The sequence below is a fragment of the Heterodontus francisci genome, chromosome 22, assembly GCF_036365525.1.
Source record: "Heterodontus francisci isolate sHetFra1 chromosome 22, sHetFra1.hap1, whole genome shotgun sequence".
NCBI classification, from domain to species: Eukaryota; Metazoa; Chordata; class Chondrichthyes; order Heterodontiformes; family Heterodontidae; genus Heterodontus; species Heterodontus francisci.
Genome location: NC_090392.1, coordinates 59,483,361 through 59,555,449, shown reverse-complemented (window position 1 = coordinate 59,555,449; position 72,089 = coordinate 59,483,361).

Below are 72,089 nucleotides of genomic sequence, written 5' to 3'. Positions count from 1 at the left end.
CAGCCAGACTTCTGATCATTTGATAGCTGCAGAAATATCTTTGACTGGAAGTACAGGCTAGGAGGTAGTGGCGGTGCGGAGCCTGGGAAGGTGGGGGTGCTACGGTTGTGAGGTAGCAGAGACTGAGAGGAAGGGGAACTCAGGCTGTAAAGAACTGGGGCCCAGTCCTGGAACTGGGACGGAATGGGAGATTTGGACCATGGAGTAGGGTTTGGACTTGGAAGTAGTTTGGGGTGGAACTTGCTGGAGCTGAGGGAACAAGGGAATCTTTGCCCTTGGAGGTAGAGTGAAGCAGCACTATTAGTTGCTATACAACAGTGCTCGGTGGCACCGAAATGGATTTTGCTGTGCTTGTGGAATGCATCATTGGCCAATAAGTCAGGATCTTTGCAAAGTAATGACAATAGAGGTGAGTCTGTGGCTGGACCAGTTCAGAAGCCTAGAATTTCTAGAATCTGCTCACGGTGCCCAGAGAAATTGAAAGACAGTAGATTACATTGGATGGAAATCTGCGAGCAAGGAATACCAGTGGAATATTCTGTTATTGGTTCTTGTGGAAAATGCATGGTGGGCAATAAACGACCAGAAAGCATAGAAGGGCCACCTTCTTGCCCATTTTCAGCTCATGTTGGATGGCTTATGCAAGGCATTGCAATCAAAATAATAAATGCTTTAAAAAAAGTCATTCAACTCTACGAACATGTGTGCATATTCAAGCATGAGTTGGGGAGGGGTAAAGAGTTATGAGAAATCAGGGATCAAGAGATGAGGTCTGGATTTGGCCCATGCTAGCAGAGTAAAATGGAAGCACTGAGTTTGGAAAAAAAACAGGGTTGGCTGGGGCCTGAGATCAAAAAAAGAACAGGACACTCAGAGCAAGTGGCAAGTGGTCATCCAGATTGACACCTGTAGCCGAGTCGAGTGAGGTTGAAGTGAGAGTGAGGCCAGAGAGGAGATGAGATGAAAAAGTGAGTGCTATTAGTTTACGGGGAAAATGAATCCCCAGCTCTTTTGGGTAATACAATTCCCATAGACCAATCAGATCTTATTGAAAAGTAAGAGGTGTGAGTCATGTGATTGTCACTGGCCAATTGAATCATGATGGGAGTGATAGCACAAGTCACGTGATTGCAATAGTCTAATCATATTGCTTTAAAGCAACACAAACTAAATGTGAAAGTCAAATTGCCCAAGAGAAGACCTGATGTTGATAGACTGATGCTTCCGCAACTTAAACTGGTACACCCTAACTACAGTTCAATAGCTAGAAGCAGAAGTGTTCTGAATAATTTGACAGTGAAATTACATAGCCAATAAACCATTCTCAACATATTGGAAAGCAATACTCTGTATCTCCACTGATCTGTTATAAACAGTTCAAAGATGTTGTGTATGAATTTAAATAACAATATGGTACTAGTAATGTAATTTAGTATATGAAGAACTGCACTGCACATCACTGATACAGCACCAGAATACAGGAGGATGCAGAAAAGGATTATGTTATTTTTACACTATTATTAAAATTTGTTGATTGCAAAATTATAAGAATGTAAAGAAAAATGTTAAACTTGGCCATTTAAAGCTGAGAAATGTTATACTCAAACCTCATGTGGATGCAAAAAGTGCTGTAATTCTATATATGAACATGATGTGATTGGCAAAAGAATCAAAGGCTACATGAGGAAAAGTCTTTTTTTAATGCAGCGACTGGTTTCGATCTGGAATTCACTGCCTGATAGTGGGTGGAGGCAATTCAATTGTGACTTTGAAAAGGGAATTGGATAAGCACCTGCAGGGAAAAAAGTTGCAGGACAAAGGGGAGAGGGCAGGGGACTGGGACTAGCTAAATTGCTCTTGCAGAGAGCCAGCATGAGTTCGATGGGATGAATGGCCTTCTCTGCTGTTACCATTCAATGATTCTATGATATTCATGAGAAAGATGTTATCTGTGCAATGTAAAAGTGTTACTGATATTTTATAATTCATGACTCACCTTCATTGGTACTACTGCTTTATAAAGGTATATTTGCATAATTTGCTGCTTATTGCCATCAATAAACCTTTGTGACATATTCTTCTTAAAATACGAGGCTTCTTAGTTGTGATGGGTATGGGATTTCAATATAAGCCTAGCAATTTCTGCTTGTATGTTATTCTAGTGTGAATCAACATGAGCTGGTGTCAGCCTTGGGCTAGTGGTAGCACACTGGCTTCTGAGTTAGCAAGCTGTGGGTTCAAGCCACATTCCAAATACTTAAGCATCTAATGCTGAGACACTGCTGGACAGTTAGAAGTGCAAATTTTCAGATGCGATATTAACCCCTCTCAGTGGATGTAAAAAAAAAACAAGCTGAATTTTATCAGCCCTCTAGCGATGGGCAGGAAGGTGGGAGTGGAATGCCTGGTGCCATTCAATTTTATCAGGGGCGGGGAAGGGAGAAGACGGTCTTCCCAGCCAGAGGCCAATTGAAACCCTAAAGTGGCCAATTAATGGCCGATTAAGGCCCTCATTCCTCCACTACTGGAATTTTACCTGTGTGGCAGGAGGGCCCTCCACCATGTAGCGAGGCCACCCACTAATACCAGATGGCCTCCCTGTGGGCTGGGGATGGGCCCTCATGCTTGGGCAATCTGTGGCCCACGGAGGGCCCACGGTGGCAAAGGTTGCCCCTGAACCAACAACACCCCGCCCCCCCCAACAACCCACCTCCCCCATACCCCTCACAGGGGCTTGCCTGACTGGTACCGGCGAGCTCGCCCCACTTAGCTGCACTCTCGGGTTGACTGATCCTGATCTCGGGCCTACTGCAGTACCAGCAGTGGCCACCACTGTAAATTGCATCTAAGGGTTCCCCTTAGCTTTTTGGCCCAGTATAGGGACCCCTGCCACCTGCATGATATCCGGCCCATTGTGTTACACAGAGCAGGGGAGTTCTCCGAGAGTCCTAGCCAATATTTATCCTTCAACCAACCCTTAAAATCAGACAATCTGGTCTTTTATTTCACTGCTGTGTGTGGGACCTGGCTGTGTGCAAGTTGGCTGCTGTGTTTGCTGCTGCAGATTGATGAAGTAGAATCTCTTTCTGCTCAAGTGGACCATTCCTCAGGGTTTGGATGATAGCCATATGAGGGCTATCGATGACCTTCTGTACTTCGGAAAATCTAGCAAATTAAAATTGTCCATTCCTGTTACGTTGTTGTGGGAAAAGCAATGCACTTGTTGCCCCTGCTGAAAAATGCCTCAGTCACTTTTTTGATTCATCTCTGGACAGCAAGTTGGCTGATGCTGAGATATCCCCTCCGTTAGCTGAGCAAGGCATAAAAGCCGAGGGTCACGGTCACCTTCAGTAATATTTCCGTCCCTGTGAAGGCAATTGTTTCCAGGTCTTTTTGAAGCAGATGCCACTGATCTATAACTTCTTTCCTGCCGAACTCGAGCTTGTGGAGATCGTGTTCATGGCTTGGGCCTGTGAATATAACTTGTAGCATAAAAACAGAGAATGATGGAAATACTTAGTAAGTCAGACAGCATTTATGGAGAGAGACACAGAGTTGGAAGAAGGTGGAGATTTAACCGGTTTTAAACAAGTACAGAGGCAGGGAAAGAAGTCGGGGGTTGTTGGTGCAGGGAGGGGTGGGTGGTAAGAGAAGGGGAGGAAAGAACAAAAGGGAAGGTGTGTGATAGGGTGGGAAGGCAAGAGAGATGAAATGACAAAAGGGATGATGGTGCAAGGCAAATGTGGGTGCGGGGAGGGCGGGGTTGATTAATGGGACAAGTAAAGAAGCAAAAGATGCATCTAGCAGATTTGTAAATGGCAACAACAGAAGGATTATCAGGTTGTAGCACTGTGGCATTATAGAAGCACTGGCCAGTCCACCTCTGGTGCGATCAGACATCCTTGGAACGCTTCCTTATGTTCCTTCATTAAATCCAGTGAAAGGGAAACACCGAAAATAATCCTGATTGCCTACAACTGTGTAAAAGTGAAAAGAGATGTATGTTAGAGTCCCTGACACATGTGAACCGAATTGGCCTTTAACTGTAAAAGCAGCAAAATTGGAGCCTTCCTGATTAATTACTGCTTATAAATAGGTTTGCATTTTGCACATGATACAGTAGACTGCTAACAGGGAATCAGGGCCAGCATTGTGCACATATCAGTCATCAGTCGAAAACAAAACCAGTTGAAGTTGTCACGATTTTCCAACCTCTGCTCAAATGCACAATTCCTACTGGTGTAAGCTATGAAGGTTATATTATCAAACACACAACACTCTCCCCACTCTATATTTTGTTTTTTGTGGGATGGAAAAAATTTTCTAGCACTCATGACCACAATTTTTAATTCTTGGCCCTGAGGCATTTGGAGACTATGTTTCTTCAAGCTGAGCGTGTCTACCTAGAGGCACAGTGTGGCTTTCGAGCAGAGAGATCCACCATTGACATGCTGTTCTCCCTTCGCCAGCTACAGGAGAAATGCCGGAAACAACAGATGCCCCTCTACGTTGCCTTCATAGATCTCACCAAAACCTTTGACCTCATCAGCAGACGTGGTCTCTTCAGCCTACTAGCAAAGATCGGATGTCCACAAAAGCTACTACGTATCATCATCTCATTCCATGACAATATGAAAGGCACAATTCAGCATCGCGGTGCCTCATCAGACCCCTTTCCTATCCTGAGTGGCGTGAAACAGGGCTGTTTTCTCGCACCTACACTGTTTGGGATCTTCTTGTCATTGCTGCACTCACATGCGTTCAAGTCTTCAGAAGAAGGAATTTTCCTCCACACTAGATCAGATGGCAGGTTGGTCAACCTTGCCCGTCTTAGACCGAAGACCAAAGTACGGAAGGTCCTCATCAGGGAACTCCTCTTTGCTGACGATGCTGCATTAACATCCCAAACTGAAGAGTGTCAGCAGAGACTCATCGACAGGATTGCGGCTGCCTGCAACGAATTTGGCCTAACCATCAGCCTCAAGAAAACGAACATCATGGAACAGGATGTCAGAAATGCTCCATCCATCAATATCGGCGACCACACTCTGGAAGTGGTTCAAGAGTTTATCTACCTAGACTCAACTATCACCTGTCTCTCGAAATCAACAAGCCCATGGAAAAGGCGTCCACTGCTATGTCCAGACTGGCCAAGAGTGTGTGGGAAAATGGTGCACTGACACGGAACGCAAAAGTCCGAGTGTTTCAAGCCTGTGTCCTCAATACCTTGCTCTATGGTAGCGAGGCCTGGACAACGTATGTTAGCCAAGAGCGACGTCTCAACTCATTCCCTCTTCGCTACCTCCGGAGAATCCTTGGCATCAGGTGGCAGTACACGATGAACAAAATGCATTGCAGTTGAGAAACTCTTGGCCTGCTTCACGCTCACACTCCCTCAAATGTATTATGGATGCTGAAATTTCTTGAACATATTGCCCTGGTGCCTTACTAGTTATTACTAAAACTGCAACTTGCACTCTATCTTAATGATTTTTATTTTATCTTCAATAAGACTCAGGTGCTTCATCTTCATGGCAGCACTTGGGAATGGAGCACTTCTCCAGTTTTGTCAGCCACTATCAGCATCAAACACTAGATACAGAGTAAAACTTCCTGCCCTTTCACTCAGCAATGTACAACAACATCGATGACATGCACTTCTAAGTGCTCTACTTTTGCAGTCCACTTTAGCAATGTGTTTTATATTAAGGAGAAAAAACAGTAGACAACGAGCAGAAGGGCAAACGGAGAGGGGTATGGTGGGCACTGAAGGCATGATCAAAAAGTAGGATTAAGTGAAGCGTTTTTGAAAGCATAGAGTGTCAAAGTGGATTGAGGCAGCCAAGGAGTTCAGAGAACAGGATTGCAGTGGTGGAATCAAAGAAGAACAGGGAGTTCTCCCAGTGTCCTGGCCAACATTCCACCCTCAACCAGCATCACCTAAAGCAGATTGAATCAATTTCTTTGAATCAACAAGGGAGCAGATTAAAATAAAAACAGAAAATGTTGGAAATACTCAACAGGTCCGTTAATATCTGTGGAGTGAGAAATAGAGTTAACGTTTCAGGTCAATGACCTTTTATCAGAAGACCTACTTAAGAATTTCCAGCATGTTCTGTTTTTATTTCAGATCTCCAGTATCTGCAGTATTTTACTCTTGGGGAGCAGATTGAGTTGGGGGACAAGGGGCACCCTGATTTTAGAGGAGCAGGAATGAGAAATGCTAGTGTTAAATGGGTAACCATGGCCTTTAGCGATCATTGGACTCGGCTTGAGTATTGCTTGCCAAGGGCCTTAACAGATATGCAGCTTTAAATCAAAGGCCATCTTAATTTGAAAAGCAATGGTGTGGCCTCTGCTGATAATTGAACCCTGAGAATAATGCTTCTCTCCGCCAAAACAATGAATCATTGGTAACTTGGTCTGTGTTCTTGACTCTCCCCATGGACTACAAACTGAATATTGTGTATTCTGCAAAGAAAGAATAAACTTGCGTTTGGATAACACCTCATCACACCCTCAAAATATCCCAAATCACTTCACAACCATTGAATTACTTTGAAGCACAGTTACAATTGGCAAATGTAGCAGTCAGTTTGCACATAGCAAAATGCCACAAACAGCAGGTGAGGTAAATGACCAGACAATCTGCTTTAGGTGATGCTGGTTGAGGGTGGAATGTTGGCCAGGACACTGGGAGAACTCCCTGTTCTTCTTTGAATAATGCCGTGGAATTCTTTTGCTCCCTGGAGCAAACCGACATGGGCCTTGGTTTAATGTATCACCTGACCGACAGCACCTCTGACAATATGGAACTCACTCAGTACTGCATAGTAATGTCAACCTATCTGATTTGCAAAGGTCTGTATTAGGGACCGCACAATCTTCTGACTCAGATGAGAAGGTTACCAACTGAGAAGGTTCAATGGTCTGGTTGGATCCTACTTGTTTTATAAACTGTGTGTATTATAATTATAAATGACCATATGCCACCAAAACTGGAGGGGTAGGGTTAGGATAAATATGAAATATAATCTCAGCTATGAAACATTAGGATATATTTCAATTATCACAACTGGTTAAATTTACCACCCGTTATATAGCCCGAACGATTCCTCCATCCCCACAAACAAAAATCAACCATATTGTGTCAGAGGCAGTCGATTTGTTCCTGCCAGTTTTCCACTTGGTGGTGCAAGTTAAAACCTACCCTGTTGATCAGTGCTTCCTTAACAAAAATCACAGTTATAAACTGTATTTTTCTATTTATATTTTGAAATATCTTTTCTTGTAGCAGAACAATAATGTAAGGGAAAACATTGTAAATGATGTGTGCTTAACGCTCTGTTAATCCTCTGCTATAGTCTTTGTGTTGTTCTAAACTGATGCACTTTTAATGTGATCACATTTACAAGGCATCCTCCAGAGCCCTGTTCACATCTGTTTCAGTGGAGCAGAAGCACAGGGATGCTGTACAGCAAGGGGATTCCAATTCCTGCTCCAGATCTCTGAAATACACAGACTTTATTGATGGTCCCTGTACCTTAGATTCTGGATGCTGTGGAATGGCTGGAGAAGCAGTAAATTGAGTTAACTAAATGAGGTGGTGAGATGGGGCGCCCATACTTCAATAAGACATAAACAGGTGTCAGAGTGATTAGGGGGAAAATTGGATAAGGTCTGAAAATGGACAAGGGGATTGCGATGCGCAATTAACCCAGGCCTGCTCTTTGTGATGCAGATAGAAGCAAACAACATGCTGCCTACTAATTTCAATGACAGTGATGTGCAACACAGAATTGAATGTTCTGCTGAGTGGCTGCACGCCTCAGCAGGGGGCCCACATTCATGTGAACTAGCACCACTTAAAGCTAGCCTGCACTGCTGAAAGGGGAGGGGCATTCTGGCTGCAGCTTGTGCTGGAAGTGGCTGGGAAAGAGTATCTGATCCACAAGAAGAATAAATATGGCACAGCAGGGCAGAGAAGGTGTTCCAAGTTTCTCAGATGCAGCACTGGAGGCCTTGGTGCAGGAGGTGGAAAGACGGTGCGAGGCCCTCTACCCATAGGGATCTAGGAGGCTCACCAGACAGATACTAGGAAGGCAGTGGGAGCCAATGGCTATGGTAGTCAGTGCCAGGAGTCAAGCCCCAAAGACCTGGATGCAGTGCCGAAAGATGTTCAATGACCTCACAGAAGTCAAGGGTCAAGGTCAGTGAATGGGCGGCACAGTGGCGCAGTGGTTAGCACCGCAGCCTCACAGCTCCAGTGACCCAGGTTCAATTCTGGGTACTGCCTGTGTGGAGTTTGCAAGTTCTCCCTGTGTCTGCGTGGGTTTCCTCCGGGTGCTGCGGTTTCCTCCCACATGCCAAAGACTTGCAGGTTGATAGGTAAATTGGCCATTAGCAATTGCCCCTAGTATAGGTAGGTGGTAGGGAAATATAGGGACAGGTGGGGATGTGGTAGGAATATGGAATTAGTGTAGGATTAGTATAAATGGGTGGTTGATGGTCGGCACAGACTCGGTGGGCCGAAGATCCTGTTTCAGTGCTGTATCTCTAAACTAAACTAAACTAATGCATCTTCAAATGCCATGTCCTTGCAAATGAACCACTAGCCTCACACTGCTCCATTCACCAGTACCCCATCACTCACCTACCAACATTCTCTATCAACCACAACTCATACCTCACATTCATGGCTTCCCCTGATCCTCACACACTGCCAGCTATTCAGTTATGATAAACAAATCACCCAAACACGTGGCACCACTGACACACTTCCCTCCCTCTTTCAGAACAGGTGGCCCATAACCAGACGCAGCAGCACTAACTGGCAGGGGACAGGCACAGATGCATGTCATCACTTGGATGGAGAAAAGAGTGCTGTCCATCACTGGAGTGGCCATGGTGGTGCTGAAACCTAATCCATCTTCTTACATCCCACTTCCTCCTCATCCCACAATCTCTTCTGATACGCAAGCTGCAGATGGTGCAAGCATGCACCTCCTGCTTTCCCCCTCACCATCCCACCCCACCCCACCTTCCCTCACTGCAAGCCAGGCCTTGTATCTTTCTCAAACAAAAACAAGAAATGCTGGATTCACTCAGCAGGTCTGGCAGCATCTGTGGAAAGAGAAGCAGAGTTAACGTTTCGGGTCAGTGACCCTTCTTCGGAACTGACAAATATTAGAAAAGTCACAGATTATAAACAAGTGAGGTGGGGGTTGGGCAAGAGATAACAAAGGAGAAGGTGCAGATTGGACCAGGCCACATAGCTGACCAAAAGGTCACGGAGCAAAGGCAAACAATATGTTAATGGTGTGTTGAAAGACAAAGCATTAGTACAGATTAGGTGTGAATATACTGAATATTGAACATCAGCAAGTGCAAACCTGAAGAAAAACAACCTGAAAAAAACAGTGGGTAAGCAAACTGAACAAACTAAGATGAAATGAAATAAATGCAAAAAAAGATTGTAAAAAATGTAAAAAGGAATGCAAAAAAAAAGGAAGAAAAAATAACTAAAAATGACTAAAAATGAAAGTAAAGTGGGGGGCTGTCATGCTCTGAAATTATTGAACTCAATGTTCAGTCCGGCAGGCTGTAGTGTGCCTAATCGGTAGATGAGATGCTGTTCCTCGAGCTTGCGTTGATGTTCACTGGAACACTGCAGCAATCCCAGGACAGAGATGTGAGCATGAGAGCAGGGGGGAGTGTTGAAATGGCAAGCAACCGGAAGCTCAGGGTCCTGCTTGCGGACTGAGCGGAGATGTTCCGCAAAGCGGTCACCCAGTCTGCGCTTGGTCTCCCCAATGGAGAGGAGACCACACTGTGAGCAGCGAATACAGTATACTACATTGAAAGAAGTACAAGTAAATCGCTGCTTCACCTGAAAGGAGTGTTTGGGGCCTGGGATAGTGAGGAGAGAGGAGGTAAATGGGCAGGTATTACACCTCCTGCGATTGCAAGGGAAGGTGCCCTGGGACGGGGACGAGGTGGTGGGGGTAATGGAGGAGTGGACCAGGGTGTCGCGGAGGGAACGATCCCTTCGGAATGCTGACAGGGGAAGGGAGGGGAAGATGCGACTGGTAGTGGCATCACGCTGGAGGTGGCGAAAATGGCGGAGGATGATCCTTTGGATATGGAGGCTGGTGGGATGAAAAGTGAGGACAAGGGGAACCCTGTCACGGTTCTGGGAGGGAGGGGAAGGGGTGAGGGTAGAGGTGCGGGGAATGGGTCGGACACGGTTGAGGGCCCTGTCAACCACAGTGGGGGGAAATCCTCGGTTGAGGAAAAAGGAGGTCATATCAGAAGCACCGACATGGAAGGTAGCATCATCAGAGCAGATGCGTCGGAGACGGAGAAACTGGGAGAATGGAATGGAGTCCTTACAGGAGGTAGGGTGTGAAGAAGTGTAGTCGAGGTAGCTGTGGGAGTCAGTGGGTTTATAATGGATATTGGTAGACAACCTATCCCCAGAGATGGAGACAGAGAAGTCGAGGAAGGGAAGGGAAGTGTCAGAGATGGACCATGTAAAGGTGAGAGAAGGGTGGAAATTGGAAGCAAAGTTGATAAAGTTTTCTAGTTCGGGGCGGGAGCAGGAAACGGCACCGATACAGTCATCAATGTACCGGAAAAAGAGTTGGGGGAGGGGGCCTGAGTAGGACTGGAACAAAGAATGCTCGACATATCCCACAAAAAGACAGGCATAACTAGGACCCATGCGGGTACCCATAGCGACACCTTTTACTTGAAGGAAATGCATGGAGTTGAAGGAGAAGTTGTTCAATGTGAGAACAAGTTCAGCCAGGCGGAGGAGGGTGTTGGTGGATGGGGACTGGTTGGACCTCTGTTCCAGGAAGAAGCGGAGAGCCCTCAAACCATCCTGGTGGGGGATGGAGGTGTAGAGCGATTGGACGTCCATAGTGAAGAGGAGGCGGTTGGGACCAGGAAACTGGAAATTGTCAAAATGACGTAGGGCGTCAGAAGAGTCACGGATGTAGGTGGGAAGAGACTGGACCAGCGGAGAAAAGATAGAGTCTAGATAGGAAGAAATAAGTTCAGTTGGGCAGGAGCAGGCTGACACAATGGGTCTGCCGGGACAGTCCCGTTTGTGGATTTTGGGAAGGAGGTAGAAGCGGGCTGTCCGGGGTTACTTGTACTTCTTTCAATGTAGTATACTGTATTCGCTGCACACAGTGTGGTCTCCTCTACATTGGGGAGACCAAGCGCAGACTGGGTGACCGCTTTGCGGAACATCTCCGCTCAGTCCGCAAGCAGGACCCTGAGCTTCCGGTTGCTTGCCATTTCAACACTCCCCCCTGCTCTCATGCTCACATCTCTGTCCTGGGATTGCTGCAGTGTTCCAGTGAACATCAACGCAAGCTCGAGGAACAGCATCTCATCTACCGATTAGGCACACTACAGCCTGCCGGACTGAACATTGAGTTCAATAATTTCAGAGCATGACAGCCCCCCACTTTACTTTCATTTTTAGTCATTTTTAGTTATTTTTTTCTTCCTTTTTTTTTTGCATTCCTTTTTACATTTTTTACAATCTTTTTTTGCATTTATTTCATTTCATCTTAGTTTGTTCAGTTTGCTTACCCACTGTTTTTTTCAGGTTGTTTTTCTTCAGGTTTGCACTTGCTGATGTTCAATATTCAGTATATTCACACCTAATCTGTACTAATGCTTTGTCTTTCAACACACCATTAACATATTGTTTGCCTTTGCTCCGTGACCTTTTGGTCAGCTATGTGGCCTGGTCCAATCTGCACCTTCTCCTTTGTTATCTCTTGCCAACCCCCACCTCACTTGTTTATAATCTGTGACTTTTCTAATATTTGTCAGTTCCGAAGAAGGGTCACTGACCCGAAACGTTAACTCTGCTTCTCTTTCCACAGATGCTGCCAGACCTGCTGAGTGAATCCAGCATTTCTTGTTTTTGTTTCAGATTTCCAGCATCCGCAGTATTTTGCTTGTATCTTTCTCCTTTTAGATACAGAAAACTGCCGCCTGACCAGGCAGTGGTGCAAGAGCATGCAGTCCAAGAGGAACAAAAGATTGATGAAGGTGAAGCACCATCACTTGGTCTCACAATTGCAGCCACCAGCTCAGATACTGGCAATGTACATACTTTACTGGGTAGTATAGAAGCAGAATTTGCATGTGGTGAGTCACCGGGCATGAGTGGCCTGCATCCAGGACAGTGGGAAAGGGTAGCGCAGGTGCCATCTCCCCAGAAGGCCAGGTTGCACATGAGTTCTGCTGCAGAGGACACAGATGATGACTTCAGTGGGGTGGTTTACAGCAACAGGCTGATTGACATACGCACAAAAATGCTTGGTGCATTGGCAAGCCTGCCAGAAAGCCTGCTGTTACTGTCAAAGAGCATGGAGAAGTTTGGTGTTCTATTCCAGAAAGCCAGTTGGTGAAAGATAGAACTGGAGCCAATCTTTACAAACTTATATTTATTTACAGAGTTACATATTGCAAGCATATACCTCCTAACCCAAAAACCATAGTTTTAGTATAATAAAAGCAAAATACTGCAGATTCTGGAAATCTGAAATTGAAACCAAAAGTGCTGGAAAATACTCAGCAGGTCTGGCAGCATCTGTGGAGAGAGAAGCAAAGTTAACGTTTCAGGTCAGTGACCTTTCATCAGAACCATAATTTTAGTTTGTGTGTTTATTTATCGGGTCTTAAGTGAATCCCCAGTTAATGTCCTCCACCTGTATGCAATTCAACGCAATTAATATACAATTAACATTCAGCACCAAATTGGCACAGGGCTTTGCACCAAGCTTGGAGCTTGTGTAGAAGTGGCGGCCGACAACATGAGAACACTTGCAGACCTAACCATGATGCAGCATCAGATAGCCATTGTTTCAGCTTCCACTGCAGCACAAGCAGAAGTCACCCAATGTCTAAGTGCTGCAGTGGAAACTCAGGCTGATGTTATGCAATCTCAGCTTGTTGCCATGCAGGCTCAGACCGTTGCCATCATGGCTGCGGATACTAGTGTCCATAGGGGCTTGCAAAGTCTCGCAGCAGTCCAGTAATCTATCCTCCAACAAATTACTAGAATTTCTGAGGTGCCCTGGGGGAGTGGCAGTGGCACTGTGGAGTACAAAGCTGCAGTCTTCTCTCAGGATGACAGCATTCGTCCTCTCACCACTGTCACCCGGCCAGTGCCCTTGCTGTTGGCTGTCAGCCAGCCACCCCAGACTGCGGCTGCCCATGTCGAGATGGTGCAGTCTGAAGCTGGACCCTCAAGGCCTAAAGCTGCTCGAGGGCATCCAGCACGTCCATCTGCAGTCTCCCCCACTGAAAGTCAGCAGCCTTCCACCAGACATGCTGCAGCCACTGGAGTAGCACTGCATAAGAGCACTAGGCCAGGCAAAAGGCACCTGCAAGACAGACAAGGGAATGCACAAGGGTGATTAGTTGACCTTTCGATGGAATATTAGATGGTTTTCTTGATAAAATTGGTTTGGAATGGTTGTTTAGTGGTGTCTTTTATTTCGGCATTGTGGCCAAGAAGATGCTGTGATGATCAGATGGGGAAATTTTAGAGATTGAAGACTGAAGGCTGCAGACTGAAAGGACCTGGACGCAAAGAAACTCATGGTCACGGTCACCTTTATGGCCATTTGCAATGCTGTCATTGCCCTGCTCTGAAGCTGCAGGTCTTACTGCCAGAGGTAACAGATTTCAGTGAGCAAATCCTTTGTAAAATTGTTCCTGACTTAGGTTGACATAAGAGAGTTGCTCCCTAAAGAACCTGGGTGGATAAGGCCTCCTGCTGACAGCCTTTCTCCCCTCCTCCTCCTCCCTCTGAGAGGCTTGTCCTTCTCTGTGTTGCTTCTGCCCAATCTCCCTTTCATGCTGCAGGTCAAGTCAGATGGTAACTAAAGCAACCATGACTGGGAGCAAGTGGCCTGACCAGAACACTTGAAGTCAGAACCAAGGCCTTCACCATGTGCAACACTGCTTCCTGTCGACATCACCAACTTTCAATAGCACTAGAAAATGCACAGCCCTTCTACAAACTCAGATGGAGCCAGTAGAAATTAATCAGCAACTGACCTGAGTGCAGTTGATGATCCCTTTAAATAGCACGTGGTGTGGGGGGGGGAAGGGGGGGTTCTTCCTGCTGCTGAACACATGTTCAGCTGTGCGAGGTTAAGAGAAGGTGTTAGCTGAGAGATGAGGTCAAGAATGACAGGGCTGACATCAAATCAGCGTTACATGCTGACTGATGCCACAATCTGCCTTCTCAGCTTACTTCTGGCGCATGCTCCTAATGCCCTCACCAAAATGGCATCCGCACGGGCTGTGCCAGATGTCTGCATGCTCAGCACAGATGCCATTTTGGTACCATCACAGCACCTGTAGCACCAATCTCCAAGTGCTATGGAGCCATAAGGTCCTAAAAGGGAAAGCAAATCAGAAGTCAAAGGAGGAAGGAAGTATTATTGAAGAAGATAGCATTGCTTGTTTTTACTAGCTTTCCCCCGTGGTATCACTATGTATTGCCCAGTTACCAGTCAGAACTCACTGCTTTGTGTAGGTAAAGATTGATTTTTGGATATTATACATTAGTTTAGTATAAGTAGAGATTATAAAGTGAAATGTTTTCCCTTCAACAGGTTTCAAAATTTGATGAGAGCAGTGTGATACATCTCCCTCTGCCTTTGAGTTCTATGCCAAGACATTGTCCTACTTGATGAGAGTTCATGAGGATTTTGGGCTATTTGAAGTCCATTTTAAGATTTTAAAATCAATGGTTCATATTCAGATTTCTTCGCTTTTATGGTTTATTGAGATGTTTACGGTTGACCAAGGCAAGACTATTTGAGTAATTATGAGTCTACAGGGTTACTGAAAAAAACAGAAGCAGCCAAGTGATGAGTTCAGAGTGGGATAATTGTGGCTGGGATTTTGCTGCAATTTAATGCTATGACCTACAAATTTTGCTGGATTTTTGAATATTAGTATCTTCCATTCACCTGAGTAAACCCCTCTCTCTATTTTTCTCTCTCTATTTATACTCTACAACTGCACTGTATCTCTTTTACCATTGATATTCACTATCACCTAAGCAGACTGACCCTTCTATCAATCTTACCTGGTATTTTACTGGACTTGCCTCTCCACTGATGCTCTCTTACACTTAAGCAGAGATTTTTCTCCACTGATAGATTTTCCCACGACAACCCATCTTTAATACTAACTGCCAATAGACCCCCTTGCCCATTCATTCTTCTGCTGTTTTCTCACCGATACTGTCTGCTACTTAAACGGACTCCATTTCCCTATATACACAAGCCGTTTCCCAGTTAAGTGGACCTTAAAATATCCGAAATGTGCTCAAATTATTTTTAAAAATGAATATTAACATACTGTGGATGGAAAACCATTATTTTACTGAAAGCCTTTTTCTTCCAAATAATAATTAGACTGCCAATTTTAATACTAAGCATTTCACGTACTATTTCAACTGACAATTATTATGATTAAGAGAGGGCGTGCATTACTTAGCTTTCATCAATTTCCCATCTAAGTCCATGATTTTAAATAAATGGACAAATGAATCATGCTTCCTAGCATTCCTAAGTTGACTTTGTGCAATTTTGCTCCACCATTTATATCACTGCATTTCATAAGTAATTCATTGTATGAAGCACATTGGCACATGTTGATGTAGTAAGCTATGACATAAATTCAAGAATAATTATCATAAATTCAGAGATTTCTTTTTGTTGATGCTGAAATAATTTGGTTTCCCTTCCACAGTGATTTGATGTTGGTGTTCCAAGTCATTGCGAGAAAGAGAAGCTATTTGAATTTGAGTTTTCTAATGCTTTGTTCAATCTACATTGCATTGTTCATCCTTTTCACTTACTCACCAAAGTCAGTTAGGAGTTATCCTTATGGCAGGGCCAAATGTAACATCTTTGGCAGTGCAAATTTTTAATCACTGTTGCATTCTCCACATAAGGTAGAATGTGAAAAAGAATTTACGCAAATTTCAACAATTTTTGATGTTTAAAGAAAATGATATCCTTGGCAAGCACTGGAAACAAACTTTTATCAAAGTAAAAGAATATTTCCTGACTAACTGATACTGGCAAATATTTCATAACGGATCTATCATACCCTTCAACATTGTTGAACTCTGACTTTGTTTCATGATCCTGTTTTTTAGTCTCAGCTAAAATTATTCTTTACTTTTTATTTCTCAATATTTTTTTGTGTTATCTCAGTCATTTCCACATTTTTATAATGGACATTTTACTGCAGCAAGTTTATCTTGAGATTCACCTGGAGTTTGCCATCCGTCCCCTTGAATTCCTGTTTTGTATAGATTCAAGATAATGATATCATCTTGCCAAATATTTGGACTGAACTTACAAAAGTATCCATTTTATGGTGACTAACTACAGCATTAAGTGATTCTCCGCAATTCTACAAAAGAAAACAACAAAATGTAATATTGCTTCTCTTTCTATAACACAGGCTTTAACATTATATTTTGCCAGCATCAGCATGCAAATGCATGTGAACATCTGTATTCATTATTTAAACAGGTAAATAACCTCCAAATAAAGCAAAGAAGAATTTCTTACAAACATGTTAAATATTCCTGCACTAATACTTAAATAGCTTAATTTCAAAGCCATTGGGCTGGATTATATAATCTCGCTGCCGATCAGGCCGCACGTCATAGAGCCGTCGCAATCTTCCATGCCTGGAGTGGAGGGTTTGGGCTGTCCGTCGCCGGCAATGGTGTCAGCTGCTTGTGTGCAGGCGCTGACGCCCTTTTTAAAGGGCTGTCAGCCGTACCGGCTCATTTAAATATTTAAATTAAATTAAAATAAATAAATACATCTCCTTTGCTCCTCTCCCACCCCCCCAATAACAATTAAATTAATTATTTGCATTTCCTCCCTAAAACACTTACCTTTACCACCTGACCTTCCCCTGCCACAAACTGCACAAACTTTCAACAACAACCCTTCCCACCATCTCCTACACACATGATGTTAATTTGACCCCATTCTCCCCCCTCCCGCACATAAACTTATCTCTGCCCCCCTCCCCACTAGTTTTGTGCCTCGTTTCCCTGGACGGGGATCCAAAGGCGGGGCGAAGATCACAGTGGGATATTAGGCGGCGACATGAGTTTAATTAAATCAATCAATTTAATTTATTTAAATATTCAAATTGGGGTCCCATCGCTGAGGGCCTCCCAGCATTAGGGTGCACGGTAGCCCTCTTCCGGAGGCATGGAGGCATTTTACGGGCCCCTCCCGATATGAAACTTGATTAGCTTGAACACTGGCCATCAAATAAATGACACAACCAATCTATTTACTTTGCGAATCGCATTTAGGGCCTGCAAAAATAAGCCTATTTATAGTTCAGCTTGTTAATATTTTACTTGCAGAATGAATCAAGATATGGATTTTGATCTAACGTTAAGAACAATGATTAATTGTTAATTTTGAATTTAAGTCAGTTTTATGGGATCATGAACTGTAAATAATGGGTACAATTCTAAATGGGGTGCAAGAACAGAGGGACTTGAGGGTATATGCACACACATTTTTGAATCTGTCAGGGCAGGTTGATAAATTTGCCAGTTCTGATGAAGGGTCACTGACCTGAAACGTTAACTCTGCTTCTCTCTCCACAGATGCTGTCAGATCTGCTGAGTATTTCCAGCATTTCTTGTTTTTATTTCAGATTTCCAGCATCTGCAGTATTTTGCTTTTATTTATTACAAAAACAAGGATGTTATGTTCAACCTTTATAAAACACTGCTTCAGCCTCAACTGGAGTATTCTGTCCAGTTCTGTGCACCACACTTTAATAAGGATGTGCTGGCTTTAGAGAGGATGCAGAAAAGATTACAAGAATGGTTCTGGGGATGAGGTACTTCAGTTACACAATAGATTGGAGAAGCTGGGGCTGTTCTCCTTAGAGAAGAGAAGATTGAGAGGAGATTTGATAGAGGTGTTCAAAATCATGAGGGGCCTAGACAGATTAGATAGGGAAAAACTGTTCCCATTGGCAGAATGATTGAGAATCAGAGGACATCGCTTTAGAGTGATTGGTAAAGGAAGCAATGACAACATGAGGAATTTTATTTTCTGCAGCGAGTGGTTAGGATCTTGAATGCATTGCCTGAATGTAGTGAAGGCAGATTCAATCTAGGCTTTCACAGGTGAACTGGATATGAACCTGAATGGGAAAAAAAATGGCAAGTCTATGGGGAAAGGACGGGGGGAATGGGACTAGCTGAGTTGCTCTTGCAGAAACCCGACATAAACACTACAGGTCGAATGGCCTTCTTTTTCACTGTAACCATTCTACGATTCTATGATGCAGAGAACAAGGTTAGAACTCTTGTGATTAACTTGTAACCCTGGGGAACAAAGTCTGTTCATTGATATCACTCATAGATGATTATTACCTACTGGTGTCAATACGTAACAAGAGGGAAAAACATTTTCTCACAATGTTAACATTTTTGTCAATAAAGTTAAACATTTTGAGACAAGGGCATTGGAGTGGACATTACCACAGCACAAAGCAAGATCTGTGCCAGGGGCTCTATGCTGACACATATTACTCTATCTAGATAATAGTTTGAATACTGTACATTGAAAAACATGATTGATCTGCTGTGAATTAAGTATTCAACATCAGATTTAGTCACCTTACTGCAGTGGGGCTGCAGGCCAGGATATGAAAGGAAGAATGAAAGTTTCCTTCGAAAGGAAAATTTTGAATAAACTGAAAAAGAAAAGTATGTAATTTTTGTCTAATGTACAAAAGGCTGAATTTCTTATTAGTCAACTACAGATTATTTTCTGGTCGTGCTGGAATAATGACGCTACAATCGTTGATCTTTTATTACCATCATCCATAGCTAGTGCACGTAGCACACAGTCTGTATTCATACTGATAATTACTTCTGGCACAAGAATTTACTCAATTCAAATAGAATCTCCACATAAAATTAAAAGTGATTATACTATTCTGAATAGTGTTAAGTGTCAAGGATGGTTTCAAGGATATAATCTAATCTCAGGGTTGTAACCTGATCAAGTTTAGATATTTTTATCTATAACTTCATCTGAACCCATATTAGATGGCTGTGTTTTATCAACTCCTCGATATCCATAAGTCAGAATTGAATGAGGAGTGACAGGGTATAGCTTGAGGCTTTGATATTAAACCATCTCATTGCATTTGACAAGCGAAAATTTGCAACAATAAAGCACTCTGTCATTCCAATAAATCTACCAGGATGAGGCAAATGTTGACAAAAATCACTTGCCTGTCCAGCTTTTTCATAAAAATAAGTTTTACTAAATTTCATTGCTGGTGAGTTTGTACTGCAAAACAAAATTAAAACAAAAATCATATTTTGTATTTGATTTTAACTTTGTCAGTGAATGTCAAAATTTGACAGCATTGCAATACTAAAAGTTTATAACTGCCAGATTATTTTCATTTTTATTACATGTTTTTGATGAGTTTTCAAATCAACCACACAGAGTCCTTTTTTAATCTTGGGAGAAGGATTATTGAAATTACTGGCACTAAGGCTAAAAGTAATACCCCTACTGTTGACTTAGTTGGGATTAGTTAACTCACCACACAATGGGGAGCAAATGTGTGACCTTTCTGCTTTGCATATGCCACCTACTCACCAGACTAACTTGCTAAGCTAGTGGAGCAGCTACTGTGCGAATTTCAATCACTTTTTCTGATCAAGGATTAAAGGAACTGCCTTGTTCTCACTGATCAACCATCAAAAGTTAAAGTTGTGAAAATAACTGTTCGCTCCAAGTAGACAATCTGTTATGAAGACATGACTTGGCATCTTTCTTTTTTCTTTTGGGCCTCCTTATCTCGAGAGACATGACTTGGCATCAAGAAGGCAAAAAAGTGTGAAGATTTGGATAAAAATATTCTGTCTAGATTGTGATGGAAGTAATGTTCCCTCTTGCCATGCATAATTATAGTAAAATTTCTATTTTTATGTGTTTTTAACATTGATTGTAATTAAGTTATTCTGGGTTGGTGACCAGTAAGCATTCCCTTCCCCAGCCCTGAATGTGTGTCTTTCTCTTGTTTGTTTCCGATTGCCTCTCTAACCCTCTCTGACCTTTCCTGTTCGTGAGACTCGTCTCTTTCTTCCTTGACCCCATGCCAATTGAGTTTATCTCCTTCCTGTCATCTCCCTTCCTCCTAAAATAAAACTAACCTGCAATCGCTATCTTTGTGAAAAGTATTCCTCCACCTCCAAGCTTCTATCCAAAGTCCTTAAAAGTGTCGTTGCTACTCAAGTGCAAACCTATCTTTCCAACAACTCCATGTTGGAACCTCTCCAATTAAATTTCCAATAGTGCACTCAAACTGCCTGAACCAAAGTCACAAATGACATCCAACCTCCTCTTTTGCCTGTCCTCCTTTGTGCAGCTCAGTAGGACTACTATTGTTTTGTTCTATTCTTATTTACCCAGTTGCAGCCAAAGAATCTTCTGCAATAACTTATCTTCCCACCAACGCATCATTATCTGTGGAGTCACCCAAGGAACTATCTTTGCTCCCATCCCCTCCTCATCTGCATGCTACCCCTTGGTAACATTATCTGAAGACATGATGTTTGGTACCACATTTAAGCTGATAACACCCATCTCTGCCTCGCCACCACTTCTATCGCTCCTCCACTGCCTCTGCGTTGTCATATTGTTTATCCTGCATCTAGTCCTGGCACTTTCTTCCAGTTAAACATTGGAGGGATTGAAATCAATGTCGCGGCACCACACCACAAACCCAATACCCTCACCACTGATTGCATGCCCATCCTAGGCCACTGGCATAGGTAGGCCAGGCTGTTTGTAACTTCGGCATCCTATTTGACTTCATATTCTCTCCATCGCAAAGACCACCTACCTCTGCCTCCTCAACATCACCTGCCTTCAGCCCTGCCTAAGCACATCTGCAGTTGAAACCCTTATCCATGCCTTTGTCACTTCTGGACACAGCTATTCCTGTCCCACCTCCTATTTTCTCCAACCTTTGTAAATTTCACTTATCCTAACTCTGCTGCTCCTATCCCACCCCAAATCAAATCCCACTCACATATCACCTCTGTGCTTGGCAATGAAAATTTTTATCTTTGTGTTTAAATGCCTTCATGGCTCTGCTCCTTCTGATCTCTGTATCTTCTGCTAGCCCTACTAACTTTGGAGAATTCTGTATTTCTGTGACTCTGGCTTATTGAATGATCCCCCCCTCCTATTCCCATCTTCCATGACCTACATTGATGTCTGCTTCACCAGCGAGCTGCTTGGGGACACAGAGTAGGCATCCATAGCTTTCTGGTTTAGTTTATATTAGGCCCAAAGGTCCAGTTTTGATCGGGCCTCGGATCCTAGCTGTTCCAGTGCAAGGATAATCCCTTGTGTTCAGTTCACAACACTATTCAACTTCTCCGCCTCTCCTTTCTCCCATTTCCTGTGGTCATTCCTTGCTCATACAATTTCAGTGTCGGGATATCCAGCTATAAAATCACCTAATCAAATCTTCTCTTTTACTATTTTCAATAATAGTGTCAGCCTTGGCTCAGTAGTAGCACTGTCACCTCTGAATCAGTAGATTGTGGGTTCAAGCCCCATTTAAGCACATAATCTCAACTAATACTTCCAGTGCAGTACTGAGAGTGTGTTGCACTGTTAGAGATGCCATCATTTCAGATGAGATGTAAAGCTGAGAAAGGCCCAGTCTGTCCTCTCAGGTACATGCAAAAGAATCATGGCACTATTGGAATAAGATCAGGAGGCTTCTTCTACAGTCTTACCCAGCATTTATCTCAACAACTTCCACAAAAACAGATAATCTAGTCATTTATCTCATTACTGTTTGTGGGATCTTGCTGTGCACAAATTGGCTGCTGCATTTCTTTACAACTACACATCCAAATATTTCAATGGCTGTTAAGCACTTTGTGATGTCTTGAGGTGATAAATGCCAGTAGATTCTTTCTTGCTCTTTGTTAACAATTATCATTTGATAGCCTCCCCAAAAAGGTCACTCCTCACACATTCTTGGTGGCTTTTATTCAAAATTTGTGCAGCATATGACATTTTTGAACATATAAAAGTACAAATGTTTTTTGTCACTTATGCATTCAGTGGACTCACCAGTTGTATGAAAGTCCTCCCATAGTAAGGTGAATATGGTCCTCCCTCTTTGTATTATGATGTCTGTGTAATGGCTCTTTTGATCGCACAGTAGACATTTTAGCTTTTCTGATGATTTGTATGGAAACAGGAATGGAATGATATAACGTCGGGATTTATGGTTATAAGAACGCATGTTAATAGGGAAATAACTAGTTTTGTGTAACACTAGATTGTGTTGTAACTTATGGAAGATATATACAATGTCTTGGAGATGTTTACCTAGAACCATAATTCTATTGCACAAGCTTCCTATGAATTTATTTCTCACACATTTTTGCGCTGAAGTGTTAAAGGCCTTATTCTGGAAAGAAAGCAGATGTTTGCACTAATAGTGGGTGGAGGCAGGACTTAATTAAAGCAGCATTTTGAGAATCTGTTATTAAACAGCTGTGTTCCTTTTTGTCGGCCGCCTTAGCTGGATAATCCTACTCGTTCAGTTGAGTTATTCAGGAGAAACAAAATATTTGTGATGTTGATCTGTTTCCCTTCTGAAAAAAAAAATAGATTTGATGTTTGCTGTAGCATGCTGTGAAAGTGGAGGCATTTTTTGTGTTTGATACACTATAAGGCATACAATGATGTGTTGTGCATGAATACTGCCCAAAAGAAAATTCATGCGCAATGGTTAAAGAAAAGCCACCCACTGGATGTTGACAGGAAAGACCCTTTGATTAACGGATTCATCCTGACAGCAGGACACCTGCCTTCTTTTACAGTGCATTTCCTGTTTCCTGATTTCAGCTGTAATGGAGTGTGTGGTTGAGGAGTCACATGCGCACATAAACATGCTGTGAAAATGATGTTGCCAGGAAAAAAAAATAAACCAATTTAAATTAAATCACAGTAAACATGTCAAAAGGAAAAAACAACCCTCACTAAAGCAGTCGTCTTTCTGCTTTACAGTGTTGATCCTCACTGAAGGTCAAAATCTAAAATAATTTCTAAAACAAGCTCCTGATAACCAGTTATAATTGCTGTTTGAGCATACAGCTAACAATTGTAACAAATCCGTGTCTCTAAATTGCCACTGTTAATAAATTAAGACACTTAATCAAAATCTGGCAGTGAATAATCAAAACCATCCCTGTCTAATAGTGCCCTATATATTATTTTATTCCATGCCAATCAACACAAATAAATGTGGCACTAAATGGTGCTGTCAGTCAAGGCAAAAAGCCTGGTTCAGAAGGAACCATTTGCTTCCAGTGTTATCCCTGTTATTTAGTCTTGCGACACATTTTGCCATTCTTTAAGATGCTTTCCTACATCAGCAACAACATCAGAAAGAAGTGAACAGCTTGAAAAATGATGGCATAAAATGTTGGGCAAGTGTCTAATTTTCAGCAAACAATATAAAATTGTCAGGTTAAAAAAAGTCAATGGTGCGAAATGACTTCTTAAAAAAAATACTACGTTGAAAGCATAAGAAGGTCAGTGTAGTGGTGATAACTCTCTGAATAAAAGTCTAACTGGGCTGGAATCTGTATGATTATATCTGAAGTTCCAGTTGACTGCTGGTTCATATTTATTATCAATCTCCCAATGCAGTAAAATAGTTTTTGGATCAAAGTTAACAGGCCAAATGCAAAAACAATTTTTAGAGCCTATGGTGCACATTAAATGACCCTGTGTGCTCATTGCTCTTTTCATGAAGGTGCTTCCATTATTAATTTTTTTTGAGGACTTGTGTTTAAAAGACTGTTGAAAATACCTGAGAAGATGCCCGCACTCTTTTTTTTTAAAGGGTCACTGGAAGCATACTTGGGACTTTGTTTAAAACACTCACTGGAAATCACATGTCTTAAGCTAAGAAAACAGTCGGAGCCTTATGGACGATGGAACTGTTGGACTTAGAGATGCCACATATTTGGGTTTATGGCTGTCAGGCATTTGGTTTCATTTTTGGATGTTGTTTGGGGTTCAGTTGGTGTGTATTCTGCTAAGAGAGAAGCCACCCAACTCATCCTTTTCCACCTGCTTTGGAAAATCTTTATTTTTTTATTTAGAGATACAGCACTGAAACAGGCCCCTCGAGTCTGTACCAACCATCAACCACCCATTTATACTAATTCTACACTAATGTCACATTCCTACCACATCCCCACATATACTAGGGGCAATTTATAATGGCCAATTTACCTATCAATCTGCAGGTCTTTGGCTGTGGAGGAAACCAGAGCACCCAGCAAAAACCCACACAGACACAGGGAGAACTTGCAAACTCCACACAGGCAGTACCTAGAATCGAACCCAGGTTGCTAGAGCTTTGAGGCTGCTGTGCTAACCACTGCGCCACTGTGCCACCCAAAAGAATGCAGTGCAATAGCTGAATCCACTGATGTAGTATTTCCCCAAAAAGCTTGCAAGACTACTCTTCGATGTCTCCTGAATAGAACTGCTCCAGAAAGATCCCAGTGACAGCCGTCTACATGTACATGGACACCAAACTAAAGGGTCATCTGGAACATTCCATATCTTATCCCATATTTTTCAAGAATTGACAATAACTTTGCCAAAGTTGTTTTTTCAAAGTTGGTCTCTGCAGAGCCAGTTTTTTCATTTTTCTTTACTTTTTCTTTAACTGGTGTGTGTGTGTGTGTGTGTGTGTGTGTGTGTGTGTGTGTGTGTGTGTGTGTGTGTGTGTGTGTGTGTGTGTGTGTGTGTGTGTGTGTGTGTGTGTGTGTGTGTGTTTTAGAAGGGTATATACTTTTAAATTTCAAACGGTTCGCTAATAAGCTTTGCATCTTTATTGAATAAGTCATGTTTTACAATAAATCAACAATTTTGCTGTTTATTAAAGAAACTTGGTTGGTTAAATTTGTATTCTGAAGCTTATAAAGATAAAGTATATTATTTTTGCATCGGTAACTGGTAAAAAATTTAAATATATATTGTGACCAGTGGCGTAGTGGAACTAGAGAAAGACAGTGCATTCCCCCAACCTCTGTGATAACAATTGCATTTCCACTGTTGGGTGTGTTTTAAAATTGTGTTGCCAGCTGCCTGAGTTCAGTTTCACAGCACACATACTGAAAATTGGCACTTTATATATCAGGTAATTCCAATGCGACAGAAAATCAAGAGCTGCCATTGTCTGTGTCATTGAAAATGTAATGTGGGGAAAAGGGGTTTTTATCTGCAGAAATGGAAAACCATCCTTGCAGGTAGGGGAATTCACCCCCTTCTGCCTAGTGATGGAAAGAAATGTCACTTGTTGTGAGCTTCTTCACATGGGTAGTCTAAATGTAGCTCAGCCATTCCTGATACCAGTTGAAAACATTACATTTTATCTAGCATGACTACATTGTTTGTGGGTATCCATTCAATGAGTGTGCAGTTAGTATAAAGGATCACTCTAATGGGATTTAAAGTGAGTTTATAGCACAGAAAGCACTGTTGGAATATGTATCTGCCAAATCTCCATATTGATGCATGTTGATGCCCAATACATTAATACAGCAAAGAGTCCTGCACCTTTATTTTATTCTTTCATGGGATGTGGGCATGGCTGGCAAGGCCAGCATTTATTGCCCATCCCGAATTTCCCTTGACAACTGAGTGGCTTGTTAGGCCATTCAGAGGGCAGTTAAGAGTCAACCACATTGCTGTGGGTCTGGAGTCACTAGTAGGCCAGACCAGGTAAGGACGGCAGATTTCCTTCCCAATAGGACATTAGTGAACCAGTTGGGTTTTTACGACCATCAATGATAGTTTCATGGCACCATTACTGAGACTAGCTTTCAATTCCAGGTTTTTATTAATTAATTGAATTCAAATTCCACCAACTGCTATGGTGGGATTTGAAATCCTGTCCTCAGGGCATTAGCCTGGGCCTCTGGACTAATAATTCAGTGACGTTACCACTTTGCCACCGTTTCCCCCGATTTATTATTGCGATTATAGTGAGAATCCTTTTTACCTAAAGATAACGGTCTTCACTGAAAAGAGAATTAGTCTTGATGACCGCACTAATGATTCTTCTTTTGGGCCTCCTTATCTCGAGAGACAATGGATACGCGCCTGGAGGTGGTCAGTGGTTTGTGAAGCAGCGCCTGGAGTGGCTATAAAGGCCAATTCTGGAGTGACAGGCTCTTCCACAGGTGCTGCAGAGAAATTTGTTTGTTGGGGCTGTTGCACAGTTGGCTCTCCCCTTGCGCCTCTGTCTTTTTTCCTGCCAACTACTAAGTCTCTTCGACTCGCCACAATTTAGCCCTGTCTTTATGGCTGCCCGCCAGCTCTGGCGAATGCTGGCAACTGACTCCCACGACTTGTGATCAATGTCACACGATTTCATGTCGCGTTTGCAGACGTCTTTATAACGGAGACATGGACGGCCGGTGGGTCTGATACCAGTGGCGAGCTCGCTGTACAATGTGTCTTTGGGGATCCTGCCATCTTCCATGCGGCTCACATGGCCAAGCCATCTCAAGCGCCGCTGACTCAGTAGTGTGTATAAGCTGGGGGTGTTGGCCGCTTCAAGGACTTCTGTGTTGGAGATATAGTCCTGCCACCTGATGCCAAGTATTCTCCGAAGGCAGCGAAGATGGAATGAATTGAGACGTCGCTCTTGGCTGGCATACGTTGTCCAGGCCATTCAGAGGGCAGTTAAGAGTCAACCACATTGCTGTGGGTCTGGAGTCACTAGTAGGCCAGACCAGGTAAGGACGGCAGATTTCCTTCCCAATAGGACATTAGTGAACCAGTTGGGTTTTTACGACCATCAATGATAGTTTCATGGCACCATTACTGAGACTAGCTTTCAATTCCAGGTTTTTATTAATTAATTGAATTCAAATTCCACCAACTGCTATGGTGGGATTTGAAATCCTGTCCTCAGGGCATTAGCCTGGGCCTCTGGACTAATAATTCAGTGACGTTACCACTTTGCCACCGTTTCCCCCGATTTATTATTGCGATTATAGTGAGAATCCTTTTTACCTAAAGATAACGGTCTTCACTGAAAAGAGAATTAGTCTTGATGACCGCACTAATGATTACAAAGGCCAATATGTGATACCCAAATTCTCCTGCAATTTCACAGATCAGCAGAGCATTTGAGCTGGACAGGGTGCTCATATCCATGTTTTCCACTTCTTCTCATGTCAGCTGGCACTGACATGCATTGCTACTCACCAGCTCCTGCAAATAGCTACAAGATTTGCCCAGCTGGGAGCAACTGATTTTACTTTCAGATTGTGCTCATGGCTGTCCTTGATTCACGTTCACTGCCCACTTTGGTTTTGCTTGTCCAGCTCACTGTTCAGGAACTTATACAGAATTCTGGTGCTGATGTGTCCTGATTAGCACCGCTGCGATCTTATAAACATGGCTAAAATCTGTGTCATCTTGATGTATTTGAGGTTCTTGCATATGGTAACATTACAATTCTTATTACACTGAGTGATCTTAAATTAAGGCCTGGATTGTGTGTAAATAAGACTTCATTTATTTATTATTATTTCATGGGATGTGAGCATCTCTAACAAGGCCAGCACTTGTTGCCCATCCCTAATTGCCTTTGACAAATGAATGGCTTACTGGGCCATTTCAGAGGGCAAATAAGAGTCAAACACATTGCTGTAGGTCTGGAGTCACATGCAGGCCAGACCAGGTAAGAACAGCAGATTTCCTTCCCTAAAGGACGTTAGGGAATCAGGTGGGTTTTTACATCATTCAAGTTTCATGGCACCATTACTGAGACTCGCTTTCAATTACAGATTTTTTTTTAATTAATTGAATTTAAATTCCACCAACCGTCATGGAGGGATTGAACCCGTGTCCCCAGGAGATTATCCCGGGCCTCTAGATTACAAGCTCAGTGACATTACCAGTACGCCACCTCCTTTGCAATATAACATTGCTGTCGAATCTGTCCTGTTTATACTGCAGTGAATATTTATCAATAATGGGCAGTTTTGGGTGTGCAAGTGTAACAATTGTGCAGTGAGTGCAAAGTTACATTCATGGCTTTATCAGAGTGCTGCGACATTCCCTGATGTTAGAGTAAATCTGTAAAGGTCAGCAATGGAGGATTTTTTTTTTGCCTGTACAGGAGGGTTGGAAGGCTTGCCAGAATGGCCGACCAACCTTTATATTTGCAGACACTCCTAGGAACTCATTTCTATGGGGAGTTTAGGTATTTCCAACTGCACTGGCATCAGGTCATTTATTATGACCTTATTATCATTTATGTAGCACCTTTTGTGAGCTAGTGATGTCCAAAAGTGCTTAAAGCCAATGAAATCCTTTTGAAGTGTAGTTACTGTTGTAATGGAAGGATTGTGGCAGCCAATTTGCGCACATCAAGATCCCACAAACAACAAAGGAATAAATGATCGGACCATTTGTTTTAGGTGCTGTTTGAGGGATAAATATTGGTTAGGACAATGTGAGCATTCCACTGCTCTTCATCTAGTTCTGTGGGATCTTTTACATCCACCTGAGAGGGCAGACACAGCCTTAGTTTAAAACCTCATCTAAAAAACAGTGGCTTGAATTTTACCGATCGGGCAGATGACCTGACGTCAGGGCAATATCTGGCTCGTCAGCACGCACAGACGAGCAGCGGGACTTCCTCAGCAATTTTACGAGGAAGCGACAAGTAAGGGCCGGCACATGGGGCAGCCAGTCAATTATGGGTGGTGGATGGGTCATAGTGCCTGCAGCTCACTGTGAGGCGCCATTTTTAAAGGCACGCGTGCAGCTTTCAGGCAGGCTGCAGACACAGGGCAGAAAGGAGGGGGTCTATAGCAATAAAGGAATGGCTTCAGCATGAGGAAGGGTCACGGTACCATTCAGCGATGCCTCCCTGGGGGCGCTCCTGCAGGCAGTAAGGTAAAAGAGAGAAGCCCGGTTTCCAGCAGAAAAGAGGAGCTAGTGGAGTGGACTAGAAATCTTGCAAGCATTTATAAAGCATTGTCTTAGAATTGATTTCCTTGGACTGCACTATGAAGACTGCTTGAAATTTGTACTTCTTTGGAAATTGAAGATTTTCTTTGATTGCCAGCACTGAATATGATTTACAGAATGAACAGTTCAGTCAACAGATTTTCATAAGAAGTGGGTCATAAATTCATTGACAGTAATAACTCATCCCATTCAACTGCACTTTAAAAGAATTGGACCTATTTTCACTACCTATGGAGCTTCACTATAATCTAATTCACCATAAGTGGCTCCCAGTTAATGAGTCTTGTTAACACATTACTCTTTTATTTTAAATCTGCTTTCATGAACTAGAATCTGCTTTTTACATTAGCTTTCCTTCTAAAATCAGCTAATGCATTTCTTAAGTTCCATCCTTTTTCTCTGGTGATTGTTATTTGCAATGCAATTTCCCTTTATAGTGGATCAACTGAATCTGATAACTAGGAACAAGCATCAGTGCACATGAGATATGAACATTTAGGAATAGAACAGCAAGATGATACAAAAAACCCTCGACACTGAAGTTTGCATCCAGTACTGAAAGTAAAACATAGGCCTGCACATAAACACACCAGATTATGAGTGAAGATCCACAGCAATCCTATAACTGCCTTGCGCCATGATGGCAACTTTGACAGATACTGAAAGATGTTCAGTTTTCAGGATGACTGTGCTTTGGATTAGCTCACCTGTATGTGTGGCCAGGAATAAATGAGTGCATCAAGTGCAGACATTTTATTTGAGCACAAATTTCTTAACAGTTGATGACTGTTCTTTGATATCCTAGTGAACCACAGTCTACATGTTGGAGTGTTCAGTGTATTTGCATTTGTAAATTTCCAATGTATTTTTGAACATGTTTTCTTTTGGATCTTTGTGCTCATCAGTATGAAAAATGCCACTGAGAGGAACTGAGCAATTTTCAACATTTAGCATTGAATGTCAGCACCGTATTTCCAGGTCTTGGTTTAAGTAAAGTCCAGGTCAGGTCTCACTTACTTATAGGATAAAGCTCCCATTACTTTGGCCCAGCAGTGTGACTCAGCTCATAGAAGAGTAATCTCCACCATACCCATGTGAGCTTTCAATTTTGTGTGGCGCTTACCGCTATAGTTTCTCTGAAGTTGTTAATTGAACGCTCGTTTCTGCAGATGCATGCCAACTTGTGGTGCTAACCAGCCTATGGTTATTTATAGAGTCCCTTTACTTCAGTATTAGTACTTTGATCTTTAAATCAGTATCTTCAAGACCAAGGTTTTATTTCAGCCAGGCATACAGTATGAAGCACCAGACATAATCATTGATGGCATCAGTTTCAAAGCTGTAGAAAAATGTACATACCTTGGTAGTGTGCTGTCTAGGGATTCCACTTTTGATGAAGATATCCATGTACACATCCAGAAAGCAAGCTCTGCCTATGGCCGACTCCACGATTGTGTCTGGAAGCATCATGGCATGAAGCTGATGGCGAAAATCAAGAGATAGCAGACCATTGGCCTTACCACTCTGCTGTATGGCGCAGAATTCTGGGTCTGTTATAAGCACTACATCAAAGCTCTGGAATGCTTCCACCAACGACACCTGAGGTCCATCATGAGAATTCACCGGCAGGACAAAATCGCAAGCAACGAGGTCCTCCATGTTGGGCTCAACAGCATGGAGCCGAACTCCAGAGAATTCAACTTAGATGGGCAGGTCATGTCTCCCATATGAATGATTACAGAATCTCCAAGCTGATCTTCTATTGGGAACTGTCTCAAGGCAAACAACATCAAGATAGTCAGTACAACCCATATAAGGACACAAAAAAAAGGCTTACAAATTTCTGCATTGAAGACTATCTCTCTTGGGAAAACACTGCAGCTGCGCCCTTCAATGAGATAGGCTCATAAAAGGGTGCACAGCTGAGAGGGGCATTCATTCATTACACACAGTTGCCATTGGATGAGCAGAGATGGTGAAGCAAGTGGTCTGTGCATGCTTGGTCAGTTGAGGAGGTTGTGACCCTCCAGGAATTGTGGGCCATAAGAGGGGGTTACAGTAAGCATTGTGAATGCAGTTGATCACAAGCAAGGCAACAGCTGGACATGGGATTAAGGTACTCGAAGATAGGGATGAGTAGCAATGAGGATCAACCTCCTCAGAAGCAGATGCAGAGCCCCAGGCATGAGGAGGGCAGAGGAAAGGAATGAGGGGCAGGAAGGCAATGAAAGCCATACTCTCAGCATCATGTGTACCGCCAAACAGGAAGATACCTGGAAATGTCAGAGAGTCAGTGCCACAGGAGACTGCGCATATCTAGGCAGATGGTATCTGAGGTTTGCATCCTCGATGTGGAAGACATCAAATCTCACAGCACTGCTCACCATGCCCTTCCAATAGCTGTTAAATTCACTGTGGACTTGAACTTCTTCACCCCTGGCTCATTCCAAGAATTGGCAGCAGGCCTTGGTAGTGTCTCTCAAGTGGTAGCACACCATTACATATCACAGGTCACTGATGCCCTATTTGTGAAAGCAGGGCAGTACATACAATTTCAAACTGATGGGGCCTCGCAGACACAAAGGGCAGTGGGATTTGCTTCTATTGTCAGATTCACATAGGTGCAGGCCATCACCTATTGCACTCATGTGGCCCTCAACGGGGTAAGTGAGCAGCCAGTGAGATACATCAACAGGAAAGTCTTCCACTCTCTCAACTTTCAGTTGGTCTGTGACCACAACAAGTGCTTTATGCAAGTGTGTGCTCGCTATCCTGGCAGCTGCCATAACGTCTTCACCTTCTGACAGTCGAGGGTGCCGCTGCTCTTCATATCACCACCAAGACTCCATAGATGACTTCTAGGGACAAGAGATATCCCTTGAAGAGATAGCTACTCAGACCTTTATGTGACTGCTAGACGGAAGCATAGAGACACTATGACTGAAGCCATCTGTTCACAAGGACCACCATCGAGAAGGCCATTGGGCCTCTGAAGGAGCGGGTCTGGTGCCTGGACTGGTCAGGTGGCACCCTGCAGTACGCTGCTGCAAGGGTCTTGTGCATTGTGGTGATCTGCTGCACTTTCCATAACATGGACTTCCAGAGAGCAGTGGACCTTGAAGAAGGTGAAGCACTAAATTGACACAGTTCATTGGAAATAGAGGAGGAGGAGGAGGAAGATACAGAGCAGAATAGTGCCTGTGCAGTGCAGGGAGGTGGTCAGGGCCCCTCTCAGGAGTCAAAACACTCATCAGGATGGCTTGCACGTCAGGGCACATCTGATCCAAGCTTGTTTCACCTGAGCACTACTCATCCAGCAGGACTGCATGCTTTGGCACTCACTTTGCTCTGATTGTGAGGACACATCTGTAAAAAACACAACTTCCAATAGTTGCATGCATGGTACACATCTCTCCAGTGGTCTCTGTCCCCATTCAAAGACCATTGCTTCTCTTCACTACTTCATCCCTCTTTTGCAGTTTTACCATCAAAGAATGGAACGTCACACATCTGGGATCATGGCACAACATCTCCACTGTAATTAAAAAGTGACAATTCATACAAGCACTAATGAAAACCACTCAAGTGAACCACTCAGTGCAATGAATGACACAGTGGCCTTTGCTCATGGCCATTTCAACACGATTCTCCCCTTGGGGCCTCAGACTTGTGGAGGCAGTCTGCTCGCGTGTGTCAATTTGCCCGTGGCAGTTATCCTCATCGTGGAGGTGCCAGCATGGGCATCTCCAGCAGCTGCTGCACCGGTGTCAAAGCAGGGCAGCCTCTGTCACGGGGCCCTGCTGCATAAATAGTTCCTCAGTCAGAGGGGCCAAGGATGCTGATGATACTGATAGTGCCCCATGAGGAGTGGCACCCTCATCCTCATCGGTGACTGCCTCAGCCCTTTGATGCATCTCTGGATCATTAGTGGAGACCACCTTCTGGGGAGCAACTGGCATCCACTCCATTCATCTTCACGCCATCAGTTCCACTGACTGGTCAATGCCACAGAGCATTGCATGCATTCTGTGCATGTCAGTGTGCTGTGCTTGCATCTACTCAGAGTACTGCCACATATGGCGCTCCATGAGGTTGGCCACTATGTCATTGCAGGGGCTCATGCATTCAAAGCCCTGACCTATGGCAGCGCACATGAGCTGAATGGAATCCTCCATTCTTCCAACATCTCACAGTGCTCATCAAAGCCTTACTTGTGATTCCCGAGGCTGTGCATCTGCACCCAGCAGTGTATGTCTGTGTCTGTCCTCCATCCTTCATGGGGAACTGCCCACAGCTGCCTCTGCCTTTCTCACTTCCTCCTGCTCACTTGTGGCATGCCCTTCACCCAGTGCCACCCTTTCTAATCACGCTTGAATATCCACTGATTTGAGTGTATCTGAGATAGTGGAGATTGTGCTTGAATGATGTGTCATTGTTGACTCTGTGGCTTCCATCTCCTATGATTACCGTGGTGATGTTTCAGCAGCACTGGTATACTCCCCCTCCACAATTTGCCCTGTGGAAGACATAGAAAGGAGATCATGAGAACTTGCCTCTGACAGTAGATGACAGTGCAGAGTTGAGGCTTCCCAATGCAGCTGAAGTTTTAGCATGCTGTCACACGAGGAGGAATGCACTCCGTCCCCTCCATCAACACTATCTTTTCACCCTCTCCTACAGGTATTCCCATTTCTCCAATGCTTACTTCCTCATGTGACTCCATCCTAACGATGCCAAGGGATGCCTCCTCCATTCTAGTAGGGATGGCGAGCTGGGGCACTCCTCCATCTCTGTGAGCCCTCTCCCTGGCATTATGCATCCTCTTCCCCTGCAAGAACAGAAGAGAGAGAGAGATGAGGCGATGCAGACCTTTCTCACCAATTCCAGCAGCTCATTTAAATGTGATGCTGCATTTATCAGTGCACCAGCTCCTCAGTAATGCTAAGGATTTGAGCCTTGGTCACGGGTCAGTAATTATCCCGGGCACAAATTTCTCCCATTTCAGGAGCACCATGTGTCCTCAGACTGCTCAGCTGGTGTGTCTGCTGGTGACTGCAGACCTGTCATCTGGGTGGCGTGCTGCACTCACCTTGCCAGAACAAAGAAGGTCATTGAACCTCTTACAGCACTGCACCCAGGCCCTCCTCACAACACTGCAGCTGCTCACATTCTCTGCCACCTCCAGCCAGGCCTTCAAGATACCTCGATTATCTCTCACCACTTCTAGCATCACCTCAAAGATGGCATCACTGAACTTTGGGGCTGCCCTGCCACGGGTGTCTGGCCTCTGCCTTTCCTGTTCCTCACTTGTCCCTACCATCGCGTTTCAACATGGCAGCCACAGTAATGGCTGCTGTCATCTCTTTAAATTGGGCACGCACTTTCAAGTTCCTGCCTTCTTCCCATGCCCGCTGCCCCTAATTGACCACCAAACTCACCCTCCAGCCAATTAGGGCCAACCTCTGGGAAAACCGCATCCCTTGACTGCTTTCCCGTTGGAGCGGGGTCAGGATCCGGAAATGCTGCTGACATCAGGGTCCCAAACCCGAAAGGAATATCCAGCCCTAAGTAAAGTTATTCTGGAAAATTATGGAGTTGGAGGGGGTGTTGGATGATACAATAGGTTAGTGGAGTTCATTTACTCCTATTGATCTAATTTCAAGGCTTTCAGTTGAAACACTAAGATCTTCAATCTGTGCAGCACTTTTCACAAGCTTATCCAATCAGATAGGTCCCTATCATTTCCGTTGGGTAACCGACAACAATTGAGTGCTTTCCAGAGTATGAGAATGCCCTCAGCAATTTGTTGGAAAGCACAAGATTTGTCAGCTGTTGGCAGTAGCCCAGAGGAATGATTTTGACAATAATTGATAACAGCCTTTACCAAACAGAAAAATGATTTCTGTGCAATTACATACCCATGTTGATGAACACAACTACTAATCCAATAGTTGTGTTCATTCACAAGGAAGGCTCGGTTGCTAGCGTGCTCGTCTCAGAGCAGATGGCTGTGGGTTCAAGTCTGTGTGCAAAATTAGTGCAGAAATTCCAACAGTGATGGCACTTCAAAAAAAAAGTGCATTGCACATTCTGATGAAAGGTCACAGACCTGAAAAGTCAACTCTGTTTTTCTCTCCACTGATGCTGCCAGATCTGCTAAGTATTTCCAGCATTTTCTGTTTTTATTTCAGATTTCCAACATCTGCAGTATTTTGTCTCAAAGCAGCCAGCCTCTGACTTGCTGAACTTGGTCCAAGAATGTGAGAATGGAGGACTGGCGCAGTTTGTATGCATCATTCCAGCTACGACAATTCTACTGTGCGGATTCAGCAATACGCATTGTTTCCACCTTTTTAAGTGAAAATAGCGTTGACATCATAGAGTCCTGATTTGAATACAGTAATGAATCTTCCGCCTGCTCCTGCCTCTTGCTTGGGCCCTCCCGAAGGTGTCCAACAAAATGGGACAGTAACTTCATTGCTGTAATGTTTGGAAATACTACTGCCCTGTTCCCGCCCAACAGAAGCATTTAAAATCAGCCCCAAAATGTCTGTGATTGGGTTTTAAAAAACCTTTAGAAGTGGAAACCTTTTAATTGATTGGCTATGTTTCATTTTAATTTGGAGGAAGGGAGGAGATAAATTGTGTTCTGACAATAGGTGTGTTTGATGTCAGATAAATTCCTATATAATTATTAAATCCATGACAGTGTTTCTGTTTCATCCAAGAAGCCATAAGTACTGGAGGCATTGGCTGCTTACTTCTTGTGTCATACTTCCTACTTATTGATTGCTAGTAATATTTACAGCCACTTTTACAAATTCGATAAGTAGCCGAGACTGATCAAACCAGACAGCATTATCTTCTGACGTTTTCACTTACATCTGGCACTGTCCAATTATTGGTGCTCCAGGCCCCAAAGTCACTAATGCTGTACCCCAATGCAGCTGTTATCAGTATTTAAAAAGTAATCATTAACAGCTGATTTTTTAAGCTGGCAATATCTTCTATGTATCTACACACATCTGACAGCATGATGGATGAAATGCCTGTGTTATTACCCTTTTCACCTGAAAATCCATCATAGGAAATACACATCCCTGTCTAAATGCTAATTTTTCTTGCTTACGCACATGCCAGATGGTGGTGAACTCACTGCATGCTAAGGGAAATAGCCTACTTGTTTGTTTTATTGAATAACTAATCTCTACAATGTACACACATGAGCAAAAATAAAAGTAAGCATAAACATTATACCATTTACAAAACGATGTTGTCCTTGGACAATTACTGTTCTATTATCTCCCTGATTGACAAGCTTGGCTTTCAGTCAGGCAGGGAACACCCTGGAGCAGCCAGCTAGTCTGAACCATGAAACTGGGAAGTGGTGGGGGGGTGGGGGGGTCCGATCCCAGAGAGTATCTGATCCTAGGGGAGGGGGTGCAATCCCCAACCCTCGAGGGGCCAGAGGGGAGCACTCCTGCTCCTCCTGGCCCACAAGCAGTGCTGTAAAGGCATTTACCTCCTCCCCAAAGCTGTCTCCGACTTACTTCAGCTGTCAGGTTTCCTGAGGCCAGGGAAAACTGGTCGCCCGCTCTAAAACTTGCAAAGTAGGTTAAATCATAAACTGCTAGCCTTATTAAAATATCTAAATTGCCAAACCCTTCCTGGGAACGGGTTGGCTGCCCTCCCGCCCTTGCCCCTCCTCAGTTGAACCTGGAAACAGGTGGATTGGAAGCTGGCTAGGGTCGGGGTTCTGTTTTTTAAAATTTTAACATCTGACACAAAGCCAACTCATCCCAATATATGATACACCCAATATAGTTTATCATTCCATTCATGAAATTTGTTCCACTTTGAAGATGCAAATTATGGTTTGCGTTATTTTTCAAGGCTTGAAAAATTGTTTTATTGCTTACATGGCATAATTTCCATAAGTTTTCCATTAAATGTTTTGAAAAGGGCCTCATATCACGTTCTAATGATCTAATAAATTGAATTACTTTCCTTTGAAAATCTAAGATTAATTTTCAAAGTATAAACATTATAAACCTACTTCATACAATAGCATAACTGGCATTCGTGCGGTCTACAAATATACTGAAGCTAATCTCCAGAACAAAAATTCATATTTTTTTGGTTTCAGTTGATAATGCTAGGAGGAAATATTAGCACTCTGACATCAAGAAGAAAAGTGTTATCTCTGGGGAAGGAACTGTTTTTCATTTCAGGCATCTACAAAGCACTGAATGTGTAGCGTGAAGATCCCTGCACTCTGCCCAACAGTGTGTCTTACCTCCAAACTTAGGCTTGGGTTCTGGGCCTTACTCTTGGCACTCACTGTCACTCAGAAGTGAACTTATAGTGATCTAATTCTATTGGAATCCTTTGGTGGACCATGTTCCATGCAAAGACGTGTATTTGTGTAACAGCCATCACTGCAGCCAAAAGTGTTGTTGTGTGATTCAGGGAGCTCCTAGCACACAAGAAAACAAGTCATGCTTACCTGAGTCACATAGGTGTGCCACCAATTACATGGTCTGGACCATACCCTGAATGCTGCCTTTGTTTGAAGGTACACTTATATGAGGGGTTGTCACACTTTATATGATATTTATATCAACAGCATAAATATATTAATCAAAAACAGATTTTCTGAGTCTGTACTGGTAACGAGTGAGATGTCTCACCACAGGCATGACATTGGGAAATGCATTTTTTGCTGTGGAATTATGTTAGCAACAATTAGAGTGATTCCCTTAAATGCACTCGTCCTGAATGACCATCCAACTCTGGAAGTATACTGGTTGGAAGCAGTGTCTCTGAACCAAAGGTATAGTTTCACCATAGGGATAATGAGTTATGTCATGCAGGCCCCCACCTACCAAGAATGAGACACATATTTCACCACATGAACATTAAAACTTAAAATTGTTGCTGGAAAGAAAAGAGGGCCTATCACAAGGAATTGCCAGGCCCCTCGCCAGAAAGACTTTTTTTGCATACTAGCCAGCAGTGTTGGAACAAAGGAACCAGTCTCTGCTTCCCCAATACACAAAAGACATGGTCAGATCAGTTTAGACACATGACTAACTGGTGGAGTTTTTTGAATTTGAACTTTCCACAGAGTTTTGGAACTCAGAAAGCTGTTTGCTCCTGGACTGAAAAGACCTCTCTCCTGTCTGCTCATCTCTTTCTCACCAGCTTTGGAATCCATTGAAGACACAGGAACCCCAAGAGAGTAAAGTCTCCTACAGTGAACAAGGTTTAAGAAGAATACTGGCCCCAACGAAAAGCAAGAATTACCTACAAGCAAGAACTACCTACAAAAGGACTACAGTGAGCTCGAAGCACAGTAACAAGAAACTCTTCTGATATTGCCTCAAACCTCGCTACTTTATTTTTTCTTCTACTGTTTTCTGTCTCTATTTGCATGTGCGTATCACATATGCATGCTAGCATGGGGTGCGATGTGTATTCGTAGGCATTAACCAAATTAGAGTTTAAGTTTTAATAAATTTCACTTTTCTTCTTTAAACCTAAGAAGGCCTGTTGGTGCTCATTTCTTTGCCTTTTAATTGGAAAGCAGTGAACAAGGATTCACCAAGGGGGAGCTCAAAACATGGTGTGTAAAAAAAAAAACCCTGTTACAAAAAGACCAGGCGAAGGCTAAAAGGGACCCCTTAGTCACCTTTCTCACCTGGTCGTAACAGTTAGATGACAAGAATAACTTTAATTTGTTAGGGAACGCACCATCTCAGAAACAAGGAATTGGGCTCCTCAAATCTTGGTTTCCGTGTGGTGGAGGGGCTGCATGTTAAAAGCTTTTCTAGATGGGGCAGTTGTGAGTTGAAGTTTTGTTGGATAGTCATACTTGGCTACTTCTGAGTGGGAACATGATTACAACTGTGTCAAAGATTTTTTTTTAAATCAAGGATGTTCTGAAGAGGTACTCTGATGAGGACTTCAATGTGAGCTCCACCATTTAATGCCTTTATCTAATATTGAAGCTTGAAAAGATAGTATGTGGTCTTGGTTGAAGAGAGGAAGCAGCTTGTTCAATGTGTTTAAGCCCATAGGTGGTACATTCATTGATCTCGGTGTTGTTTCTGCCTATATCCTTAACTTACCTTGGAGGCCACTCCACGATGGAAACATAATTTTTCTCAAAGGTCTGGCCTGTCTTTTTCCACCTGCAATATCAAATCATTGGGTGCTAAGAAGCTTGAGATGAAACTTTCCTTGCCCTTAAACAGATACATATCCTTGAACAACAGGTATAGGGATTGAAAACAAAGACCCAAACTTTTACCCCACGATTAAAAGAAAACAAATTGATGACTCACTCAAAAGGTTGTTATGCTTAATGGTGTTAGTTCATTTGTACCCATAATTACAGATTTAAAAAGGGCCCAGATTTGAAATGATTACAGGAAAATTAAAATGGTTACAGAAAATGATTACAGATTCAACAAGTTGAGAAAAGAAGAAAAAAGAAAGTAATAAAACAATTACTTTGTTACTTTAGTCCCAGCAAATTAATGCTCCGACAATGTTACTCTATCCGCAACAAGTAAATGCTTCAACAATATCTAGTATTAGAATGTTCAAATATGTTACCAACTAGTCTTACAATCAGCTGAGGTGGCCATTCCCATTGATTGCAGGTGTTACTTCTGACGCTTGGTCAAGCTTCCGATACGCAATTGGATACCTCCAACTGACACTCAGGTTTTCTTCTTCCCTTGACTGCAGTGTTGGTCTTTTGCACCTGCAGTAAAGATCTCCAATGTGTTCCACCACTTATACCTCTTTTTTCAATGGTGAGTGGGATGTTACATCGCTAAAGCCTTATTGACCTATCGATAATTGCCTTAGGGTATAATGTCCAATAGCCTGTTGCGCCCTTTTTTTGTAAGTACAGTCTGCCTCAGCTTTCTTAAACTTCTTTTTAATAAATTTTTATTATTTTCAAAGCTGCGGCTGAGTTGGCAATCTTTAAAATATGAAACTCCAAACTATTATTTAGTCTTATCAGAAGTTGCTAGCAGACTGTTCTTGTTTTTAAAACAGCCTCCAAGGCCTAAGAACATAGCCTTGTTGCCTTCTGATAGTGATTGCCTGGAAATTTATTTATTTAGAGATACAGCACTGAAACAGGCCCTTTGAGTCTGTGCTGACCAAGAATCACCCATTTATACTAAACCTTCAATAATCCCATATTCCCTACCACCTACCTACACTGGGGGCAATTTACCTATCACCTGCAAGTTTTTGGCAGTGGGAGGAAACCAGAGCACCTGGCGAAAACCCACACAGTCACAGGGAGAACTTGCAAACTCCATACAGGCAGTATCCAGAATTGAACCTGGGCCCCTGGTGCTGTGAGGCTGCAGTGCTAACCACTGTGCCACTGTGCCGCCCAATGTCTCACAGGTAAGTCAGATATATTTTAAAAGACCCGAAAAACACTGTTCCTAGCTTCCCAAGGCATGCTGGTTGAATGTCAAGCTTAGCAAATGTATCTAAAGGTTTTTTTTAGGGCACATGTGAAATGGACCATGTCTATTACCTAAGGGTTCATGGATACCAACTAGATTAAGAGCTTCTCAACCCAAATGCAAACAGAATCTGTGCAGCAACTCTTATCATTGATCAAGACATACTTGCAATGAGATTCTTTAAGGAGTTTAAGTCTTGGGTTGTGGGATCCTTATACCATACACAGTGCTGAGTGTGGGAGAGCCATCAATCCTGTGAATGGTCATGCAGAACGGTTTCCTGACTTCGTATCGTTCCTATTGGATGATTGAAATGTGCCAGATCTGGATCCTCATAGTGGGTACAGATCCCTTTGATGGTATATCTCCACTCTTCTGAGGTTTATTAATTATATGTCATTCACATCTGTTTCAGAATGGCACAGCAATTGACTCTTGGCATACATCTGATGTCAGATGCCATCTGCTGTCATAGATTTATAGTCCCTTTGGAGGCTTGTTCAATAGCTTGAATCTGGCTCCATATTGGTAACAGTTATGATTTTTATTTAAGCATAACTGAGATTTAATACACACAGTGGGCTGAATTTGGAGCGGAATGGAGGGTGGAGAATAGCATCGGACACATCCGACAGAAAACTTAATGTTATGACATCGATTCCAGATTTAGTCAGCGGTGAGAAAATTCCAAGGTGTTCTCATTGCCCCAACACAATAGGACTGCCATTTGAATTGTAGAATCTCATTGCAAGTATGTCTTGATCAATGATAAGAGTTGCTGCACAGATTCTGTTTGCATTTGGGTTGAGAATACATTTGTATGTCATTGAAAATGATTCAATGGTGGGGGGGGTGCGGCTTGAAATCAAGTTGACCACGGGCAGTCCTCACGTGCCTTTGGATCCCAGGCCGTAGAAAGCTGGTGGCACCAAGTCAAGGCCTCAGTGCCATGATGGGTAGGCAGCCATAACCAGCACATGATAGGGGAAGAGGGAGGAGCAGAGGTCACCGTTGGCCTGCAGTGCAGTGTGCTCTACATGGATGGGCTTGGTCTGAGGTAGTTGGCAAGAGTGCCTGCAGAGTCTCATCGACAGGTTTGCGGCTGCCTGCAATGAATTTGGCCTAACCATCAGCCTCAAGAAAACGAACATCATGGGGCAGGACGTCAGAAATGCTCCATCCATCAATATTGGCGACCACGCTCTGGAAGTGGTTCAAGAGTTCACCTACCTAGGCTCAACTATCACCAGTAACCTGTCTCTAGATACAGAAATCAACAAGCGCATGGGTAAGGCTTCCACTGCTATGTCCAGACTGGCCAAGAGAGTGTGGGAAAATGGTACACTGACACGGAACACAAAAGTCCGAGTGTACCAGGCCTGTGTCCTCAGTACCTTGCTCTATGGCAGCGAGGCCTGGACAACGTATGCCAGCCAAGAGCGATGTCTCAATTCATTCCATCTTCGCTGCCTCCGGAGAATACTTGGCATCAGGTGGCAGGACCGTATCTCCAACACAGAAGTCCTCGAGGCGGCCAACATCCCCAGCTTGTACACACTACTGAGTCAGCGGCGCTTGAGATGGCTTGGCCATGTGAGCCGCATGGAAGATGGCAGGATCCCCAAAGACACATTGTACAGCGAGCTCGCCACTGTTATTAGACCCACCGGCCGTCCACGTCTCCGCTTTAAAGACGTCCGCAAACGCAACATGAAATCCTGTGACATTGATCAAAAGTCGTGGGAGTCAGTTGCCAGCGTTCGCCAGAGCTGGCGGGCAGCCGTAAAGACAGGGCTAAAATGTGGCGAGTCGAAGAGACTTAGCAGTTGGCAGGAAAAAAGACAGAAGCGCAAGGGGAGAGCCAACTGTGCAACAGCCCTGACAAACAAATTTCTCTGCAGCACCTGTGGAAGAGCCTGTCACTCTAGAATTGGCCTTTATAGCCACTCCAGGCGTTGCTTCACAAACCACTGACCACCTCCAGGCGCGTATCCATTGTCTCTCGAGATAAGGAGGCCCAAAAGAAGAAAAAGAAAGAAAGAAAGAAGTTGGCAAGGGTGGTCATACTGCTGGGTCATCTGCATGGGTGGTCATGCTGTGAGTGAGAGGGTCGGGTGTCCATAATATCAGGTGAGACAGTTGGCTATCAGCAAGGTTGGGCACTGAGGGAAAATAGCGAGGAAGCCGAGAGAAGTAGCAAAGGCAAAGCTGCCAAGGCAACTTCATCACTGCAAGGACAGTGCTCTGGAGGGCTACTTACTGATTAACTGGCATGGATCTCATATACCCTGTCTTTTTGGAGCTCCGTGGTATGATGCAGCCCCTCCAAAGGTGGGAGGGCCAGGAAACAGTTGCATATGTCCATTATGCTCCACGATGCAAACAGCAGCAATTAGCTATACCAAAAAGGGCCCACCCATGCCAAAGAATGTACTAGACTCAGCGACCTCCAAATGTCCAAGCGGCATTTTCAGCAAAGACTATGGTTCTAAAGGGAGGCCGTCACTGACCTATGTACCCTGCTTCAAGAGAAGTTGCGACCTATTTTGGTTTTTGGGATTTGGTTGTCACCCCATGCTAGTGGCCTTGAAGATCAACGTGGAACTTAACCTTTACGCCCCTGGATCATTCCCGCTAGGGACATGTGTGGCAGCTCCCAGGCAGCAGCCCACCAAAGAGGTTACCAATTCCTGTTCAAGAGGGCCAGCGAATACTTGCGTTACTATTCCAACCCTAACAGTCAGGCTGAGAGGACAATCGGATTTGGGGCCACCTGGATTTCCCCAGATGCAAGGTGTGATAGATTGCATGCATGTGGCCATCAAGGCTCCAATGGACCAGCCATCCACCTTCATCAACAGGAAGGGCTTTCATTCCATCAACATTTAGTTGGTCTGTGACCACCAAAAATGTTTCCTTCAGGTGTGTGCACACTTCCCGGAAGCAGCCACGACACCTACATACTTCGACAGTCAGGTGTCGCAGCATTTCCATCCTACTGCTTGCCTTCAGTGATGGATTCTTGGGGACAAGGGCTACTCATTGAAAACATGGATACTGATGCCTGTGAGGAAACCTTGCACTGCAGCAGAGGAGAGGTACAACACCTGCCATGGCTCCACATGAGCAACCATTGAGCAGGCCATTAGGCTGCTGAAGATGAGATTCCGGTGCCTGGATCGATCTGGTGGAGCCCTGAAGTATGCCCCAGTGAGGGTCTTGCGTATTATGGTGGCCTGCTGTGCTCTGCACAATCTAGCACTGCAGAGGGGGAGGTCTTGCATGATGAGGATATGATTGACCGCCAGTCCTCAGCCAAGTAGAAGGACGCGGAGGAGGGTGATGAACAGGCAGCACTGGATGTTGAAGCCTTTGCACTGGAGGCCAGGCTGATTGAACGAGGGGCAAAGGAAGCAAGAGACAGTCTCATACTTACCCGCTTCTAGCCACCATGATGGCCTCTCATCGTGAACTCAATAAAGTCTTACCTCAATGGATTGTGTGTTGCCTCCTTTATATTTGGGTTCCGTGCATAGCACCCAGCTTAACTACACGCTGTAGCCATGTGAGACGCTTACCAAAGGAGGGCTGTGCCGACACTGGCAGCCTGCTAATGGGGAAGGGTGAAGGCAGTTTCTCACAATTAAGGCATAAAAGAAGAAGCATTTTCCACAATTAATGTAAACTTCAATAACAAAAAACTTTATAAGACAAAACAAATGGCAAATATCAAACTCCTGTGAAACACCAAGTGTGTCCAGGTGGTTTTCTTTATACATTTTTGTGTGCGTCTATGATGTGTAACCCGTGCGATAGCAGCTGGGCTGGAGCCTTGACCTGTGATGACTTCAAGCAGCTTCCTCTGGCGGCCTGAGGCCTGGACAGCCCCAGCTGCCTGAGGGTTTCCTGCACTGGTACAGGAATCTCTTCAGGTATTGCGGCTAATGGAGCTGGGCTCATTTGTGGAGGGGCTGAGGGGTCACTGTCCACAGTCAGAGTGCCCTGAAGGGAGCCCCCAACCGTGGAGGTCAGCCTCTCCTCCTCCCTTTCAAGACTCACTTGAACCTCTCTGTTCACCAGAGAAGGACAAGGAGCTAGAGAAGACTCCAGTGGGCCTCGTCCTTCTCTCACCTTGCCACGGCAGCGTTGGGCTCCTGGCAAAGGCGATGGTGTACAGGCCTGTGCACATCTGTGGAATCTGGCTCTCCATGAGGGTCGCCAACCTCTCAACGGAGGAAGCCATGTGCTTGTATGCCTGGGACATGGCAGCAGTCATGGCATTGGTGGACTCCTCCATCATCCGCTCATAGCTGCGCATGGCCTCTGGCATCTCCGCCAGTTGTTGCCTTACCTCTCTCTGCAATACCAGCATGCCCTGTACTGTCGACACCAGAGGCTCAGCAGCAGCCTAGGACTCACCATGGGCCTGGTCACCCACAGTCCTCTGATTGTCAGTGGCCTTGGCTGTCTCAGTCTCAGCCAACTGCTCGGGTGCGTGCGCGGTGCTCTCAGCAGCTTGTGATCCTGATTCTAAAGCTGAGCACAAGCTCGTCAAGGTGAAAGTATCTGCAGTGGTGGAAGGTGTGGGAGAGTCATGTGATGGTGCATCCTCTGACTGTTCCTTCTTCTCAGGGGTTGAATAATGTCCCCCTTCTGCTGAAGTCTCCTGCGGACACCGATCTGCATGAGAGAACGCAAACATGTATGAGTTTGGCTGTGGCAGATCTCTTCATGATATCCATGTGTGATGTGGATCTCCAGAAATGAACTGAATGTCATTAGAAGAAAATCCTCACTCTCTTGCCTGGAGACTCCAGTCTCACTATCCACTGTTGAGCGGCTGCGCTGGGTCCCCGCTAACTCCAGTTCTCCTCCTCAGTTGTCGAGGGAGGCCTGATATCTGGAACACCTCCGTTAGTCTATGAGGTCTCACTGCTGTTATGGGCCCATTTGTCCTGCAAGTGGAAAAAGGCAGACAGTCATACTTTGCAGAAAGATCAACATGACAGTTCTGCTAGTGGAAGCCGATTGTCCCCTGCTGGCATTGACTATATAGCTCATCCTCATGTCAGCTCTCAGGGGAGTTAATGGGGGTGAGCTGTGAAAGAAGGTGGCCTGTGGCTGAGATGCAGCTATGCATCTGTAAGGATGAGGTGATGCCTAACACCCTTTGCCAACACCTTTGTGGTGCCTCCCTCCCTATCTCCCACTTCCTCCTGTATAGCCACATGCAATCCCTAAAAAGGAGAGAGTTATGGAGCAATCACATTGGCAGAACAAAGGAGGTCATTGACTCTCTTGCGGCATTAGACCCATGTTCGGAGGGAGGTGCGGGGATGGTGACTCATTGCTGTTGACCTCCTTTGCAAACTCCACCTAGGCTTGTTTGGTCAGGCGGGAGGACCGCTTCTTGCCGTCGCTGGGGAATAGGACCTCCCGCCTTTCCCTTGTAGCCTGGAGTAGAATCTCCAGGGAGGCATCAGTAAACCAAAGAAGCAGCCTGTATCTTGCCTCTGCCAAACTGTGGTGTCCTTCACCGGGTGGGGTAGGGGGTGGGGTGGTGGGGAGTCCAGGAGTTACTCAACATCGGTTTCAGCAGACACCACAGAGCAGCAAATGATTCTAAGGCAGCAATGCAAGCAGGGCTGGCAGGGCTTTAAATATGGCACCACCACCTGTTCCGGAGTCATCTGATGCTGCATTCGGCACCTCGAATCCCATCCCTGTCGCGTGATTGGATGGGTCCTGCACCTCCATTATTATAATTGGCTGCCCACTGCGCGATTGCGGTGAACCAGCTGCACACGGGATGTGCGGTGACAGCATCCAATTCCTGCTGCTGGGACCCATGATGGGTTCACTAAATTCAGCCCAGTATTTGAGCAGCAATTTACAAGGAACAATTGAGAATTCCATTACTCCATTGATCCTTCGGTAAAGAGTGTGACCCATTCGCACATCTCCTACTCATATAAGCTTGTACACCTGTCTAGATTACTCCTTGGCCCTTCTACACTGAGAGACACCCAAAGCCATCAGGGTGTACCCCAAAAACTCTGCAAATATCCATCCAATTATAGGGACAGATACAGGCTTGGGCCTCCCTTATAGGCCTTTTAGCCTTAGAAACAAACCTTTTCCGTTCTTTGAGATGCTCCCTGTGGACCTTGATGACAATAAAAGTTCGAAATCCAGTCCAACATGCTCCTTTCCATAATTCTGAAACAGGAGAAACAAAACTAAAGTTAAAAAGCTGTATACAAGCAAATTTTATATCAAACTGCACTCCAGCAAAGCTTAATACTGAAAAATAGTAAAATGGCATTATATTGAATAACAGCTCTGAGTACAGTCCCATCGTCAGACAAGAGAGATAAAAGATAATGCTATGGACAGTTTCAAGTTTCAAACTCTTTTCCCCTCTTTTCAAGCAATAACAATTAGTTTTTGCAGTAACAAGGGTACTTCTAATCATATGTCATCCTGAGAATCCAAAAGTAGTGGCTTTTGAAGAGCAGCAATTCTAGCAAAGTGTTTAGCATCATTTAACTCTTGCAATGCCTAATTCATCCAAATACTCTCTTAAGACTACAGTTGCTGCCTGAAGGGGAAAGAGCTAACTCCAACCCCTCAGTCAATCTAATTTCTTATCCTTCTTCAGGAGGCCCACTAATTCCAAGTTGCTAGCTCGCTGGCCAAGTCTTCTTAGTATATGTTTCAAAAAACACATCATGATACAGACAAAAAATCATAATACATTGTATAGAGAGCTAAGGTTTCAAAGCATCAGAAATCCCATCCTCCAATTCGACAGGCTTTTCATTCTCTCTGAAAATGCTTGGGTAACTCACCAAAGAGATTCAAGTGCGGCTTGACCACCAAAATTGTTCTTCAAACCTCTTGCTGATTACATCACACAGATGGCCCGATCAACCGGCCCAGCTCTGAAAATTGAAATAAGCACCATTATCTTCCTATACTAATGACAATGCTATCCACGGGTTTATTCGACATTGCATAGATTTGACAGCAGTTTAGGAGATATTAGGTGTCCAATTTCTATGGTTTTCTGACAAATAATTATATTCTGGTTTTCATTTATAACTAATAGTTATAACTGGTTAAGGAGAATATCACAGCTGTACTACGGGAGGACACCTCAGAAGGGTCATGCAGCTAGGCAATATGGGTGGAGCTCAGGAATAGGAAGGGTGCAGTCACGATGTTGGGGGTTTACTACAGGCCTCCCAACAGCCAGTGGGAGATAGAGGAGCAGATATATAGACAGATTTTGGAAAGATGTAAAGGTAACAGGGGTTTTGGTGGTGGGTGATTTTAACTTCCCTTATATTGACTGGGACTCACAGTGCTAGGGGCTTGGATGGGGCAGAATTTGTAAGGAGCATCCAGGAGAGCTTCTTGAAACAATATATAGATAGTCCAACTAGGGATGGGGCTGTACTGGACCTGGTATTGGGGAATGAACCCGGCCAAGTGGTCGAAGTCTCAGTAGGGGAGCATTTCGGGAACAGTGATCATAATTCCATAAGTTTTAAGGTACTTGTGGATAAGGATAAGAGTAGTCCTCGGGTGAAGGTGCTAAATTGGGGGAAGGCTAATTATAACAATATTAGGCAGGAACTGGAGAATTTAGATTGGGGGCGGCTGTTTGAGGGTAAATCACCATCTGACATGTGGGAGTCTTTCAAACGTCAATTGATTAGAATCCAGGCCCAGCATGTTCCTGTGAGGAAGAAGGATAAGTTTGGAAAGTTTCGGGAACCTTGGATAACGAGGGATATTGTGAGCCTAGTCAAAAAGAAAAAGGAAGCATTCGTAAGGTCTAGAAGGCTGGGAACAGACAAAGCCCTTGAGGAATATAAAGACAGTAGGAAGAAACTTAAGCAAGGAGTCAGGAAGGCAAAGAGGGGTCATGAAAAGTCATTGGCAAACAGGATTAAGGAGAATCCCAAGGCTTTTTATACATATATAAAGAGCAAGAGGGTAACCAGGGAAAGGGTTGGCCCACTCAAGGACAGAGGAGGGAATCTATGTGTGGAGCCAGAGGAAATGGGCGAGGTACTAAATGAGTACTTTGCATCAGTATTCACCAAAGAGAAGGACTTGGTGGATGATGAGTCTAGGGAAGAGAGTGTAGATAGTCTAGCTCATGTCGTTATCACAAAGGAGGAGGTGTTGGGCGTCTTGCAAAGCATTAAGGTAGATAAATTCCCACAGCGCCTGATGGGATCTACCCCAGAATACTGAGGGAGGCAAGGGAAGAAATTGCTGGGGCCTTGACAGAAATCTTTGTATCCTCATTGGCTACAGGTGAGGTCCCAGAGGACTGGAGAATAGCCAATGTTGTTCCTTTGTTTAAGAAGGGTAGCAAGGATAATCCAAGAAATTATAGGCCAGTGAGCCTTACGTCAGTGGTAGGGAAATTATTAGAGAGGATTCTTCGGGACAGGATTTACTCCCATTTGGAAACAAATGAACTTATTCGCGAGAGGCAGCATGGTTTTGTGAAGGAGAGGTCATGTCTCACTAACTTGATCGAGTTTTTTGAGGAAGTGACGAAGATTGATGAAGGAAGGACAGTGGATGTTGTCTATATGGACTTCAGTAAAACCTTTGACAAGGTCCCTCATGGCAGACTGGTACAAAAGGTGAAGTCACAGGGGATCAGAGGCGAGCTGGCAAGATGGATACAGAACTGGCTTAGTCATAGTAGCAGTGGAAGGGTGCTTTTTTGAATGGAAGGCTGTGACTAGTGGTGTTCCGCAGGGATCAGTGCTGGGACCTTTGCTGTTTGTATTATATATAAATGATTTGGAGGAAAATATAGCTGGTCTGATTAGTAAGTTTGCGGATGACACAAAGGTTGGTGGAGTTGCGGATAATGATGAGGATTGTCAGAGGATACAGCAGGATATAGATCGGTTGGAGACTTGGGCGGAGAAATGGCAGATGGAGTTTAATCCGGACAAATGTGAGGTAATGCATTTTGGAAGGTCTAATACAGGTGGGAAGTATACAGTAAATTGCAGAACCCTTAGGAGTATTGACAGGCAGAAAGATCTGGGCGTACAGGTCCACGGGTCACTGAAAGTGGCAACGCAGGTGGATAAGGTAGTCAAGAAGGCATACGGCATGCTTGCCTTCATCGGTCGGGGCATAGAGTATAAAATTGGCAAGTCATGCTGCAGCTGTACAGAACCTTAGTTAGGCCACACTTAGAATATTGCGTACAATTCTGGACGCCACACTACCAGAAGGACGTGGAGGCTTTGGAGAGGGTACAGAAGAGGTTTACCAGGATGTTGCCTGGTCTGGAGGGCATTAGCTATGAGGAGAGGTTGGATAAACTTGGATTGTTTTCACTGGAACGACGGAGGTGGAGGGGCGACATGATTGAGGTTTACAAAGTTATGAGTGGCATGGACAGAGTGGATAGTCAGAAGCTTTTTCCCAGGGTGGAAGAGTCAGTTACTAGGGGACATAGATTTAAGGTGCGAGGGGCAAAGTTTAAAGGGGATGTGCGAGGCAAGTTCTTTACACAGAGGGTGGTGAGTGCCTGGAACTTGCTGCCGGGGGAGGTGGTGGAAGCAGGTACAATAGCGACGTTTAAGAGGCATCTTGACAAATACATGAATAGGATGGGAATAGAGGGATACGGTCCCCAGAAGTGCAGAAGGTTTTAGTTTAGACAGGCATCAAGATCGGCAAAGGCTTGGAGGGCCGAATGGCCTGTTCTTGTGCTGTACTGTTCTTTGTTCTTTGTTCTTAATGCGTAGCTTGCTGAAAATCTGAAATCAGTTTAATACACAGCTAAATTCTGAATGCAGTAAGATGGAGATTGGATTAGTAAGCTCTCAAAATTGTGATTCTTCCCTGTTACAGCAGTTTTACAGTTGTGTAGATGCGCCCATCGTGCTATCAAAGGATTAGCGGCTTGTCAGTTGTTCATTGACCTCAATTGCTTCCCTCCATACACATCTTGCTGTCAGAACAATTACACTGAATGGAGAAGAATTTCTTTGCTGAGGTGACAAGGGAAATAACTGGTACGTTGTTCGGTGTTCCTTCCCTTCTACTAAATAACATTTGATTGGGTGGTGTTAAATGGTGAGATACCGGATTCTAACTGGAAATGTTAGTAAAAGCAGAATAGAATGGGGAGAGAGGAAAAAGTTAACAGCTTCTCCTGCAAGTTACAAACAAATCTTGTGGAGAAGTCTGCAGTTCCATTACTCTGCTGTTCAAGCTGAAACAAGAGAACAATTAATGTTTTTTTACAAATGGTTTCCTTTCTCCATTGACTCCTTTCCCATTAAACTACTGACCATCCACCTTCCCTTCTTGTTCCCATGCTGGCTGACATTTTAAGTGGTTCCTTCTCCTCAGTTACTGTTCCCGTACTGTTTGAAATTGCTGGCCTCACCAACATCCTCAAAAGCCCACCCTTGAACCCTATGACCTTGCAAACTATCACTCTGTCTCCAATCTCCCTTTCCTCTCTAAAGTTTCTTGAAAATCCTTCACCCTACATAAACTTCAACACATTCAAAACTCTGCTGCCTTATCCCACACCAAGTCCTGTTAATCCATATCTCTATGCTCACTGACTGCAGGTCATTCAATGCCTCAAATTTAAAATAATCATCATTGTGTTTAATGATCATGGTCTCACCTACACATGCTTCCCCACCCCACAAAACCCATCCTTGTGTATCCTTCTCCAACCTTACAATCCTCCGTGAGCTCTGCATCCCTCTGATTCAGGCTTCATGTGTATCCCTTACTCCCTTTGTCCCACCATAGGCAATCAAACCTTTAGACCCTAAGCTTTACATTCTGGAATTCTCTCCCTCTTTAATGAAGTTCTCGGTCACCCATTTGTGTCTGATTACACTTCTGTGAAGTGCCTTGTGGATCTAAAAGATGCATTGTAAATAGAAGTTATTTTTGTTCATGTTCCTTGTGTGTTTAAGGTTTAAGAAAGAAGGATTACCTTATGTGCAGTGGGGAAAATATATAGTTACACATATTGGTCTAATACTACATGGTGACAGGCAGTTTCTGAAGATTTTTGCATTTTTTAAAAGTAAAATTACAGTAATACATTTTTAAACTGCTAGTGCTTAAAATTCAACACATTTTTGCCCTTTTAACTTATCTTCTGCCTTGAAGACATATGAAAATGTTGGCAAATGCAAAGCCTCATTTTGTATGAAATTTAAAGGAAAACATGCGTTGTCAAAAGTATAGCATTGGGGAAGGCGAACAAGGCATGGAAATGCAAAATAAATGGCAGGACACTGATAAGTGTAGAGGGACGTCGGATTGCATGTCCACAGCTCCCTGAAGATAGCAGGTAGATAAGGTGGTTAAGAATGTGTATGGAATACATTCCTTTATTAGCCGAGGCACAGAATATGAGAGCAGGGAGGTTATCTGTATAAAACACTAGTTAAGCCACAGCTAGAGCACTGTGTGCAGTTCTGGTCACCACATTACAGGAAGAATGCGATTGCACTAGAGTGGGTACAGAGGAGATTTATAAGAATGTTGCCAGGCCTGGAGAATTTTAGCTATAAGGAAAGATTGGATAGGATGTGATTGTTTGCTTTGAAATGGAGGAAGCTGAGGGGGGATTTAATTTAAATGTATAAAATTATAAAGAGCCTAGATAGTGTGGATAAGAAGGACTTATTTCCCATGGGAGAGAGGTCAATAACCAGAGGGATTTAAAGCAATTGGTACAACTATTAGAAGGGAGTTGAGGAGAATCTTTTTCACCCAGAGAGTGATGGGCATCTGGAACTTATTGCGTGAAAGGTTGGTAGAGGCAGAAACCTTCATCACATTTAAAAGAAAATACTTGGATATGCACTTTAAGTGCCAGAACCTACAGGGGGCTACAGACCGAGAGCTGAAAAGTGAGATTAGATTGGTTAGTTCTTTTTCGGCCGGCATGGACACAATGGGCTGAATAGCTTCCTTCTAAGCTGTAAATTGCTATAATTCCATGAATTCTGCCAGCATTAAGCTTCCTGGAAGTCTCATGTTATTATCACAACCCTTGCTTCAGGCAATATCAAAGCCCGAGTGTCCTTTTTGAACACATAAAACAAAAGAAAATAAAATTGATGTATGCCATGATTGTTCTTTATTGGAATTCAAAGACATTGAGGACATCTACATCGACATGAATACAAAGTGAAAACCTCGGGTGACTGACAGTCTGTGGCTAAGATACTATTTTTTGATGCCAGTCAATGATCAGACTACTAATGGGAGCACTTTTGAAGGATTATTTTCTCAGTCATTGATTAATTTCACTCTCCATAAATTATAATAGAACAAGTACTGGTGCATGGGAGAGTTTAGGTAGAAGTCGCTTTTTTATGCTCCTGAAGCACACCATTATTGGATCAGTGAATGTATGTAGTTTAATAAAATGCTGTTTCCAAGAAATTTGTTTGCAGTTAACAAAGAGTTTCGAACTTTTTTGCTGAGTCCTGATTAAATTTATCATTGACATTGTTGCATTAGTAGATTTAATATACATTAGTTTAACAAACTCTCAGCTACTTGGTCTCCAAATGCTTAACTACAATTGGCAATGGATTCAGATAGTGTTTGGACATTTATAGGACTTGTTATCACTCAACAGAAATCACTAAACACCTATATGTTGATTTATCTAGACAGTCAAATTTCAGACATCACACTTACTGTATCGCAACTTCTGTGACAAAGTTCAGGTATCACATCTACATATATTAAAAATATGTGTACCATATTGGTTAAAATCCTTTTATTCATAAAACAACATTAAATCAGAACTGAATAGGCTCCAAATATTTGATTCAATATAGGAATATTGTTCCCAGCTAAGTACCAGTGATTAAAAATATTACCATAATGGTTAAATACTAGAAGGGCAGAAAAAACTTTGTCCTCCCCCAGCTCTCCAACCCTCACTTGCACTCCTCACATTCTGGACTCTTGCGCATCTCCAATTTTACTTGCTCCACCATTGGTAGCTGTACCTTCACCTGCCAGAGCCCTAAGCTTTGGAATTCACTCCATAAAGCTCTCTACCTCTCTTTCCTCCTTTAAGACGCTCCTTAGAGCCTAACTCTGCAACCAATCTGCTCTAATATCAGTGTCAAAATGTTGTTTGATAACGCTTTTGTGAAACACCGTTTTCCTATGTGAAAGTTGCTGTATAAATGCAAGTTACTGTTGTAGTGGTTGTGATGCTATAATATTTTGACAATGCAAAAAATCAGTCCCAGTGGTCCAATGGAACAGCATATTGCTGTATCAATGAATTGTGTCATGGCAATATGCTAAGTGCTGCCATGGATGTCATGCGTAGAGTGGTCAATTATGGAAGAGGTCATGGAGGTCTAATGGGCTTATGTTTTCCCCCTTGTTATGCATGGTTTAAAGGTGTAGCTGCCTTGCATTGGAAATGCACCAAGGCTCCTTAGACAGCACCTTCCAAACCCGCGACCTCTACCAACTAGAAGGACAAGAGCTGCAAATGCATGGGAACACCACCACCTGCAAGTTCCTCTCCAAGTCACACACCATCCTGACTTGGAACTACATGACCTTTCCTTCACTCTCGCTGGGTCAAAATCCTGGAACTCCCTTCCTAACAGCACTGTGGGTGTACCTACCTCACAGGGACTGCAGTGGTTCAAGAAGGCAGCTCACCACCACCTTCTCAAGGGCAATTAGGGATGGGCAATAAATGCTGTCCTAGCCAGCGATGCCCACATCCCATGAATGAAAAAAAAAATGATTCTCACTACATTACCCTCTCACCAGACAGTGATGTGCAATTTAAGGAGGGTTTAATCGAGAAAGAACATAATTTAAATTGAGGAAAAAATATCAATACAATCATTGAGAAAAGAGCAACAAAGAAAGAGGTTTTTTAACAGCAAATTCAATTTTTCATTGCAAGGATATTTTTAAGAGAATATCTTAAGTCCGGAAAAATGTTGATGCAATGCTAATGAAAACTCGTAACTGCTGATGTAACTTGAAAAGTTGATCATCTAGAGGTCACTTTTGCTTGTCATTTCTCTGTCTTTGAGATCAGTGGTTGCTCAATTACAGATACAGCCAAGTCAGATTGAACACTACCTCTGGTTGTCAATCAACCTTTATTTCTTTATCTCCTCTTCTGCACACTGCATGCAAATTGCAGTTACTGTCTTGACTGAATATGAATAAGCACACTTTTTTTTAAGTGATAGCTCGTGAAGCTCATTAATTACATCTCTCAGTTTGTTTTGTCGGAAACCATCAGGGCAAGACAGGACAGAGTTTAACTGGGGATCTCTTGATGAGAATTGTGGCCTATTAACATTAGATTATTGGATTGCAAGAAATGTGGCTTAGTTTGGCTAGACAGGCATTGTAAACCAGGGTCATGCTAATCCCAATATTAAATAAAGGTTTTGCAGCAGGCTAATGAAAATTAACATATTGTTTAATTTACCCGATCTAGATCTTGAAGGCCAGTTCTTAAGTCAGCCAGTGTTAAACACAGTAGGTAAAGGTGTTAAGCATATGACTAAGACATATTTAGCTTAAAAAAAACCCTAGAGAGTTTATAAGAGCAGAAATTGTCTTCTTGTAATACACCATGCAGTTATGTCCTGTTTTGTTACTTATAATTATGATAATCTTTCAGGAAAGGCAGCATTCACTTGGTATGGTCTTCTTCACATTATATTTCAGAGCAAAGTCCTGTTGGGCCAAAAAGAACTGCTGTGGTGTCATCTGTCGGGTGGAAAGAAGATAAATCTGAAGTACTGCCACCACAGTTGATCAGTTGTTGAAGACACTTTATTTGAAAAAAAATTTGCATTTACGGGATCTAAGTGTTGTTGGCAAGGCATTTATTGCCCATACCTAATTGCCCTTGAGAAGGTGGTGGCGAGCCAACTTCTTGAACTGCTGCAGTGCGCGTGGTGAGGGTACTCCCATAGTGCTGTTAGGTAGGGAATACCAGGATTTTCACCCAGCGACAGTGAAGGAATGATGATATATTTTCTAGCCAGGATGATGTGTGACCTAGAGAGGGACTTTTAGGTGGTAGGGTTTCCAGACATATGCTGCCCTTGTCCTTCTAGTTGGTAGAGGTCAGGAGTCTGGGAGTTGTTGCAGTGCATCTTGTAGATGGTACACAATATAGCCACTTGTTGTGGAGGGAGTGAAGGTTTAAAATGGTGAATGAGGTGCCAATCAAGCAAATTGCATTGTACTGGATGGGTGTTGAGCTTCTTAAGTGTTGTTGGAAGTGCACTCATCCAAGCAAGTTGGCAGCATTCCAACACACTCCTGATTTGTGCCTTGTAAATGGTGAGTCAGGACGTGAGTTACTCGCCACAGAATACCCAGCCTCTAACCTGCCCTTGTAGCCACTGTACATATATTTAGCTGTTCCAGTTATGTTTCTGGTCAAAGGTAAGCTCCAGGGTGTTGATGGTGGGGGATTCAGTGATGGCAATGCCATTGAATGTCAAGGGGTGGTGGTTAGACTTTCTCTTGTAGGCATGGACTGCTTTATTATCTGAAGAGTTGCAAATAAAACTAAACACTGTGCAATCATCTGTGACCATCCCACTTCTGACCTTATGAGGGAGGGAATGTCATTGATGAAGCAGTTGAAGATGGTTAGGTCTAGGACATTGGCCTGAGGAACTCTTGCAACAATATTCTGGGGCTGAAATAATTGACCTCCAACAAGCACAACTATCTTCCTTTGTACTAGATATGATTGCAGCCAGTGGAAATCTCTCCCCCTGATTCCCATTGACTCCAGTTTTGCTAGGGCTCCTTGATACCACACTCGGTCAAATGTTGCCTTGATGTCAAGGGCAGTCACTCTCACCTCACCTCTAGAATTCAGCTTTTTTGTCTATGTTTGGATGATGGGGCAGTAATTGGTCGTCTTGGATTTTCCCTAATTTTTGTGGGCAGGACATAACTGGATAATTTTCCACTTTGTTGGGTAGGTGCCAGAGTTGTCACTGCATTGGAACAGATTGAGACTGCATGCTGCAAAATCTGCCTTCTGAGGTGCTTTCTATCTCTGTTGGCCAACCATCTACAATTTATGCTGCTTTTCTGATACAGTGGGTTAAATACAAAACTTTACCTGAGATTTTCATTCAGCAGATTGATTTCAAATAAATTAGAAAAACTCAAAGAATCTCTGGAAGACTTTCAAAAGAACTCTGATACCCTTTTGTATGATCGGGAGATTTACCCTTCCAATTGTGAGTGAACTGCCATGGGCTCTGACAGAATCTTATTGACATATGTTGGGAAGTTCTGCACATGCTCAAAATCTACTCTCTCTTTGAAGGAAGCTTGATAGCTGTTGGTCACATGATCAACTTCAAGCTCAGCTTTTTCAGGGAGGTTAAGGCTTTCACATAAGAACACTAATACCATTCAAACTCACAATAGAAAAGCTTGTATGTAGGCTTTGGATTTTAATTGTGAAATATAGATTTTTACATGTTTTATTAGGTTAGAAACCTTGAAATTCAACATTGCTGGGACTTCAATCAAAAGGAGAATTGGGTGGAATATATAATGGGTGGAATATATAATGGGTGGCTGCTCTGTTAGCGCCTTTTGTGCGCCCCTGTCAAAGCTGAATTACCACCCACAACCCTTAGGTACCATCCAGGCTAAGCAAACTGCAAGCCAAAAATAAAGACAAAAAAAATCATCTAATTTTAAACAATTTCAATGGTTCACCTTTTTAATTGATACGTTCTTCTGATTGTTTTCATAATCCCTTGGCAAGTTTTTCATTGGTAGTTCTCCAGTTGCTTTCCGCACTTTTGATTTCTGTCTCCTCTGCTCTGATTTCCTGCTGTTTTACTTTGACTGTCAGAGTGACAGAAAAGTGAAAGGGAAAGCTGTGGTCAAACTGTGTGCTATTTGCAAGATTTTTAATATATTAAACAATTTACTGTTTTCAGTGTGTACAACTCAATAGGCTAATTGTTCAGTGGTTGAAAAACCTCATTGTAATTCAGACTTATTATTTCCTAATTATTTTACATTTCAACTGCCTCTTAACATGCAATTATATATGGACAGAAATTGCAGGGCTTCATGTATGGAGCCTCGTGAGATGTGAGGGTGTGTCAGAGATGGGCTTTGTAGCCCTGATTCTGCACCCAATGCCTACATCTGCACTGGCTGATAAGTTCCATACAGCACCATTGTTTATATAAATTTTGAATATTGTAATTAGTCCATGGGCAAGATCCTGTGGACTTAGCCCCTGCTAGAATGTGGGATCATTTTTGTGCAGCGAACCCAATTTCCCAATGGGCGGGTTCTACTGAGGCTCTTTCCCAGATCAATGGCATTAGCATCCCACCTCTGGACTTCCTGGCCAATTAAGGAGGGTGGGTGGGATGGCACATCCATTCTGTCAAAGGAAGGATTTCTAATTAAATGAACCATAGTATGGGTTACAAGGGTTCACCAGTGCTTGGATTTTTGAGGCTGTAGCAACCACAGGAATGGAGAGGATATCTGAGCAGGCTGCCCACCACTGCCCCCTCCCCCCCACCCCACTCCCCCGGGTTTCTCTTTCTTACCTGGAGGTCCTGCTGCAGGATCTGAGTGGGATGCAGTGAGATGATATTTCCCAATGACGAGAGGAACAGGACAACCTTTCCAACCAAGCAAGCGTGGATAGAAGTGACCGAGGAAGTCAGCAACAGAAGTGCAGTCCCTCCAACATGAAGAAAATGCACCAAAAGGATCCAGGACCTCAGGAGGGATGACAGATGAGTTGCATAACACTTTCAGGTGCCAAGCTCCACATTCTGACTTGCCCGACATTCTCCTCCACAGCACTCCTCAGCAGCTCCACTCATTCCTCTCCCTGGAGGCACCTCACATACACATCCAAACAGCCAAAACTCACATTCACCCTCAGCTGATTGCCTTCTCGCACCCATGCCACATGGTGACCCTCCATAAATGGTCTCCTTCCCTCCTTTCCACACAATCCACTGCAAACAGTCACAGCTCTCTGCTTTCTGTCCTTGCAGGAGAAGCAAACACAGAACTTGGAGAGAGGCAGAGACCCAGAGGGGAAGTGGGGGAAGCCCTACAGTGAATGGCACCTTGTTGGCCACTGGTAATGCATGCCTACCTGATCTACTGCAAAGGAAATCTTGTTCCAGGAGGCTGCAGATGTCAGCAGCAACTTGTTGTGAGACCCTAAGCCTCCTGAGGCAGTGGTGCTCAGACCTGTCGAGAGAGCTGATCCTCTGCTTGTAGAAACTGTGCAGGGGATCTCGTCTCCTTCCAGCGGTGGAGTGACTTTTGCTCTCGTCCCTCAGCAGAGGTAAAAGGTACAGCTGCATAAGCTGCTCCCATGCCATGGTGAAGGCTGGCATCAGTGAAGTGCAGCTAAATGTGCGTGAGGTGTTAGACAGGTGAAGAGCCTTCCAAGAGTTTGGAAATCACCTGTTAAACAGTTAAAGCACTCTAAGAGAAGAAGTGCTTTGAACAGTGGTTTCTCACCTGGCCATGTCTGGGGCTCTTCAGTGTAACTGATAAAAGCCTTCCCAGCTAGTCAGTTTCACTGAAGAAGCTCTTCCCACTGTGCACTCACCTTGGTGACCCTGGTGAGGTGCAGACACAGTGTGGAAGTAATGCACTGTTGGGAAAGAAGGAATTCAGGGTTAAAAAGGCTCTTAATTACCTTTTCAATCACCTTAATTGCCTTCCCGCCCGACCCAAAGGCATTCCCCACTGAGATCAGAAGCCGCCCCAAGGAAAGCTGGAAGAGGCCAAGATGACGTCAGGATCCCAAACCAATATTGATTGCTGGGGATTTAACTCCCTGCACACATTGCAACCATCTTCACTTGGCTGGGAAAGTTCTGCCCCATGTATCATTTCTATCATTTGTCAATGGTAACTGCTGCTCATGGATTCCTGGTAATCAAATAACAGTTTTCATCGTAATTATTGGTATTGATCCCTGATTATTCAGTATATAAAGGACCAGTGTTCATGTTATTTGTTATGTAATCTCAATCTGGCTCACTTTCATAAATGAGTCAGTGAGCTATGTGATTGAGCCTCAGATTATGAGTTTGAATTGGGAACCGAAATTGAGGTTTCAGCATGATAATGAAATAGTGATGCATTGCTGGAGGTGCCATGCTTCAGAGAATATATCAAAACAAGACCCTACCTCCCTGTTGAGGTGGACATGCAAGATCTCATTGCATTATTTGAAGAAGAATGGCGAATTCTCCCAGTATCATGATCATCATTCTTCCCTCACCTATTACCAGCAAAAACAAATTGAGTGGTCATTCATTTCGTTCATGCTTGTGGGACCTTACTATGTGGAATGTGACTGCCATATTTCCATACATAACAGGGATATCTACTAGTATAACATACTGTGGGTAGCAGGGAAACATAATCAATGGTGACCCTTTTACTGCTTTTATTCTCAAATTTTGTTTGGTGATGGCCCCGTGAAGCACCTTGGAATGGTTTACCATGTCAAAGATGGTATATAAATGCATGTTGCTGTTGTTGTGAGTCATTTAGGCAGATTCACTCGTGGAAGTATTTGTTCCATCTTCGTGCTGTCTACAAACTAGTCTCAAGATAACACCTTTCCACTTCGAAAGTAATTTAAATACCAATTACCAACCTGACCTAAAGCTGAACTCATGGGGGAATCGAATGATTCAATGTGTAATAATAACATATGATAGACGTCACTATCAATGAATAAAAATAGGAGAGTCGTTGGTGAAATGTAACCCTTCCAAGTTTGCAAATTATTAAGAATATTGTTTTAGTATAAAGGCCCATTTAAAATCAGTTGTTGTATTTAATCCTATAAACAGTTCTTACGACCGAGGATGTCAGAGTCTTTCTCTAGTTCCACTTCTCCATGGCTCCCAACATATATTTAAATATTTTACCCAGTTACCGATACAGCCAATTATATACTTTATCTATTTTAGTTTCAGAGTAAATGTTTGCCAACCAGGTTTCTTTAATAAACAACAAAATTATTAATTTATTATAAAGCAAGATTCACTCAATCAAGATGCACAGCTTATTAAAACACAGGTTGAAATATGAAAGTATAAATATATTCCCCCCCTCTAAATAACCCAACACACACACACATACGCACACACACACAGTGGTTAAAGGAACATAAAGAAACTTTCTCTGCAGAGATTAACTTTACAAAAAATAATTTGGCCAAATACTTGTTAATTCTTGAAGAAAAAGGATAATATATGGATTGTTCCAGATGGCTCTTTGGTCTGGCATCCAGGTACATGTAGACAGGTGTCACAAGACACAGGCGATGATCACTAGGATCTTTTCAGAAGCAGTTTGTTCAGGAGATGTCAAGAGAAAGTCTTGCAGAAGCTTCTCAGGAGAAATGCTGCATCAGTTTCTCCAGTTCTCACACTGGATTCTCAGGGTTTCTCAAAGAAGTGGAACAGGATGAACTGGCAGCCTCTCTCTCTTAGCAGACTTACACCTCAACTGTCTATTCAAACAGTTCAAAAATGAAACCAACTCCTGTTCACCATAAATGTAGATATGTGACTTCTCTGTAAACAACTCCAATAGCCAGCAAGGGTCCTTCTGTTTACTTACCCTAAGACATGTGACTTCAAATAAATGTTTGCTTTTAAATAAAGTCCCCAGTGTCCTTCCAGTGACCCTTTTAAAAAGAAAAACAAGTCCAGCATCTCCTCAGGTATTTCCACAGTCTTTTGAGCACAAGTCCTCAAAAATATTAACCATGGAAGCACATTCAGGACACAGTAAGATAATAAAGTGATTGATAAAAATACAAACTATGTCCTGAAATTACACCATGGGATATTAGCAGATGGACACTTGTCCAAAATCCCTCCCACTATTGTAATAAATTCTTAACCCATTTATTTTATTCAGGTACTACATCAGCTAAAATATTGAAGAGAGGAATTTCAGACAAATGCATTTTGTCTATTAGTCCCTAAAGTCCAACTTCAGAGTCTCCAATGTTTTTCTAAGGCAATTCCTGCTATCACCTCCTGATCACAGCATTCATTAATCATCTCCCAACTACAAACCTTCACAAACCCATTCCAAGAAAAATTGAAACCTTTTGAAATTTGGTTTATTGTAGCTATTACATACAATTCAAAAACATTGGGCTGGATTCTATGTTGCCGCAGTTGACCACGGTGGCGGCCATAAAAGATGCTGGCCCGCATGCGTGGGTTTCACTCCGCGGAGCTGCCGCGATCTTATACGGGGAATCAAGGCGCAACACTGGTTGGAATGGAGGAGCAGATCATTTTTTCTGTGTGGGGGTCGGGTGGCAGGGGAGCAGAAATAAGGTCTTCTCATTGGTGGAGGGAATGGTGGGAAGGGGTAAAATTTAGAGTTGATGCACTTTTGGTGGGGGAAGGTCATTGGAAAATGGAAAGCATTTTTTGGGCTGTAGAGGGTAAGTATTTGATATTGTGGTTATGGAGGTGGGGTTGTTGTAGTTGGGAGATGATTAATGAATGTTGTGATCAGGAGGTGCTAGCAGGAATTAATTCAAGTATGTAGATTTATTTAAATATGTAAATTGTGGTCCCGTCGCCAAGCAGCAGGGGAGACGCCACGAGGCCTCACTGCAGCCGGCAAGATCGGGACGGGCCGTGCTGGAGTCGAGGTCTGTGGCCGGCCTCATCCAGGGCAACCTTCATGTCCCCCCTCTCCATGGATCCCGACGTCGAGATTTCTATAAAATCCAGCCCATCATGAAAATACTTTGTAAAATTAAGACCAATGATGCATGGCATTACTATCAAGTTTATTGGCAAAACCATGGATTCATTTCGCAATCAAGTTTATAACCTACATTTAGTTGCTGGATTTCAAAGATATTGTCATGCAGGCCCCCAGCTGCCAAGAATGAGGCATATAAAGTTCACCATATGGACATGAAATTTCAAATTGTTGCTGGGAAGAAGAGAAGGTGTGTTCCAAGGACTGCCAGACCTGGAAAAAAACATTTACATACTAACAGACATTGAAGGCAGGGAAGCACATTCCATTCCCTGCTAAGGTGATACAATAGACAGAGCCAAGACGTGGTCAGACCAGTCAGTCACATGACTAACTTGCTTGGCAACCTGGGGGCGTCTGAATTGTACAGTTTGAACTGAGAGTTTGAACTCAAAAAGTTTTTGCCCCTGGACTGAGAAGATCTCTCCTCTCTGCTCCCATCTCTTTCTCACAAGCCTCTGAATCCACTGAAGAAACATGAACCCCAAGAGAGAAAAGTCTCCTACAGCGAACAAGGTTTAAGAAGAATACTGGGCCCCAACGAAAAGCAAGATCTACCTACAATCAAGGACTCTACAGTGAGCTCAACGAACTGTAACAACAACTCTTCAGATATTGCCTTAAACTTTTCCACTTTATTTCTTCTGCACTGTTCTGTCTTTATTTGCATGTGTGTATCGTGTATGCATGCTAGCATGGGCACGTTGTGTATCCATAGGCGTCAACCAAATTAGAGTTTAAGTTTAATAAATTTCTACTTTTCTTCTTTAAACCTAAGAAAGCCTGTTTGTGCTGGTTTATTTGCCTTATAATTGGAAAGTGGTGAACAAGAATTCACCAAGGGGGAACTAAAAACATGGTGTGTTTAAAATTACAGTAAAACCAGGCAAAGGCTGAAAGGGAACCTAGACCTCTTTCTCACCTGGATGTAACAATATGCTCTTTTGGGGTTGAGGTTAAGGCTGATTTTTGGGGTTTTAATTCTGAACTGGCTGTTCTATACCTGGCGTAGGAGTGTCAAAACTGGGTCCTGAAATAGAAAAATCTTCAGTTCCCCTGAAACAAATGTTATTCATCTTGATTACCACATGAAAAAGCACCCTGGGGTTTTGAATGATTCCTTGCTACAATAGTAAATGTAGAGAACCTTAATATGAGAGAAATTTCAGTTCTGGAGATCGGTTATCATTTTTGCAAAAGGCATCACAGCAATGGCTAACAGTGTCTGACCTTAATTATGTAAATAGTGCTATTCCCATATCCTCGACTCTCCTTAATTATGGAGCATTAGATCTGGAGGCTCCCAAATCAGTCTCTTGGAAGTATAGTGACTTACTTCTAAATTGTTGAAGGAATTTCTAGAGGAACAGAATTCAAAAGGCGAGAAGTTATATTAAACTTCTATAGAAACTTTGTTAGCTTGGTTAGACCACATTTAAGAGTACTGTTCACAGTTCTGGTCTCCACAATACAAAAAGGATACAGAGGCACTGCACAAGGTGCAAAAATGATTTGCAAGGATATTCCCACAACTGAGAAGTTCTAGTTATCAGGAAAGAGTTAACAGGTTGGCTCTCTTTTCTTTAGAAAAGGAAGACTGAGGAGTCCCCCAACTGAAAACTATGAAGTTTGATAGGGCAGATGTAGAGAAGATGTTTCCGCTCTTGGGGAGTCAAAAACTAGGTGTTATGAATAGAAGATAATAACCAATAAATACAGTATAGAATCCAGGGAAACATTATTTACAAGAGGGTGTTTAGAATGTTGAACTCACTATCACAAGGAATAATTGATGCGAATACCATTGATGCATTTAAACACATGAGGGAGAAAGGATTAGTATGACATGTTGATTAGTTTAGATGAAGTAGGGTGAAGGAAACTCATGTGGAGCATAAAAGTACTGAGATAGACTAGTTGAATGAATGGCCTGTTTCAGTGCTGTAAATTCTATGTGAATTCTCTGCTGTCACAAGAGTTTTGAATTTTTATTTGAAAGCTAAGAATTCTGTGTGTGTTTACAAAAAAGGATTTTCTGTGAACATTGAATGCTGAAACTTGGTGTTTGAACTGAGTGAACTGAGTGCAAACAGCAGAGGGAAATGGCAAGTCACATGACTTATTGTTCAGAATATTGGTTTCACTTCTGCAGTGTGAAAAAGACCAGGGAGCTGGAAGCAGTGAGCTGGCTGGGACCTGTGTTTGAAGACCAGAGAAATAAAGACTTACTCTCGAAAAAGATTTGCCTCGCTTGGAAAAATAATTCCAGCACTTGAGGTGTTGCTGTTGTCTGCCTGGAGAGAGGAAAAGACCCAGGAAAAGAGTTGCTGTTCTCTGTGGAGGAAGGCTGCTTTGTAGAGAGGAAGACCTGCATTTTAAAGGTATCCAATTCCTATTGCCTCCAATCTCTGAAGAATCTCTGCCTCACGAGTGATTCCTTTTGCCTCTTATGTTTTGGAAGATCCTGAAAGCTCCAGAAAGCCTCTATTGTTAGACTGCTATTTCACAACTCAAGTGCACCTGTTGCTACACCCTTTGTTGAAAGATCTGCATGACGCCTGATGCAGACAAAGTGCTGCCCATCACAGACTGTTCATCAACCTCGCCTGGCGATACTTCGAGTGGCATCCGGCTATTCGCCTCTGGGACACCTCATCAACCTGGAAATATCTTACCGGAATCTTACAACCCAGTTATTTATTATTCCTAAGAAACAGTTGTAAAGAGAAAAGCCCTTTTCCCCAGTTAACCATTTTGTTTAATGTATGTGTGTGTGCATGAGGGTCAGGAAGAATAAGAAGTTTGAAAAGAATCCTTTCACATATAAGGCTGAATTTTACGATGGGCGGATGGGAGCTGGCCACTGACGTAAAAGTCGTTGGCGGAACCACATCCGTCCAGCCCGGGGATCCAACCCACGTTTTACGGGTCCCCGGGCTTTAACTGCTCAGAGGTGGGTCTTCCACCCGCTTGAGGGAGGAAGTCCCACCTCATTGAGCTTCCATTCAATCATCAGGCTGGCAGCTCTTAGTCCCAGCATTGTCACCGGGAGCAGTGGACACTGCTGGGTCTGCAGCCCAGCCGAGAACATGGAGCAAGGACCGAGGTAAGTTTGGGTTGCCTCGCCTGGCAGATTGCTTGCAGCCCAGCAAGGCAAGGGTGGTCATTTGGGGGGAAGGGGGGCATCTTGAATCCTAGGGGTGGTTGGGGAAGTGGGGGTGGCCCTCAATCGGGCCCATTTGACCGGTACCCCCCACCCCCACCCCCCCCGGTGTGCTGGAAGACTGCCAGGTATCACTGGGCGGCCTTTCACGTCTACCGGATGCCTGCTTGGCACAGATAAAATACCTGTGGAAGTGAGTGAAAGCCTTTAAGTGGCCGTTACATGGCCTGGGGCAGGCGGCTGTTTCTTTCCCACCCCCCCCTCGCGGTGGAGGTGGGAGTGTGTTGGGAAAGCCTCCCGGAGCCTCCCGCTCAATTTTACGTCATCCCCACCACCATGCGGCTCGCTGGGGTGGTGTAAAATTCTGGCCATAGAGTTATCTAATTATTGTTTAAGATTGAGTTTATTAATAAATAGTTAATTTTGTTGTTGTTTAGAGAAACCTGGTTTGGTGTGCTTTATTCTGGGGGACAAATAGGGCTGAATTTTATTAGTGCACTACACTTCACGGTGGCGTGCTTTGAAGCTGGCGGCCTTCCAACATGGAAGCCCCGCTGCACAGCACCCGCGATATTTCACGTGGGGTCTCATTTAAATGGAGGGGGCAGAGCGGCCGTGCCCTCTATGTCATCGGGGATGGCTGCTCCGTCGCCGGCAATGGTGCCTGGCGCCACTGCGTTGGCGTCATTTTTAAAGGGTTTCAAGCCCTTAACAAAATTTTGAATGCTTAAAGAGAAAGTACTTTGTTAATTTTTAAAAATAAAAATCAAAAGCTGGAGGCCCTTTCCCAATCCCAGAATGGTTGTTTTTTAATGCCAATATGATAAGCATTAATTTAATTCCCATTCTGAACTTACCCCCACCCCCGACCTCATCACTTTTGCCTTTCAACCCTTTCCCACCATCCCCACAGCCAATAAAAAATGTTTTCCTGCTCCCCACCGACACCCCGCCCCCCACACCCTGATAATTTCAGTCCTCTCCCCTCCCCACCAGTGTCTCGCCTTGGAACTCCGTATGGCGTTCTGAAGGCGGGTAAGTTGTGGCGGGTGGTGGTAATATCGGCGTGGGAAGGCCACCGGGACCAGGTAAGTGCATTTGCTTTCGTTTAACATGATTTTAAGAGTTAAATGAAGGCCCCACCATTGAGCAGTGGCAGGGGTGGGTGGGGGGGTGGCGTTGGGGCCGCACCGAGGCCTCACCCCCGGCGGTAAAATGTGGCGGGGCCTTCTCGGCTTCGAGGTTCATGGCGGGTCACTCCTGCAAGTATTTTACATGCCCCCCATCACGACCCCCGACGTTGACAGGCTGGTAAAATTCAACCCATAGAGTGTTTAATTTGGCCATTTTCCGTGCTGTGACCTGTGGAGTAGTGGGACTGAATTAACAGTGCATTACTCCTGCCTTGGTCGTAACACTGCTCATGCAGGGTGAGGTACTGAAATAACACATTCTTCCCATATTCATCACTGAGCGAGACTACCAATAAGTGCAGCATTATTGTTAGATTTGGGGGATTTCAGCCTATTATGCAAACTAGAATTTCTAATTTTCTTTTAAACCAAAAGAAGTTTGTAATAATGAGCTCGGATACTCCTGATATTATAATCTTTTTTGTTTGCTAGATAACAAGATATGGTTCCTTCCGTTTTACTTTATAATTAGCAATGTAAAGCATAATTGTTTTCACTATATTTTAAATGAAATGTCAACCTGTTAGTAATGATGCACATTACTAATACATAATGGTGCAGTATTACAATGCACAATTAGCCATTATCATTACTTCTCCGCATAATGGTACAGGGAGTTCATTAAATCCTAGGGCTACATTTGTACCTTAGCTGGAAGTATGACACATCATCGAGTGAGAGTTGTGTATACAATTAAGCAGGAAGTACCTGAAGGGTAAACAATACCTTTAAGTGCGCTACAAAGTAATAATCCAATCTGATTAAGAAATTGGATCATCTAGAATTGCTTATAATGCACATTATATAAAATTAATTTTGTTTTAACTTGAGCATATTTATTGTTCCAATATAGTCTATTAGTTCAGTGTCAATCTGTTGCGATGGTACTTCAAGATAAAAGTAATGTCAGTTAACCATAAATAAACAGTGATTAATTTTGTGGTCCATAACCAGATTGTATATTGGACCCTTAATGTGATCAAGTTATGCTGAATTATAAAAAGCATGAGAAACTTCTATACCTCAAAAATCTAATATGTTGGCTTTGATGGAACAATTCCAAATTTTTAAAGTCTTAATCAAAATTCATGAGTTCTCTGGTGGCCCAATGTTTCAAATGAATGCTTGACTTGTATGAAATAAATTGCAAGTTTGAGCCCCTGAGCTGGAGTTCGGTTCCCCTTGAAAGGTACGATTCATAATTCTTAACTAGCAGCAGTGTTAGGATGGCAGAAGGGAGGAAGAGGTGGAAATAGAAAATTTAAAATTAATTTCAATAGACTGGAATAATTATGGTAGGTAGAAATGATGTAAGTACAGAATGAGATTAAAGGAAACAATGGGGTAATCAGAATTAATTAAGGGAATTTTAAGCTGTCCTGGCAGGCGGGTGCAAGGTGTGCAAGGGGTTAAAATCAGGCAAAGTTACCTACTATTCCAAAGGCACCCCATTCCCACCAGTACATTTCAACTTGCGGAGCTTCCAGGCAGCTATGGTTCCTATTACAAGCAGACGGGAGCTTCATGCAGCTCATGCAAATAGGGGTGCTGGGACATAATTAGGACCTGCTGCAGTTTCAACTGGAAAAAATGGAAAATGGACCCATTGTCCAGCCCACTCGGTTTCACTTTGTGGTTCACATGTCATTAGGCTGCAGGATTGAAGGAGCTCAGGAACTTCAAGTACTCAGATCAGTGGCATCTGTGTGTTACTGAGCATGTTAGAGTCAGACTGAGTTGTGACTTTGAAGTTGCTTATTTACGATACTTATTTTTTTCTTAGTTGCCCTCAGTAAAGAGTGAAACCCTATGATGGATGCTGTTCTTGATGCACAAGTTCTGGATGGAGAAGGAGGATGACAAAGGGCAACAGCAGCAGAATCCTCAACCTGCAGGAGAAGCTACAGCTGGATCTCTGAGAAGACAGTAGGTGAGGGGTCTTGCTCACAGAAGGTCATTTCCACCCAGGTGGATCTACAGGCCAATGGTGACCTTTTTAGAAATGTCTGAGGAGCAGATTGTTTCTGACCTTCGCAATCTCCTGCATGAAGACCTGCTACCAGCCATGCCAGTGGCTTTATAAGTGACAACTCCCTTGAATTTCTTGTTTTACCTCCAGATCGTTCCAGTGGCTACTGGGGACATTTCACGCTCTTGGAGTCAATAATCCATTAGTGCATCAAGGAGGTGAGCAATGCTTTCTATGTCAAGGTGAACCAGTATATATTTTTTCCATTGATGACAGTATTCAAAATGAGAGAGCCTTAAAGTTTGCAGCAATGAGTGACTCCCCCTTGGGCACAGAGCACTATTGACTGCCATCAGGGCACCTGAGGAACAGTATCCTCAAACTTTTCCAACCTGTCAGGATAGTTCAAGAATGGTTGCATAATGATAAGGGTTCCCCTTCCTATCATGACTCATGATGCTCCTTTGCAATCTCATCATCTCTAAACAGATCAGGTATAATAAGAATGATGGAACCACAAGGAAGATCAGCAAGCTCTCCATTGGCTTCCTAAAGCCACGGTTCAAGTGTATTGATATGCTCCAGAGACAGTCTCCAACACAATAGTAGCCTCCTACATTCTGCAAACTATCATAATCCAAAGAGAACTGCAAATGGGTGAAATTGAGGAAGAAGCAGAGGAAGGAAGGCCACAACACACCTTGTGGCTAGAGATGCAAGGGATATGTTAATTGCTCAATAGTTCAAATAAAAAGCTTGGTCCCCTCCAATGAAAACTAAAAACAATCCCCTTTGGAGTCACAGTCCTGGTAATTTCAGCCAACTTCTACATCAATCACCAACCGACCACTAATAGTCAATTCTGGTTTAATTTTAGTATTTTACTGAGCTGAAAACTTATACAGTAACTTTAGTTAGCCCATAGAGAGAGTCATTTATCTGTACTACTGGTAATCTGAGGATTAATATAAGATTTAGGGGATATTTTGGCATGGTTATAATTGTGGAAAAATTGAATAGAAGATGGTACGTATGCACAGTTAATATAAAATGACGGAACAAGTTACATCTTCGCACTATTCAGGTTTTGTGACTGTTAAATATGAATGAAATCGTTCGTTTTTTTCTTTCAATAAATTATATTCATCGGTGACTTATTGTCAATATTAGGACACTGGTAATTCTGTTAAAAGTTGCTTACCATGCACAGTAATATTATGTGGTGTGATGTGTTCAAAAATGGTAATTTAATTTTAGCTGATGCCAAGATGTATGCAAGAAATGCTAAAATATTCATCTGTTCAGTAGAAGCATAAATTTTGTATCTCATACTGAGCCCTCTGGGATTCATCAGCATAAGCCGATTAGTGCGTTAGAGCATTCAACACCTGTGTTCATTTTGCAGATGAGCATAATAGATGCTTGCAGTCATTGTGACATATATTACACTAGGAAGCAGGCTCTCGAATTTTGCCATATTGAATCTTCCTTTGACACTATTCATCATTGTTACAATTGGCATGGAAATACTTTATGCAGTATTTGCATGCCCCAATTTTTAAATGTTGAATTTTGGTCAAAATATATTATTGGAATTGCTCTTGGAGCTTACGAAATTCAAATTCAAATTATTTTGCTGTTGTGATATACATATTGACTTTGATTTGATCCCAGTAGGAAGTGCAAAATGTTGGCTCATGGCCCAAGAACAATACCGTGGTATGGTTTCCTGTCAATAATCCATCTATTCAAAACAATCAAATACAATACAATAACATGAATTACTTATTTCTTTTCTGGAAATGCAAGCATCATCATATAGGTAGGATTCTTTGTTAAAAATATTCTAAGATATTTTCTCAGGCAAAAAAATGCTTAAATACTGATTTTTAATAACTAGATTATCAACAGGAAGTCATACTATAGTATTCTTGTTCGGCAATGAGACAACTTTCTGCACCTCCAACTGGCCTCAGTAAAAAGTTACTGTGCAAATCAGTTGTCAGAATAGGATGGGGTAAATAATTACAATAATATTACACGTTTTTATGCACTAAACACAAACTGTTCACTTGAAAATGAAAATAAAATCTTCCAAACACATCAGATAGTTAAATTAGAAGTGTGCACAAGTGTAGTGTCCCGACAAAACAGGTAGTATAAGATTGTTTAAAGGCAAGACTGTGTTCCCATAAAATTAGCCCATAAAGCTCCCTTTGCTCTTCTCCAACACTGTGCCTCGACTCCAACCTTAAAAGAATATTCCATTATGCAGAATTTTCCATTCCCATACCAGCAAGTGGACAATTTCTGAGTGAGATTGAGAATTGGTGCTATTTTGATAGGTATAGATCCATGGCACCGAACTATCAGGAACTTAAGTTGAGATTACCCAAGTAAATTTCACTCAGATTATTTACAGCCAACAGATATAGAAGTCATCCATTTGGTAGAGTCATAGAGAGATACAGCACCGAAACAGGCCCTTCAGCCCACCGAGTCCATGCTGACCATCAATCACCGATTTATACTAATCCCATTTTTTCCCTCTCACATCCCCACCTTCCCTCAATTCTCCTACTAACACTAGGGACAATTTTTTTACAATGGCCAATTTACCTATCAACTCACAAGTCTTTGGCATGTGGGAGGAAACCAGAAACCCAAACGAAACCTACGCAGTCACAGGGAGAACTTGCAAACTCCACACAGGCAGTATGCAGAACCAAACCCAGATCACTCTAGCTGTGAGGCTGCAGTGCTAGCCACTGTGCCACTGTGCCGCCTGAGAGATTGGATTCAACTCACCACCCCTGGTAAAAGACCTCTGTAACTGCTGCACTTTAACAGTAGGTGTGATGAAGGTTGTTTTGCTAAAATTTGTGAATGACCTGTTTAAAAAAAACTTAGTTTCTGATAGTATTTCCAGCGAAATATGCCTGAAATCAGCCAAACCAGTGCAAAGGATCATGGAATTACAAGCACAGATTATATCCAGTACAAATTGAGTTTCCGCAATCTATTACATTGGAAACGCACCCTGCCCACAAAACTGGCCCCACTCCCGTATCAAATTTATCAATGTGCGAGTTTCTGATAACAGAGAAACATAGAAAATAAGAGCAGGAGTAGGCCATTCGGCCCTTCGGGCCTGCTCCACCATTCAAAAAAGATTATGGCTGA